Source organism: Loxodonta africana, chromosome 9 (genome assembly GCF_030014295.1).
Source record: "Loxodonta africana isolate mLoxAfr1 chromosome 9, mLoxAfr1.hap2, whole genome shotgun sequence".
Lineage (NCBI taxonomy): Eukaryota > Metazoa > Chordata > Mammalia > Proboscidea > Elephantidae > Loxodonta > Loxodonta africana.
The window spans coordinates 82716207-82787631 of record NC_087350.1 but is presented as its reverse complement, the minus strand read 5'-3'; the positions used below and the strand labels follow the sequence as shown (position 1 = coordinate 82787631).

Here is a 71425-nt window from a genome sequence, read left to right as displayed (position 1 = left end):
CCAACTTTAATGAACCAACAAAGATAAATTCTCTCTTACATTCATCACTTCAAACAATTTTCATCACATGTGGCCAGAAAACTGTCCTGGAATATCTTGATCATCACTTCTGCAGCAGAAGCCTTTTCACCTAAGGGCATAAAGTTACATGAATCAATTAATTTTCAACATTAGAGAAAAAATAGCAAGTACATGGTGGGTGGATGACCTGTAGCAATATGCCACAGAGTCCCAGCTATCTCAAAACAATCAGCCTAAACCTTATAAAAATCATATTTCCATATTAGTGTCTTTTTATTGTAGGACATATGACCACGTGAAGCACTACAACTGGATGGCTGCCATTAACTGGCCTTTACTGCCTCCAGAGAGCGCACTCTCTCCTTCATGGCTAAAACCTCTAGCAGTAGCACTATCTCTCACCCTTGCCCTGTAAGAAGCAACATCAATTCACACCAGTTCTCTTAAGTCTCATATCGACAATTTTACACAGGCAGCAAGAATTGGCTGGATGTAACCAGTAAATCTTGTGCAGAGGTACCAGCAGCACAAAGGTCTGTAGTTACCTTCCAGGGCATTTGTTGCCTCTTTTTCATTAAAAGCCCCACCCAAACCTGGAAAATAGACAGTCCGTGGCAATCATTTTGTCCGCAGTATCTGAAGGAACTTTGTACAAAATAAAGGAAAAATCAGAAAACACTATAAGGTCCTCAATAGGCAGATTATAATAAAGATCTTCATTTTCCTTAGTCTTTCCAAGATACTTGGTAGACGTCTTCATTGTCATTTATAATCCCTGTGAGAAGCATTTTCCATATGAGAATCCACTAGACATGTGGAAAACCCTGACTGAGAGTGATATGCTCACCAATCTTCTCTAATGTGGCCATCTTTCACACCGCTAGATAATGGCAGGATGTTGTTGTTGTTCTTAAATACTATCAAGTTGGTTCTGACTCACAGGAACCTCATGCACAACAGAACAAAACAGTGCCCAGGCCCAGTCCTGCACCATTCTCACAATCGTCGCTATGTTTGAGCCCATTGTTGCAGCCACTGTGTCTATCCCTCTCATTGAGGGTCTTCTTCCTCTTTTTCGCTGACCCTCTACTTTACCAAGCATGATATCCTTCTCCAGGGACTGGTCACTCCTGATAACATGTTCAAAGTACATGAGATGAAGTCTCGCCATCTTCATTTCTAAGGAGAATTCTAGCTGTACTTCTTCTAAGACGGACCTGTTCTTTCTTCTGGCAGTGCATGGTACATTCCACACTCTTCAGCAACAACATAATTCAAAGGCATCAACTCTTCTTTGGTCTTCCTTATTCACAGTCCAGCTTTCATATGCATATGAGGTAACTGAAAATACCATTGCTTGGGTCAGGCGCACCTTAGTCCTCAATGTGATATCTTTGCTTTATAACACTTTAAAGAGATCTTTTACAGCAGATTTGCCCAATGTAACACGTTGTTTGATTTCTTGACTGCTGCCTCCGTGGGCGTTGCCTACGGATGGAAGTAAAATGAAATCCTTAACAACTTCAGTATTTTCTCTGTTTTTCATGATGTTGCTTATTGGTCCAGTTGTGAGGATTTTTTGTTTTATGTTAAAATCTAATCCATACCAAAGGCTGTAGTATTTGATTGGCAGAATACATCTCAGAATTACCCCATTACCTCCTAAAACCAGTCCAGTCCATTTTCTACTTCCAACTCCTCCACTGAAATGCTCTTTCCAAGGCCCCTAGCAACACTACCATTACCTTATTCAATGAATATTTGTTAATGTTTATCATTCCAGAACTCAGCAGCAATTCCTGAATTGGTCACTTCTTAGTCTGTGCTCGTGCCTTTCTTTTGGCTCTTTGTTCTTTTCCTTTTCTGGTTTTATTCTCTCCCGGTTCTTTCTTCTTCCTGTCCAGTCACACCTTCAGTCTCCTTCCAAAGCCTTTCTTCTTTGCTTGCACCTTAAAATAATTTGTCCTTGGTCCCCTTCTTTCTACATACTCTCCCTAGACGATCTCAACTACATCTATGGCTTCAAGAACTACTGCCTGCTATATCTCCAGCCCTATCTCCCTCTTGTACTCCCAACCCATATATCCTTCATCTCCAACTGGATACCCCGCAGGCATCTCAAACTCGACATACCATAACTTAACTAATTTTCCCACCAATACCAGGACCTTCTCCTTCAAGCCATATTTCTATTAATGGCTCCATGGTCCATAGTCACCTCATCCTGGCCTCATGGAGTCATTCCAGAATCTTTCCTCTCCTCCTCCATCACACTCCTATTTCTTCACTTAGCTACTTGCTACTTATCCTTCTGTTTTCAGCTTGGACATTACTTTCTCCAGGAACTTTCCCCCAAGTCCCACAAGTTGGTATACGGTAATTCTCTGTGTTCCTATAATGCCTTAAAAACTTTTCCTCGCATAGCACTTTTACTATAGTCTAGTATCATAATTGCCAGGTTACTTGTCTATATTTTCCACCGAACTCCAATCAGGAACCTGATCTATATTGCTCAATGTGATATTCTCAATGTCTAACACAGTTCCTAACATAGTAGGCACTCCATAAATATTGGTTGAAGGAGTAAGCAAATGAATCATCAAGTCTTCAGCTGAGTTCAACAGTTCAGGTAATATGTACAGTTCCTATTATGTGCCATTTTACTTTGTAAATTATATATTGAGTCTGTCCCCTAATCTTATCTACAATGCTAAGGTCTTGTATCAGATTCCAATCATTTAACTGAGCTTCTACAGCAGTTTCCTAACCCAAATCTGCTCTATTAAGGCAGCTTCCAGAAATAAAAGCAAATTATATCATGTCACTTCTAAGCTTAACAACTTCAGTGGGTTCATGATAGCCTGTAGGATAGGACAGTTCAAAACCTGAGCATGGCATAACAGAACACTCCATGCTTTGGCTCCTGCCTACCTCTTCTTCAGCCACATTACCCACCACTCTCCCATAGACACCCTTCTGTCAAGACTTACTGAACTACTTGCAGGACCCCCAAATGCCTTGGTTTCTCATCACACTACTGGTCTCTTCACACACAAACTGTCCCTAACTGTTTACTCTATCTCACTCCTATTCTTTCAACAAAATGTTTAATGACCACTAAATATGTGCCAGACAATGTTCTAGGTGCTGAGGAATACATGATGAATAAAAAGACAAAAATCCCTGCCCCGGTAAACCATGAATACTCTACTCAAACGTCAGCTTGCAACTATGGGATAGAAAATGATACTGGTAAAGAGTAAGCTTCTTTGATCAAGTAGACATATAAGACTATGTGGGCAGCTCCTGTCTGGAGGGGAGATGAGAGGGCAGAGGGGGTCAGAAGCTGGCTGAATGGACACGAAAACAGACAGTAGAGGGAAGGAGTGGGCTGTCTCATCAGGGGGTGAGCAACTAGGAGTATATAGCAAGGTGTATATAAATTTTTGTATGAGAGACTGACTTGATTTGTAAACTTTCACTTAAAGCACAATAAAAAATTTTTTAAAAAGTCACCTTGCAAGATGCCTTTCTTTCTTTTTTTTTTTGGTGCTTCTACAGAAATATAAAAATATCTTAATGACACTTATCACAATATGCTGTAATTGTTGATGTACTTAAACACAGGGGTGGATCTAAGTTTTATGAGCCTTGAAGCTTATACAATTTGGTTAGGGGGGTACTCTGTAAGAAAAAGTATACAAAACTACGAATACGATATTGCTAAGCTCCTCCCAGGGCCTTAGAAGGGGCCTGTACAAGTACTTCATGGTAAGTTCACTCGTATTTACCTGTATCTCCTACCAGACTATGAACATTTCATTTCTATATCCCCATATCTACAGCTGGGCTTGGCACACAAGAAGGTTGAATAACTGAAGAATCTTAATAATAGCTGTGAGTCACACTCCATACCAGCTCAAAGAGTCCCTTCTCCCAGGCCTGTTATCATGGTTTACTGCTTACCCACAAAGGCCACTACACAACAAGAGTCTTGCCCAGGATCTAGATCTACTTGTCTTACCTTAGTGGTGACATTGCCGTGAAGTTGACTCAGCTAATTCTAACACTTCATTCCAGCCCTTGTAGCCTTTATTGGAAGTAGGGAATCCTCTCAGAGGACAATTCACTGGCTTTCCAGGGGCTTCCAGAACATTTCCATTAGTTCTCAGTGTATTCCAAGAAGGCACAACACCTATTAAAGCAGATTAAGAACATGTAAAAAGCATTCCCAACAATCACCAAAGGATTTCAAAACTTTACGAAATGGGCCATCACATGCACAAAGAACAGTCCCAGAGTTCAGACTTAGAAAAAAAAAATTTCTGGCTTCCTCACTCAGTCTATATGAGCCTTTTTTAAAAAAAAAAATTCTTGTGTTATTGCTGAGAATATATACAGCAAAACATACACCAATTCAACCATTTCTATATGTACAATTTAGTGACACTGATTATTACATTCTTTAGTTGTGTAACCATTCTCAGCCTCCTTTTCTGAGCTGTTCTTCCCCCATTAACTCACTGTCCCCTAAGGTTCCTACTTAATCTTTCAAGCTGCTATTATCACTTCGATCCCACATATATAGTTCTTAAAAGAGAATAATGCTCAAGGCAGAAATTTTTTACTAATTAGGCTAGACTACTGTTTGGTTTTAAGAAGACTTCAGGGGATTTTTTTAATTTAAGGTTTAAAGATTATCTCAGGGCAATAATTTCAGGGGTTCATCTAGCCTTCATGGCTTTAGAAAGTCCATGAGAATTTGAAATTCTGTTCTGCATTTTCCCCCTTTTGATCAGGATTCTTCTACAGAATCTTTGATCAAAATGTTCAGTAACAGTAGCCAGGCACCATCAAGTGCTTCTGGTCTCATGGCAAAGGAGGCAGTTGTTCATGGATGCAATTAGTCATATATTCCACATCCTCCTCCTATTCCTGGCTCCTTCTTCTTCTGTTGCTCCAGGTGTACAGAGACCAACTGTCATGCCTTGGATGGCTGCTTGCAAGCTTTTCAGATCCCAGGCACCAATCAACAAGGGGTGGAACAGAAACACTAAACACTTTATTAGGCCAAGCAACTGGGATGTTATATAAGCCTTTAAGGCTACCTAAATCTATAGCCTTCTTGGCCCAAAATCATTCTGATTCCTCTGGAAGTATACATTCTATTTGTCCAAATATTTCTTGAGTTGCCCAATATCACAGAATCAAAAAAGTTTAAGGAGTCCCTGGGTGGTACAAATGGTTAACGCACTTAGCTGATAACCAAAACGTTGGCCATTCAAGTTCACCCAGAAGCACCTTGGAAGAAAGGTCCAGCTATCTACTCCTGAAATATCAGCCATTAAAAACCCCATGTAGCATAGTTCTACTCAATCACATGGGGTCCATGAGTCTGAATCAACTCAACGGCAACTGATTTTAAAATAGGAAAGGTTCCTTGGAGGAGGAGCATTTGAGATGGATGCTCAGGAAGGGTGAGAGGGTTGGCCATTACAGTAGGCAATGCAATGATGAACATCATTAGGAGAGAAAAAAGTTTAGAGTAAGCAGAGACTTAGAGTAAAAAATCAACAAGTTAGTATATCTATTATACATAAGCCATTGTGAGGAATACAAGGAAGAGTAACACATGATCCCAGTTCTCCAAGGGCATATTAAAAAGTCTTTCTGCCGTCAATTTTTTTTCATTTTTTTATGGTGCTGTAAGTGAAAGTTTACAAATCAAGTCAGTCTCTGATACAAAAATTTATATTCACCTTGCTATGTACTCCTAGTTGCTCTCCCCCTAATGAGACAGCACATTCCTCCTCTCTACCTTGTATTCCCCGTGTCCATTCACCCAGTTCCTGTCCCCCTCTGCAGTCAAATTTTTCTTATCTACATTAGATTTGGAAACTCTGGTGGCATAGTGGTTAAGTGCTACAGTTGCTAACCTGAAGGTTGGCAGCTCAAATCCACCAGGCGCTCCTTCGAAACTCTATGGGACAGTTCTACTCTGTCCTATAGGGTGGCTATGAGTCAGAATGAACTCGACAGCTACAGGCTTTTTTTTTTTTTTTATATATTAGAGTTTTCTGTCCTTTCCCCAGCTCTGGACACCTGATTTTTTGGGGGGTTTTATTGTACTTTAAATCAGTCCCATTTTTTAAGTCAAAAGCTTCTGGTTGTAACAAGTTAGAAATAACTACAGATAAATTCATACTTACCAACTACTCTCCTAAACAGACTGAAATTTGAAGACAAACATTCCTCTTTCAATAGTCAATAAAACCAATAGAATATGTAGATAGAAAATCAGTAAGGGTACTGAAGACCTGAACAATGCTATCAACCAAGTTGGCCTAATTAGCATTTATAGAGCACTCTACCCTACAACAGTACAATACACATTCTTTTCTAGTGCACAAGGAACATTCACCAAGATGGACCATATTTCTAGGTCATAATATAAACCTTAACAAATTTAAAAGAATTGAAATCATACAGCGTATGTTCTTGAATTACAGCAGAATAAAATAGCAATCAGTGACAAAAAAGATAATCTGTAAAAAAAAAAAAAATATATATATATATATAGTTGGAAATTAAACAAGACATTACTAAATAACCCGTGCATCAGAGAGGAAGTCTCAAGGGAAATGAGAAATATTTTCAGTTGAATGAAAATAAAAATTAATGTACCAAAATTCTGGGATGCTTATATTAGAAAAGAAGAATGTTCTGAAATTAGATAATGATAATGGTTTCACAACTTTGAATATACTAAAAACCACTCAACTGCATGTCAGAAATGTGAATTTTATAGTATGTTGTTTCGCAAGTTTTTAAAAAAGAAAGGTTTCAGATCAAAATTCTAAGCTTACACCCTAAGAAACTAAAAACAGAAGTGCAAATTAAACTAAAGCAAGCAGAAGGAAGAAAATAATAAAGGCAAGAGCAGAATTCACAAAAATCATAAACGGGAAAACAATAGAGAAAAATCAGTGAAACCAATAACTGGTTCTTTGAAAGATCAATAAAATTCATAAACCTCTAGCCAGACAGACCAAGAAGGAAAAAAAAAAAAACAAATTACCAATGCCTGGAATGAAATAAGGATGACTACTAGAGATCCTGCAGATGTTAAAAGGAAGCATGAACACCTTTATGGCTGTTGTACTAGTTTTCTATTGCTGCAAGACAAATCACCACAAAAGCAGTGGCTTAAAACAGCACACATTAATTATCTCACACTTTTTGTGAGTCGGGAATTTGTGGATAGTTTAGCTGGGTGCTATCTTTAGGGTAAAGAGTCCTGGTGGTGCAGTTGTTAAGCACTCGGCTCCTAACCAAAAGGTTGGCAGCTCAAACTCAGCAGCCACTCCAAGGTAGAAAGACATGGCAGTCTGTTTCCGTAAAGAAGCCCTACAGGGCAGTTCTACTATGTCCTATACAGTCGCTATGAGTCAGAATTTGGTTTGACAGCAATGGGTTTGGGTTTTTTTGGTTTTATGTTGAAAGTCTCATAAGGCTGCAACTAAGATGTTGGCTGGGTTATTTTCTCATCTGGAGGTTTGACTAGTATGGCAGGCAGAATAATGGTCCCTCACAGATACCCACATCCTAGTTCCCAGAAACTATGTTACTTTACATGTCAACAGGATTTTGCAGATGTGATTAAATTAAGGATTTTAAAATGTGGAGATTGTCCTGGGTGGGCCCAATATAACCAACAAGAGTTCTTACATGGAAAGGAGAGAGGCAGGAGAGTCAGAGAAGGAGTGTGGCAACAGAATAAGAGACTGGAGTCATGCAGTGTGAGAAAGACTCAACCAGCCACTGCTGGCTATGAAGATGAAGGAAGGGGTCCACAAGCCAAAGGATGCAGGTAGCTTCTAGAAGATGGAAAAGGAATGGATTCCATACCAGAACCTCCAGAAGGAATGCAGCCCTACCAACAACTTGATTTTAGCCCCGTAAGACTCATTTTGGACATCTGACTTCTAGAAATAGTAAAATAATAAATCAATGTTTATTTAAGCCACTAAGTATGTGACACTTGTTACGGTAACAATAGAAAACTAATATAGCTGGGAAAGAATCTGCCTACAAACTCACTCAGGTTGTTGAAAGAATTCATTTCCTTGCAGCTGTAAGACTGAAAGAAACCCTGGTGGCATAGTGGTTAAGTGCTACGGCTGCCAACCAAAGGGTCAGCAGTTTGAATCCACCAGGCGCTCCTTGGAAACTCTATGGGGCAGTTCTACTCTGTCCTATAGGGTCGCTATGAGTCAGAATCGACCCAATGGCACTGGGTTTGGTTTTTGATTTGGTAAGACTGAAGGCCTTAGATTCTTGTCAGTTTCCAGCTGGAGGCTGCCTTTAGCTACCAAAGGCTCCCTTGACCTGATAAAAAGCATCTACAAAAAGCCTACAGCTAACATCATACTTAACATTGAAGAGCTAAATGCTTCCCCTTTGACTGGATGTCTGCTCTCACTACTCCTATTAAATATCATGCTGGGAATCCGAGCCAGGGCAATAAGCAACTATAAAGCATACAGATTATAAATAAATAAAACTGTCTCTATTCTCAGACAGCATGATTGTCTGCATAGAAAATGCAAAGTAATCTACAAGAAAGCTCCTAGAACAAATAAGTGAGTTTAGCAAGGTCACAGGATGAGAGAGTAATATAAAAAATAATTCTATTTCTGTATACTAGCAATAAATATCAGATATTGAAATTATAAACATTGTACCTTTTACAATAGCGCCAGAAAAAAACATGAAATAAAAAAAATGAAATAATTAGGCATAAATATAAAACGTGCATGATCTACACTAAAAACTATGTAACAATAAAAAAAATCAGAGGAGACCTATATAAATGGAGGGATACACCATGAATTTTCCTCAAGCTAAAGATTTAATGCAAAATGGTACAGCTGCTGTGGAAAACAGTTTAGCAGTTCCTCAAAAAGTTGAATATAGAACTACCATAAAACAAACAAAAAAAAAACCTGCTGCTGTTGAGCCAATGTCAACTCATAGTGACCACAGGGTTTCCAAGAAGTGGCTGGTGGATTCGAACTGCTGACCTTTTTGGCTTAGCAGCCGTAGCTCTTGACCACTGTGCCACCACGGGTCCAGAGCTATGATTCAGCAATTCCACTGCTAGGTATACACCCAAGAGACTTCAAAGCAATGACACAAACAGACACGTATATACAAATGTTCATTGCAGCATTATTGAGTATTCACAATACCCAAAAGGTGCAAACAACCTAAATATCCATCAACAGGTGAATGGGTAAACAGAATGTGGTACATACATACGATGGAATATTACTCAGCTATAAAGAGAGATGCAAGTAAACATAAAGTAAAGGGAAAAGCAAGTAAAATTTTGCTGAAGATCATTCAAAAGCAACTGCAGCAGTATATCAACAGGGAACTGCCAAAAATTCAAGATGGATTCAGAAAAGGACATGGAACCAGGGATATCATTGCTGTTATCAGATCCATCTTGGCCAAAAGCAGAGGATACCAGAAAGATGTTCACCTGTGTTTTATTAACTATGCAAAGACATTTGACTGTATGGACCGTAACAAATTATGGACAAGATTTCTAAGAATGGGAATTCCAGAACACTTACACTTAATTGTGCTCATGTGGAACCTGTACATAGATCAAGAGGCAGTCATTTGAACAGAACAAGAGGATATTTCGTGGTTTAAAGTCAGGAAAAGTGTGTGTCAGGGTTGTATCCTTTCACCATACTTATTCAATCTGTATGCTGAGCAAATAATCCAAGAAGCTGGACTATACGAAGAAGAACATAGCATCAGGATTGGAGGAAGACTTATTAACAACCTGTGTTATGCAGATGGCACAGCCTTGCTTGCTTAAAGTGATGAGGACTTGAAGCACTTACTGATGAAGATCAAAGACCACAGCCTTCAGTATGGATCACACCTCAACATAAAGAAAACAAAAATCCCCACAACTGGACCAGTAAACAACATCATGATAAATGGAGAAAAGACTGAAGTTGCCAAAGATTTCATTTTACTTGGATCCACAATCAACAACCATGGAAGCAGCAGTCAAAAAGGCAAAAGACACACTGCATTGGGCAAATCTGCCTCAAATGGCCTCTTTAAAGAGTTGAAAAGCAAACATGTCACCTTGAAGACTAAGGTGCACCTGACCCAAGCCATGGTGTTTTCAACTGCATCATATGCATATGAAAGCTGGACAATGAATAAGAAAGACCAAAGAAGAACTGACACCTTTGAATTGTAGTGTTGGTAAAGAATATTGAATATACCACGGACTGCCAAAAAAAATGAACAAATCTGTCTTGGAAGAAGTACAACCAGAATGCTCCTTAGAAGTAAGGACAGCGAGACTGTGTCTTACATACATACTTTGGATATGTTGTCAGGAGGGATCACTCCCTAGAGATGGACATCATGCTTAGTATAGTACAGGGTCAGCAGAAAAGAGGAAGACCCTCAACAAGATGGACTGACACAGTGGCTGCAACAATGGGCTCAAGCAAAACAACGACTGTTAGGATGGCACAGGACTGGGCAGTGTTTCGTTCTGTTGTGCACAGGGTCACTATCAGTGAGAATCAACTCGACAGCACCTAACAACAAGTTCAAAGGAGTACACTACCATGGTTAGGAGACAGGGGTTGGAAGTCAGAATACCTGTATTCCAATCTCACCCCCAGCATATCTTAGTTATGTGCCCTTAGGCAAATTATTTAACCTCTCTGTACCTCTTCATCTGCAAAATATAGAAACTAACATACAGTACCTCAAAGGGATGGTGTGAAAATCAATGACTTAATATATGTAAAGCGTTTAGAATATCTAGCACTTTATGTTTAAAAGTGATAGCAGTATATAGTACCACACAAAAAATACCAAACCCGTTGCTGTCGAGCCAATTCTGATTCATAGTGACCCTATAGGATACACTGGAACTGCCCCATAGGGTTTCCAAGGAGCAGCTGGTGGATTCCAACTCCTGACTTTTTGATTAGCAGTCATAGCACTTAACCACTGCACCATCAGAGCTTTAGTATACGATATTATAGTTTCCTTATATTCCCTTTTGGTAAGTCCCATGATTAATCAGTCTGTTTCCCCCACAGCACTCAGCACTTAGCACAGTAAGTAACAAATACCAGAGGCTCAAAACATGACATAAATTGCACCTGAGATATAGAAACTGAACGTACAAGGAAATTAAGGTATGTTAAAAATGTAAACACAATTACTTTAAATAAAAGGGTTCTCAGCATATCGTTTGTATATCTTCAGTTATTGCTTTATAATTCATTGTAAGGCGCTTTATGACTTCTTGATATTCTTTTTCTCGCCCTCTTCAAAGCATCTAGTTTGGTGTAATGCACGTTATAGCCCTGAGAACCGCTGGCCTCCTAACAAGCTCACTGTTCAAATAGTCTGAGGGACGAGGTTGCTGCAACAAAAAGTGGGTTACATTGGGATACAGTTTGGCTGCTGGGGATGGAAGACCAATAGTTTAACAGAGCACAGGGAGGATGGGGACATACAAATGCTGTTTGAAGGTCAGTGGGATACTGCAAAGGTGGGCGCCCCAGGGACCTTGGGCAGCAGGGCCTGGTGGGGGAACGGAAGTAGGGCCCCGGCCTGGGCGGCTGAGAGATAATTCTCGCGCCCCCCCCCCGCCCCCACCAGCAGATGCCGGCGGCAGGACCCACCGGACCCCCACCCTTGCCTTGCCGCGGGCAGAAGCTGTGAGCGGCCGCGGCCCCCTGCGGCGCCCCCCTCCCGGGCCACCTCCCCGGGACCGACACTGACCTTGCCGCGGGCAGCCCGGCTGGCGCAGTCCCCCCGCCGCAGTGCCGGGCGCTGGCGGAGGACGCCCATTGGCACCTGAGCGGAAGGCTCGCGTGAGTCGGCCGCCGAGTCCCGGCCGGGCCGCCGCCAACCCGCGGTCCCTCGGCACCTCGCTCTCCCGCGCCGGCGGCCCCCCAAGCGGGGAGAGGGAGGCGCGCGCCAAGCCGCCCGCGGAGGCGTCTGGCGCGGGCGCACGCGCCGCAGTAGCTGGCGGCGGGGGGCGGGGAAGGTGGGTGTGCTGCGGGAGCGCGCCCCGCCGCCGCCGCCGCCGCCGCCGCCGCTGCCGCCTCAGCCCGTCGCCTCAACCTGCCGCTCCGCCCGCGCCGCCTGCCCCCGGCGTTGGGCCCCAGGACGCCGGCCCGCCGAGCGGCCAAGGGCGGCGCGGGGCCCGCGGTGTAGAGCCCGCCAGCCCCGGAACTGTGTCCCGCACCCGGACGGTCCCGGTAAGCGGGGGCTGGGGCGGGGGCGGGGGTGGCGGGCACCCTAAGGGGCGGGGCTGCGGGCGGCCCTCCGGGGACTCTGAGGTGTTTGTGTGGGAGCCGCCCCCAAGGTGCCCCTGTGTTGGAGAATGATTCTAAGTGTCTGCTGCCTCTGGCCCCTCGAGAGAGTTCCTGAGGAGGCGTGGAGTGTCGCCCCCATAGAGCACCCCTGTGTGAATGGAGCCTCCCCAGGGCTCTCTCTCCGTTTGCTCCCATGGGTCCCCCAGTATAACTACGGAGCCGAAAGGGTGGTTTATGGACTTGACTCTACGGAAGACCTTTGGGGAACATAGGGAAGCATCAGGGAGCCTGCGCGGTGGAGACGGACCCCCCCCCACCACCACCGAAAAGACCTCTTACATAAAAGAGGACCCTACACTGTGCCCTAGAACTGCCTGAAAGGAACGTCTGACTGGGGAGAGGGATCCTGCATGGGTTCCTGTGCTAGGAGTGACTTCCCATACACCAGAAGGACTTTGGTCATTACCCCCTGTAGGGCTCAGTGTGCTCTCACATGTGTCCCCCCAACATAGGCAAGAGGAAAGGGCCCTTTGGGGCTACCGCCTTTGTCCATTGCCTCCCATTAGGGTTTCTTTTCATCATGGTGGCCCAGTTGGCTCCAAGTTGGATTAGTGCACGCAGAAAATGCTGTGAGAGCACAGGGTCCAAGGGAGGGTGAGGACCAGTGAGGCCTCTGAAGCAAAGAGAGATTTGAGGCCCTGAGCTTGACCATCCAGAAGGAAGCAGTAAGATAAAGTGGAATAACTGAGTCTGGCAGGTCATGGAAGAGAAAGTCCTTTGAAGGAAGGGAGAAGGGGATATGTAGGATTATTGAGCACCAGAGTGCCAGCCACTAAATACTAGGTATGTTTAAACATCTCATATAACCTTTACAGCAGCCTTGTGCAATTACCCCTTTTAAGCATTAGGAACCTGAGATTCAGAGAGGTTAAGTAATCTGCCCAAGATCACAAAGCTTAGAATGATGAAAACTGTTTTGGGGATTTTATTTGGGAAAATATTAAGGAGAGACAGAGGCAAGGGTGTATGTTTTTTAGTAAGTTGCGATACGGTGCCAAGCACAGGGCTTTGCAAGTAGAATATGCTCAGTAGATGTGATGATTAAACACGTGGCTTAGGACAAGGGATTGAGAGTGCTGCAGGAGCTGATTTCCACTGAATCTCCAGATTTCGGGGTGTGGCTTCCTTGCTTAGCAGCCCAACTGTAATGATGCTTTGGTGTGGAACTCGACATAACTGGGCCTGGGGAAGGGCTCTGGATGTGGTTTCTGACCAGGACTTGCTCCGGGGAACTAGAGGGAGGCTTCAGGGGATGCAGTGTCCTGAGACCACACTCCTTGCTGCAGAGTCCTTGAAGGAAGAAAGGCAGGATCACACTGTCTTGAGGGAAGAAAGGCAGGATCACAGCAGACATTGGTCCTCAGATACCACTCAGGAGGCTTTTGCCCACCAGTGTCTCTGCATAAGAAGGAATAGGTTGGTAAAGGTGTCGAGCCAAGGAAGGCTTATTGGGAGTCATTTGCCTGGGGAGTACAAAGGGTTAGCGCCTGATATGAAGATGTATCTTCTGATAAGCTTCGGCTTGCCCCCTTATCTCTGCCAGCACTTTCATTCTAGCTGAATCCCAAGGATGTGACTTTGGGTTCAAGGATAGACCCTTGTTTCTTGTTGTCCAAAACGGAGTGATGAGGGAGTTAAGCAATGGAATTCACCACAGAGCCATTCTGAGAGGGTTTTTCTGTTCCTCTTTGCTTCTACCACACAGCCAATCCAGTGATATCCTTCTCTAATAGAGTGGCTTCCTTGGGCTCCTAGGTTTACATACTGAGAAGAGAGACCAAGCTAGTGAAATAACAGAACAAGCTGTTTTACCAGTTCTTAGATTTTTTTTTTTTAACTCTATGATGGCTGTCTGAAGCATGGGTGTGGTACCTTATGCGCAGCTCAAAGAAGTAAACTCTGAAAGAGGTTTATATTAAGCACCTCTCCATTACAAAGTTGTTTATAATAACTGTCAGTTCAAACCCCTGTCATTAGTTTAACAGATCAAAATAAATGGGTATTTTTAAGAAAATCGGAAGAAGCAAACCTTCAAATATGGTCTTTCCTCCAACTCAGAGATTTTTCATTGGAGCTTTATTTGTAAATTGGTGCTTTCGCTGAGTACTCTTGGTTTCACACCCACTTATGACCCTGGAAAAATCACTTGATAGATCCAGATGCTCCCCAGACCTTGGACCTTGGATATAACCTCCTCAGTGTCCAGCATTGGGTGAACATTAAGATTACAAAAATCCTAAGACTAATATCTAACTCCCCTTCTTACAAAAACGAGTCTGCAAATTGAATCATTCTAGAATGACCCTAAAGGATATGACCAAGTGGCCCTTAATCTTCTCAAAAACGCTCTCCAAAGAGAAATAAAAGGGAAGAAGATGGCTCACCTCAATTTCATATAAGTGTATCCAAATGTGTCTGGATTTTACTGTCTGGACTTCTCAGCCTTTGATCGTCCATGTATTCTCTGACCACATTCAGAGGGTTTTCTTCTTCCTGCATTTGCCGTATTTTTTTGATAGTGCTTCTTTTTCCTGAAGCATGATTAGTAGGAACTTTCCAATCCCATTTCCTGCACTCCTCACATTTTTTTCCAGCACACCTGTTCCTAAGTGGATCTTATTCATGCAAATTGTTCCCTTTCTTTTTAGCTATAGAATCTATTATCCTCCAGTCCCAAATGGTTCTTTCCAGCAGTGCTGCTTGGTTTCTGCCATCTTCATTTCCCAAATTGATTTATTTATTTCTAATGGGAATATCATTACCCATTCCACTTAATCTTAATGGCCAAGTTCTGACAGGAATTGCTTATCAACTTTGGACTGAGAAACCAAGACCATCAGTGTCCAGCTGGAGATATGATTATTTTTCCCGTTATAACTTCCCACTCCAACTCCATCCTCCCTTTCCAGCAATCCCCTCAGAGACCTGCATGCATTTACTAAGTGCTAACTACTTGCCAGGCACTATGCTAGATAAATGTGAGAGTTCCTTGCCCTTGAGGAGTTCATGTAGAATCAGTCTGCATTTCTCTAATCATTTACTATAAAGAGTAAGAAACATAAGGGGAAAATTACAGCTTTACAATAGTTCTATAGGAATCAATATAGAGTACTCCTTTTCCCAGGTGTTACTGAAAGTCAGCTGCTGTTTTCTGCCGCCTCTGGCAGCCACCCCTGCCATTACCCTACCAAACTTATTTCTACCCACATGCTTTGAGTGAACTGACCATACTCTTGGCTTCCTATAATAACCCAGTCCCTTATACAGTTTACAAAGTCCTTTTACATACATGAACTCTGTTTGGTTTTAAGAAATATTTTATCTTACTGGGGTCTTCTCTCTCTCTATCTCTCTGTCTCTCTCTCTCTTGACCCTCCTAACCAGGCTTATGGGTGTCCCTAGTGATTCACTACAGTCACCATCTACCAGCTCTTTGGCTGTGGAACAGTTTCCTGTCCTGAGGCCAAGCAGTGAACCCATTGTTCGGCCCTGGGACTTATCAGGGGTATCCCTCTTCCTGGCCTCAGAGAATCCAAATCTCTGGGTTGCTGGTTTTGTTTTGTTTTGTTTTTCCTCCCTGAAATCCATATTTGCTTCTAATGAAATATTTTAAGCATACTATCTCAAATCAATTCTTCGGGCTGATGCTGATTCTTCTGTGAGAGCAGGCTCCCTTGCCTCTTTCTGCCGAGCGCCCAGGCAGACTAGTTCCGTACCATCAGAGCCGTGGTGGGGTCCCCATAGAGCTTCATGCCTTGACAAGTGCTTTTACCTCTTCCTGGAATGCCTTTTCTTTCCGTATCCACTGGGGTAACTCCCACTCATCTTTCAAAATTTAGCTCAAGCAACACCTTTTTTTTTAATCCTCCACTTATGCCCCCTACACATGCACATACTCACACTGCATTCTCACAGGCTAAGTGAGGTTCCATTTTTTTCATTCTGCCAACAGTTTTTAAGCACCTGATCTGTGCCTGATACATAGTAGGCTGCACTCAGCAAATGTCTTCAAATCAACAGACAAGTAAAGGGTAATAATTAAGGTATAATAACTGCCTTAAATGGTGCCGAATCGGTGCTTCAGGGCCCCAGGGCAGAGAACAGAGCGTGTCTCTTCATCTTGCTGAAAAGCTCTGCTTGCTAAATGCAGTCACACCAGCCAATCGCTAACGGTGTGATGTTCCTTAACTGTTGCTCTGCTTCTGTGGGAAGTCAGCACTGTAGCTTTTAATGAAGACTCAGCGCAGTCCCCCAGAGGCCAAAGATCATGCCATAATTTTGTTCTCATGTATATTAGAGCTTCATGGGCTTTCAGTAAGTATTAAGCAACAGCAGGACCTCCCTCACACCTCATCCTCTTGAGCTGAGGCCAGGAAGACAGTTTTACTCAACCCCAAAAGGGCCCTGTGCAGCAGAGATGACTGTGTCTTTCTGGGCTGACTGAAGCCAGTGCTGGTGTGCAAGATAAACAGGTAAATGGAGGAAGACAGAGAAGCACCCAGGTTGAGCTCTCCCAGGGTCTACAGAGGTGGAAACTAAGAATAGTGCGTAGGCTACTGCCAGGCAAACAGAATGGCTGGCTAGGACCAGGGGCCAAGAGCACTGTACTGAGACGCTAGATTCCTAAAGCAACAACCAGCCACCAGGGCATAGCCAGACCACTTGGAGCTTGAATTTCCTCAAAGAGCAGGAGTCCCATGGAGAGCTGCTTGTTAGGTAACTAGCAGAGGGTAAGGGCACTTTTTTTGGGGGGGGGGGATGGTTTTTGTTAGGGTCTCCGGGTTGATGTTGATCTGCACAGTGAGCTCAGCATCTGTGTTGTGCATTCTACATTTTTATACAGCCCCTGGTTCTGCTGGTTTTCCATACCCTTGTAGTTGATCACCTTATATGTTAGGAGTGTGGCTTTCCCTGAGGATCTCACACACGCCATTAGGCAAATGCTTCCAGGCACCAATGGTCAAACACCCTGAAAATTTTCACCCTCATGTACAAATGCTGCTCGGTGCTGAATTTTTCCAGCTCAAACCCAGGACAGAGGACATGCATTTTCAAGCTTCTACTCTTGCCTCTAGAGCATCTGTTCTCCTGTGAGCCAGGCCACAGTGCCACAGGACATAATATAGGGGATTGCTGACTTTCCTGGGGATCTTGTTAAAATGAAGATTCTGATTCAATATATCCCGGGTGGAAATGCAAATTCTCAGCAGTGGGGGTCAAACCAAAAAGGTTTGAAGCCCTGTTTTTTTTTTTTTTTTTTTTTATGGCTGTGGTGCAATCTCCTCCCTCCTCCCACCACTTTGCCCTTATAAATAATCCCACTGCATTACAAGCAGGTGCTCTGCGGAGAATAGGTGTGTCTTGCACACACATTCCAGGCTGCCTATGTATGTCTTACTGCCTGACATATACATCTAGACAGCCTTTTTTACCCAAAGAAAAATTCTGTTTTCATTTCCTCCAGTTCATATAATCAGAGTGCCTATTATACCTTATACCCTACTGTTACCACCACCTGCTCCTGCCCTGCCCCTTGAGTTTTGTTCCAAACCTGCCCTTGTGGTTAGGTGCCATGGAGTCAGTTCCAACTCATAGCGACCCTATGTGCAACAGAATGAAACACTGCCTGGTCGTGTGCCATCCTCACAGTCATTGCTGTGTTTGAGCCCATTGTTGTGACTGTGTCAGTGCCTCTCATTGAGGGTCTTCCTCTTTTTTTGCTGACCCTCTACTCTACCAAGCATGATGCCCTTCTCAAGGGACTGGTCCCTCTTGATAACATGTCCAGGTACCTGAGACAAGTCTCACTATCCTCGTTTCTAAGGTCCTGTACTTCTTCCAAGAGTGATTTGTTTGTTCTTTTGACAGTCCATGGTGTATTCAGTATTCATTGCCAACACCATAATTCAAAGACATCAATTCTTCTGTCCTTATTATTCATTGTCCACCTTTCACATGCATATAAGGTGATTGAAAATACCATGGCTTCAGTCAGGTGCACCTTAGTCCCTAAAGTGACATCTTTGTTTTTTAACACTTTAAAGAGGTCTTTTGCAGCAGATTTGCCCAGTGCAATACATCATTTGATTTCTTGACTCCTGCTTCCATAGGCATTGATTGTGGATCCAGGTAAAATGAAATTCTTGACAACTTCAATATTGTCTCTTTATCATGATGATGTTGCATATTGGTGCAGTCATGAAGATTTTTGTTTTCTTTATGTTGAGGTGTAATCCAGACTAGAGGCTGTATGTAGTCTTTGATCTTCATCAGTAAGTGCTTCAAGTCCTCTTCATTTTCAGCAAGCAAGGTTGTGTCATCTACATATTGCAGGTTATTAATGAATCTCCCTCCAATCCTGAAGCCGAATTCTTCTTCACATAGTTCAGCTTCTCAGATTATTTGCTCAGCATACATATTCAATAAGTAAGGTGAAAGGATAGAACCCTGACGTATAACTTTCCTGATTTTAAACACCTTTTCTGATTCTCTTGACAGTCACATCATTCTTGGTACGACATCTTTTAATCCCTTTTTTTCATCCTTGTTAGGGAGGCAGAAAACTCAAATTCCACTCATGGCAAAAGAAGTAATCATTAATTTAATGTGTGGCACCTTTGTGACTTGATTTTCTTTTAACTCACTCTTTTTCCTAGGTCTGCTCCCGGCATGTTGGAGAGGCCAGGTTTTTCTTACCAGGCATTTGTTTTTGTTGCTCTGTATTTGTTCAAGTTACAGGGATAATTCCTTGATTTTGACCCTTTCTTCTATTTGTATGTGTGCATTTATTGATATGGATTGACCTCTGAGCACTGCTTTAGCTGTGTCCCAAAGGTTCTGATAGGAAGTGTTTTCATTCTCATTGAATTCTATAAATTTCTTTATTCCATCCTTAATTTCTTCTGTAACCCAGTTGTTTTCAAGCAGGGTATCGTTCACTTTCCAAGTGTTTCATTTCTTTTCCCTGCTTTTTCTGTTATTGATTTCCACTTTTATGGCCTTACGGTCAGAGAAGATGCTTTGTAATATTTCAGTGTTTTGGATTCTGTTAATACTTGCTTTATGACCTAATTTGTGGTCTATTCTAGGGAATGTTCTGTAGTCTATTCTAGGGAAAAGAAACTACTTGGCTGCTGTTGGGTGGAGTGTTCTGTGTATGTCTATGAGGTCAAGTTGGTTGATTGTGGCATTTAGATCTTCTGTGTTTTTACTGAGCTGCTTTCAGGATGTTCCAGGCATTTGTTTTTACCCATCGCTAATTACTACCACTTGTTTCTCTAGAAATTACAGCTGATCTTAATTACTCAAACGCCCTCAGTGCACCTCGTGGCTATTTGAGCACAACTGCCTTTAATCAAGGTGTCTTTGTGTACAAGTTTGATCCTCTCCTCCATTAAGTATTAAGGGTTTTTGCCTTATTTGCAAAGCCGAATTCTGTTGTATCCTCACAATTTATTTTCAAAATCAAAGTCTTGTCAATTCAAAATGACATGGGAGTCTTGTTGGATTGTGATGTTTTCCTATTAATGGTTCTACTGTATGTCTTCTGCCCTGAGAGGCATGAAGTGACCTAGAAAATTGAGCCAGGTCAGGTAAAAGGAACAGTAGTGCTCCCAGAGCCTGTGGTTGGGGCTGGGGAGTGGCTTTTGTTTTTTGTTTGATGGTTTTTTGGTTTATTTGTTTGTTTGTTTTGCTGGTGGACATCAGCTTCAGTCTTCATCGAAATTTTAAAGACAAACTCCCCAAATCATTGCAGTGACATCATTAACAATTCAGATAACTTAATACCAACACCACCCAAACCCACTGCCATCGAGTCGATTCCAACTTACAGCGACCCTATCTTAATAGCGATTCTTATTATCATTACAAAGAACAATGGTTGTAGCAGGACTACAGTGTATTGGGAGGTGCTTTTTTTATGGTATGGTTACTTTGCTGATACACTTTTAATGAGTTCACTTATAGAGTAACTCTCCTAATTGGCTGATCTTTGTTCAGTAACTTTTATTATGTGATCTGCAAACGCTGGTAAGAGCCACATGCATACCATTGATTTTTCCCAATGAATCATTCCTGAAAAAATGAATTTAGTATGTTTATTCCAGGTGTCTAAATAAGTTTTTCAACTTTTTTTTTTCAACTTGTGCCCTCTTTCTGAGAAACACACAAGTGATGACTATCCCCTAAAATTCTGAAAAATTTGTTGTTGGTTGGCCTTGAATCAGTTCTGACTCAAGGTGACCCCATGTGAGCAGAATAGAAATGCTCCATAGGGTTTTCAACGCTGTGACCTTTCCGAAGCAGATCTCCCGGCCTGTCTCCAAGGCTCCTCTGGGTGTGTTCGAACCACCAAGCTTTCTGCTAGTAGTGGAGAGTTTTCCTGTTTGCTTCACCCAGGGACCTCAAGAGCTAGTTGTTATTAGGCGCCATAGAGTTGGTTCCAACTCATAGCGACCCTATGCTGCTGCATCCTCACAGTCATTGTTACGCTTGAGCCCATTATTGCAGCCACTGTTTCAGTTCATCTGGCTGAAGGTCGTCCTCTTTTTTGCTGACCCTCTGCTTTACCAATTATGGTGTCCTTCTCCAGGGACTGACCCCTTCTGATAACTTGTCCCTACTGTATATCCCCCAAAACCAAGAAGATAAGGTCAAGCTATGCTGTTTTGTAGTCTTCTTACCAAAAGAAGGTGATGACTTTTAATACTGTATATATAATTGATATGCTTTTTCAATCTATTCATTTCTTCTCCTTCTCCTGGAGTTCCTGATGTGTACGCCCCACCTGTCCTGCGATACAGTGGATTTACCATTTGAGAATCATTGCTCTAGTTTTGCGTTCTGTTGGATTCAGTCACTTTTTGTTTTCTTTTCACCCCAACCACTTTTACATGTACAATTCCGTGACACTAATTGCATTCACCATGTTGTGCAACCATCACCACTATCCATTTCCAGACTTTTTCATCACCTTTAACAGAAACTCATTCATTGTCCAATAAGCAATAACTCCCTTAACCACTAACGAACTTTTGTCTCTATGCATTTGCTGATTCTAGATATTTCGGATCATATGATATTTGTCCTTTTGTGTCTCACTTATTTTATTCAGCATAATTTCAAGGTTCATCCATGTTATAGCATGTATTAGGACTTCATTTCTCTTTATGGCTGAATAATATTCCGTTTTGCTTATCCATTTCCCTGTTGATGAACATTTAGATTGGTTCCACACTGGCTATTGTGAATAGTGCTGCAGTGAAGATTGGTGTACAAGTATCTGTGTCCCTGCTTTCAAGTCTTTTGGGTATATACCTAGGAGTGGAATTGTTGATTCATATGGTAAATCTATGTGGAACTTTTTGAGGAACTGCAATGGCACAGAACTTCATCTGTGCCATTTTATAATCCCACCAACAATGGATGAGTGTTCCAATTTTCTCCACGTCCTCAACAACACTTTTTTTTTTTCCTTTTTCTAATAATAGCCATCCTAATGGGGGTGAAGTGGTGTCTCACTGTGGTTTTGATTTGCATTTCCCTAATGACTAATAAGATTGAGCATCTCTTCTTATGGTTATTGGCCATTTGTATATCTTCTTCGGTGTCATGTCTATTCAAGTCCTTTGTCCATTTTTTGATTGAGTTGTTTATCTTTTTGTTGTCTCTCTGTTTTTATAGCACGAATATATCACAAATTATTCAGTAATTCCCCTACTGGTGTTTTTCCACCCTTTTATCATTCTAAACAATGCTTCAATAAATATTCTTTTACATATGCCCACAGGTCAAATCGATTTGTATTTACCCTTACAGTATACAGAGCCACAACATAAAATATACTTCTTTCTCTGGATCACAGTCAAAAAAAAATTGAAAAACACACCACCTGAGGTTTCTGAGGGAAATCTTATGGTCCTGAAGAATTTGTAATTGCTCATAAGAAAGATATGCAGTCACGAGTTGTGTGTCAGTTTTGCATTCTCCCTCTTGGCGTGCCTGTTCCCTCTCACTATAAGGTGAGGATTTGCTTTTTCACCTAACCATAGAGTTACAGCTGGTGCTCATGAGGCATCTGGGGACCATAGGTCCAGCCTCTTACTTCAAGAACCATCTGGGTCCATGCACACACGCACACACACACACACACACACACACTCACTCCCTCCCCCATGCCTAGCCTAGATACCTTGATTAGGTCACATGGACTTTTAAAAGAATTTAAAGGAGAACATGAACATCCCAGTTGTTTAAGACTATATGCTCCAAACACACTCATTAACAGATAGGGAAACTGAAGTCCAAAGCAGTAACGCAACATGTTCTGGGTCACAGAATGGCAGATCCAGAATTAAACAAGTCACCAAGTTGTCAACCCTAAATTTTTTAAAATTATATACTATAAAAAAATATGATGTAGGAAAATTAGAAAATATAGATTAACAAAAATATGAAAAGTATACACATGCATTTTCTCTTACGAAAATGAGATCATAACATGGACATTTTTTAACTTGCCTTTTTCATTAATATGTTCATATATTTTGAACATCTGTACATATCAATAAATGTACATCTGCCCCAATATTTTCATGTTGTTTAGTCTTCATCATATCATAATTTAACCATTCCCCTATTGTCTGATTTTTGTTTTCAACTGGGGGGAAAAGGATTTTTTTTTTAACACAATCATATTAATTACTAAGGGATGAACACTTTAAATAATGATTTCCTGAATTTGCTCAATAAATCTTTCCTAAGTAAGCTTCCTTTGCCACTTCCGTGTTAGAGATTTATTTAAAGTAAATATCTCTTTGTCAATAATTTTACAAACAAAGGGATGGTGAAGGGTGACCCCAGGGAAGAGGTCTTTCCTTTCATATCAGTTTACAAATTCAAGAATACAAGTTTCCTTGGTAACAATTAATGACAGGGCTAATACCCAGGCAGGGTAGGAATTTGCACCACTGTGGTGCATACAAGAGATGTTTCTGGCCGAATAGATGTTTTTCGTTGGTGTTTTCACTGAGTAAATAGGAAAGATCTGTCACCAGATAGTATGTGTGTTAAGATTTTGTACTTCACGTTTAATTAATAGGAAAAGCAATTTCTTAAAAAAAATTTAAAAAATTTATTTTTATTTTAAGCACCTATTTATTATCACGCATCTATTCTGTGCCAGACACATTGCTAGGCACTGGAGATGGATGCCATGCAGGGCAAAAACAATCTAGTAGGTAATCACGCGATCAAATATGTAATGTCAACCAGTTGCTCTAAACCAGAACAGCATGGTGCTGTAGCAGTGACTTCCCTGAGGAAGTTATATTTGAGCTGAGCTCTGACAAATGAGTGGCACAAATTGAGTGGGGAGGAATGTTTAGTGGTCCTAAAAAGAGAGTAAACATGGCAAATAGAGACTGAAAGGCCAGTGTGATTGGAACACAGAGTGAAAAGGGAAGCCAGATCATGCAGGGCCTCATTGACCATGGTAATGAGATTGATTTGGGGAACCTTATCCTGAAAGCTGTAGGAAGCCATTGAAAAGTTTTAATAAAGGGAAAACATGACACCTGAATGTCCTTGTCCTGGGGACATCTTTAATTCAGTATGTTCAAAGTCCAGTTTAATTGTCCCTCTTCCTTATTTCCCAATTTCTGTAAATGGCACTACCATTCTTCTAGTCAGTTTAAAACCACCTTCTTTCTTATTACCCTTGATCCAATCAGCTATCAATTTATTCCTCAATTTCTCTAATTCTGTTTCCATGGTATCAGATACACTCAGTATCATTCCTGCTGCCACTTTTTCAGTTTAAAGCATCTATCTCTTGCCTAGGGTATTATAATAGCCTTCTAATTGGTCCTACTTCTACCTGTGTCACCATTCCCCCAGACAGAGGATAACTTACCTATCCTTCAAGGCTCAGTTGACTTCCAGTAGTATGGTCTCACCTTTCCTTAGATACTCCCAGCACTTTAACTGTTTTTTGAATTCTGATATTAAGTAGCTTAAGTGTTAAGACTCTGTCCTTCCTGTCTTCTATTCCCTGTAATGAGTTATTAGTGCCTTGCACATAGTGCTGTTCAATAAGCCTTGATTAGAATGGATTGAGAAAGCGAGGCCAAAATGGACTCTGCTCCACTTTACTTACAACAAGCATTCCCAGCTGACTGCCACTAAGGCCCTTCAGGCTAGGAAGTATCAGATCTGCTTTGCATTGTGCCATGTCATGCTCTCACTGTAGTGCTATACCCTGGTGCAACAGAGGAAGGGCAGGGACTAAGTTACTTTTTAAGCTGTAGAGGACATGGACCTTTCTTTAACAATTGAGAAAATTAAAGCAGAAAATATGAGAATGACAAAATTGAAGCCTTAGAAGTGTGAGAAGTACCTTGCCCAAGCCCCAGTGCTGTCGAGTTGATTCTGACTCATAGTGACTCTATAGGTCAGAGTAGAACTGCCCCATAGAGTTTCCAAGGAGCACCTGGCGGATTTGAACTGCCAACCCTTTGGTTAGCAGCCGTAGCACTTAACCGCTATGCCACCAGGGTTTCTGAGAAGTACCTTAATGCTCATAATAGGCCAGGTGATCTGTGACAAACAGACCCATAAAGAGGCATTGCTACTAATTAGAGGGGGCAAAGGTGTGTTCATGACATTGACCACGTGGTTGGGGTGGCAGAGTGTCCTGACTGTGTACTTCAGGAATCCTCTGAGTGCAGAAATTCATTTGAAGAAGATAATCCCTGGATGGATTGTGCACAGCACTTACTGGAGGAGCTTTCCTTTACTCACAGGGTCTGAAATGTGCTGCCCCAGGCTTGCGTTGCACCTTGGATCTTCTTATGCCACAGAGGAGACACTTGGGCTGTGAATTCTCCAACTGTCTCATAATAGCAGAGGCCTAGGACCTCGACCAAATTGGCTTTAAGATAGGAAAGAATACAGAGAAACCATTTCACATTTGTAGAGTGCCTATTATCTGAAGTTGTCCTCATGACAGTCTCGTGAGTGGGCTGGGCACATAGCTTTCGTTTCATAGCTAAAAAAACCAGTCTCAGGGCCATCAGAACTAGAACCAAGGTCTTCTGACTCCTTACCAAGTGCTTTTTCTACTCCACTATGCTACTGAGTTCCAGAGGCGCGAGAAACTACATGTAATAACACTTCTCACTTGGATGAACGGTTGAATTGATTGGCCTAACATGCTCAACCATTGGCTGAGAGTCTGTGGCCCTCTGCTTTTTGCCCACAGAGCCATGGGGGTGTTGATGTCCAAGCGGCAAACAGTGGAGCAGGTGCAGAAGGTGAGCCTGGCTGTGTCTGCCTTCAAGGATGGGCTACGGGACAGGCCTTCCCTCCGACGCACGGGTGAGCCACCAGGGTCCCGCCGTGGCACTGTAGAGGGCACTGTCCAGGAGGTGCAAGAGGAGAAGGAAGCAGAGGCAGGCACCCCAGTGCCCCAGGAAGAGAGCAGAGTCAACCGTGCAGCTTGGGAGCGGCTCCGAGATGGGCGTGGAATGGAGCCTGAGGAGTTTGACAGGACCAGTCGTTTCACACCCCCTGCCTTCATACGCCCCACCCGGAATCTGGATGATGACAAGCCTCCGAATATCTGCCTGGATCCCAGAGAGCCTGTGAGTGCCCAGTGAGGGCAGAATCTTTAAGTCTTAGACCTTTTGAGGATCAGGGAGCAGGACAGGGAGGGCTAGGTATGATTGAGGTGAGACCAGAATGACCAAGCTGAGTCCAGAACAGCCTTTGAATTTCTTCCACAAGAATAAAAACACTAGTTATACCCTAGGTTACTCTTAGTGAAAGACTTAGGTGGAGGGTGATAGGGAATGACCCTGCAGCAGGTCTTCTGCCAACCCTCCCACCCAGGGGTTCTCAACCATGGATAATTCTACCCCCTGTAGAAGCATTTGGGAATTTGGGAGGGGGCAGTTTGGGAAGTCACAATGACTAAGGCTAGCTGTTGGTGTTTAGTGCCAGGAAAACCAGAGATACTGAATGTCCTGCAATGTCTAAGATAATCTCTCACAACAAATTGTTCTTTCCAAAGTGCCAGTAGCATCTCTGTTCAAAAACATGGTCCAGAATCCTGAGCAGCGGGAAGAGCCTTCTGGTTTTTGTCCTGTATTACTTTAACACTGTCTGCAGCTGGGGCTGTTCCTGTCAGCAGCTCCAGGAAGACTTAGCCCCATGTGGGAAGCTCTGTGCTTGGTGGCCGTAGGATCTTGCTGCCTGCTCTTGCAAATCCTCACCTACCCTGCTGTCTTTCCACAGGTTGTCAACGATGAGATGTGTGATGTCTGTGAGGTCTGGACAGCTGAGAGCCTCTTCCCATGCAGGGTCTGTACCAGAGTTTTCCATGATGGTTGCCTGCGCCGCATGGGCTACATCCAGGGAGACAGCCCAGCAGAAGTGACTGAGATGGCCCACACGGAAACGGGCTGGAGCTGCCACTACTGTGTGAGCAGGGACTTAAGGGGCAGTGGGCTGCTACACAGCAGGGGACCTGGCACTTTCCTTGAAGACCCAGTCTTGGAACATTTGTTTTTAGATAGTGACCTAGAGAGTTTTCTTAATAGTAGATACAAAGATATAGGACAGGATTTTTCAACCTCAGCACTATCCACATTTGGGGCTGGACACTTCTTTGTTATGAATCTATGTATGCTGTAGGATGTATAGCAGCATCCCTGACTTCTACTTTCTAGATGCCGGTATCACCCCCATCCCATTGTGACCATCATAAATGTCTCCAGACATTACCAAATGTGTCCTGGGAGACAGAATCACCCCCAGTTAAAAACCACTGAGCTAGAGGATTGAATGGATAGGACGAGACCTAATTACTAAAAAGTAATTCTGCTTGGAACGGTGCTTTTTCTAATAGTTGGTAGTTGTCATTCATTGTATTCATCTGAAAAACTAACTTGAAATCCTAACCAGCTTGCTTCCAATAAAGATAGATTTTATGACAGGAAAACTTCTTAGTCCTGAGATCCTTACTTGGCCTACCACTTGACTCTTAAGAGCACTTGTTTTTCATATCTGAAATGATCTTTTTGTGAATTAAATAGCAAAGACTGTTGATTCAGAACTCTAAATTATGTATGAAATGCCTTCCAATTTTTAATGGACAGTCTAAGGTTTCCACTGAAAGTCAGATTCCTATCCATTTCTCACCACATCTGAATAGAGTTCATAGTTTTGCCTTATTGATCTGTTGTCCTAAAGATACCTTCGTTATTCACTTATTTCAGAGTAAGGAGAATCTGCTGATCTGCCTCTTTGTACTGCCTAGAAAAGGACAAGGTTGTGCCACTTTCTAACAACGAATTCTTTATTCATGGCTTTGCCATAAAATGAAGTTTAGACAAAAAAAAAAAAAAAAACCAAACCCATTGCCATCAGGTTGATTCTGACTCTTGAAGTATAAAACCAGTATATTTTCAGGCACTCAAACACCTTCCCCCATGGCAGGCCTGCTCTATAGACCATCTTCTCCAGTACAACTCACCACCCCTCCAAATGCCAGCCTTTTGCTCACAGCAAATCTGCTTTGAGGTATTCTGATGTGGAACCGAGTTGAAGGTGTCTCCTTCCTAAACCCAAGAAATACACTGTACCCTTCCCAGCTTTCTGTCGTTACTACCTACCATCATTACTACCACTCTGATGTTGTTGTTAGGTGCCATTGGGTCGATTTTTGACTCATAGTGACCCCATATGACAAAGTAAAACTGTCCCCATGGGGTTTTATAGGCTGTAAACTTTACAGAAGCAGGTAGCCAGGTATGTCTTCCTGTTGTTGTTAGGTGCTATCAAGTCAGTACCAACTCTTAGTTACCCTGTGTACAACAAAACAAAACACTGCCTGGTCCTGTGCCATCCTGACAATTGTGACTATGGTTGAGCCCTTTATTACATCCAGTGTGTCAGTCCACTTCGTTGAGGGTCTTCCTCTTTTTATCTGACCCTCTACCAAGAATGCTGTCCTTCTCTGGGGACTGGTCCCTCCTGTAACACGTACAAAGTACGGGAGATAAAGTCTCGCCATCCTCGCTTCTTTTTTTTTTTTCTTCTTTTTAATAATATTGTGTTTTAGGTGAAACTTTACACAGAAAATTAGATCCCCATTTAACAATTTTTATACAAATGTTCTGTGACATTGGTTACATTTTCAGAAATGTGTCAGGATTCTCATAATTTCCATTGTGTTTGTTCTGTTTCCATTGATCTAGCTTCCCTTGCCCTCCTTGCCTTCTCATCTTTGCTTTTGGCTAAATGTTGACAGTTTGGTCTCATATAGTTGATTGTTTAAGGAAGCACCTTACTCATGGTTGATATTATTTATTTTATAAGCCAATTTATTATTTGGCTGAAAGGTGACCTCCAGGAGTAGCTTTAGTGCCAAGTTCAAAGGGTATCTTAGGGCAATAGTCTCAGGGTTCCAGTTGGTCTGGACTTTTTAGAAATATGAATTTTGTTCTACATTTTTTCTCCCATTCTATCCAAGATCTTCTATTGAGCCCCTGGTCGATACTGGTAGCAGGGAACCATCTAGTCCTTCTGGTCTCAGGTTAGAAGAGGCCCTGTTTCATGTGGGCTATTAGTCCTGTGAACTAGTTTTTTCTTTGAGTCTTTGGTTTCCTTCATTCTCTTTTGCTCCAGACTGAGTAGAGACCATTAGTTGTATCTTAGATGGCTGCTCGCAAGCTTTTAAAGCCCCCCACACTACTTACCAAACTAGGGTGTAGAACATTATCTTTATGAACTATATTACGCCAATTGACTAAGCTGTTCCATAAGACTATGGTCCTAAGCCTTTTTTTTTTTTTTAATAATTTTTTTTGGACTTTAAGTGAAAGTTTACAAATCAAGTCAGTCTCTCCCATATAAATTCTCCCATATAAAGTATACCTTACTGCATACTTCCAGTTACTCTCCCCCTAATGAGACAGCCCACTCACTCCTTCCAGTGTCTCTTTTCATGACCATTTGCCAGCTTCTAACCCCCTCTACCCTCCCATCTCCCCTCCAGACAGGAGATGCCAACATAATCTCAAGTGTCCACCTGATGCAGGTAGCTCACTCCTTATCAGCATCTCTCTCCAACCCATGGTCCAGTCCAATCCATGTCTGACGAGTTGGCTTCGGGAGTGGTTCCTGTGCTGGGCCTACAGAAGGTTTGGAGACCATGATCGCCAGGGTCCTTCTAGTCTCAGTCAGACCATTAAGTCTGGTCTTATGAGAATTTGGGGTCTGCATCTCACTGTTCTCCCGCTCCCTCAGGGGTTCTCTGTTATGTTCCCTGTCAGAGCAGTCATCGGTTGTGGCCGGGTACCATCTAGTTCTTCTGATCTCAGAATGATGTAGTCTCTAGTTCATGTAGCCCTTTCTGTCTCTTGGGCTCGTAATTACCTTGTGTCTGTGGTGTTCTTCATTCTCCTTTGATCCAGGTGGGTTGAGACTCATTGATGCATCTTAGATGGCCACTTGCTAGCATTTAAGACCCCAGATGCCACACTTCAAAGTGGGATGCAGAATGTTTTCTTGATAGATTTTATTTTGCCAATTGACTTAGATGTCCCCTGAAACCATGGTCCCCAAACCCCTGCCCCTGCTTCGCTGACCTTCAAAGCATTCAGTTTATTCATGAAACATCATTGCTTTTGGTTTAGTCCGGTTGTGCTGACCTCCCCTGTATTGTGTGTTGTCCTTCCCTTCACCTAAAGTAGTTCTTATCTACTATCTAATTATTAAATATCCCTTTCCCGCCCTCCCTCCCTCCCCCGTCTTGTAATCACAAAAGAACGTGTTCTTCTCAGTTTAAACTGTTTCTCAAGGTCTTCTAATAGTAGTATTATACAATATTTGTCCTTCTGCAGCTGACTAATTTCACTCAGCATAATGCCTTCCAGATTCCTCCATGTTATGAAATGTTTCACAGATTCATCACTGTTCTTTATCGATGCGTAGTATTCCATCGTGTGACTATACCATAATTTATTTATCCATTGATCCATTGATGGGCACGTTGGTTGCTTCCATCTTTTTGCTATTATAAACAGTGTTGCAGTGAACATGGGTCACCATGCTCGCTTCTAAGGAGCATTCTGGCTGTACTTCTTCAAAGACAGATTTGTGTGTTCTTCTGGCAATCCATGGCATATTCAATATTCATTGCCATACCATAATTCAAAGTCATCAGTTCTTCTTCAGTCTTCCTCATTTATCGCCCAGATTTTACACGCATAGGAGGCGATTGAAACTACCATGGCTTGGGTCAGGCGCAACTTAGTCCTCAAAGTAGCATCTTTGCTTTTATAACACTTTAAAGAGGTCTTTCGCAGCAGATTTGCCCAATGCAATACATTGTTTGATTTCTTGACTGCTGCTTCCATGTGCATTGATTGTGGATCCAAGTAAAATGAAATCCTTGACAACTTCAGTATTTTCTCTGTTTATAATGATGTTGCTTATTGGTCCGGTTGTGAGGATTTTTGTTATCTTTATGTAGACGTGTAACCCATACTGAAGGGCGTAGTCTTTGATCTTCATCAGTAACTGCTTCAAGTCCTCTTTGCTTTCAGCAAGCAAAGTTGTGTCATCTGCATATTGCAGATTGTTAACGAGTCTTCCTCTAATCCTGATGTCACATTCTTCTTCATATAGGCTGGCTTCTCGGATTATTTGCCTAGGATACAGATTGCATATGTACGGTGAAAGGATACAACCCTGACGCACACCTTTCCTGACTTTAAACCACGCAGTATCCCCTTGTTCTGTTCCAACAACTGCCTCTTCATCCATGTATAGGTTCCTCATGAGCACAATTAAGTGTTCTGGAATTCCCATTCTTTGCAATGTTATCCATAATTTTTTATGATCCACACAGTCAAATGTCTTTGCATAGTCAGTAAAACACAGGTAAACATCTTTCTGGGATTCTCTGCTTGCAGCCAAGATCCGTCTGACATCAGCAGTGATATCCCTCCTACCAAGTCCTCTTCTGAATCCAGCTTGAATTTCTGGTAGTTGCCTGTTGATATACTGCTGCAAATGTTTTTGAATGATCTTCAGCAAAATTTTACTTCTGTGTGATATTAATGATATTGTTCAGAATTTCCACATTCTATTGGATAACCTTTCTTTGGGATGGACACAAATATGGATCTCTTCTCGTCAGTTGGCCAGGTAGCTGTCTTCCAGATTTCTTGTCATAGAAGAATGAGCACTTTACCAGTGTTTGTATCCATTTGTTGAAACATCTCAATTGGTAGTCCATCAATTCCTGGAGGCTTTTTTTTTTTTTTTTTGCCAATGCCTTCAGTGCAGCTTAGCCTTTTTCCTTCAATACCATCACTTCTTGATCAGATGCTACCTCCTGAAATGGCTGAACATCAACCAATTCTTTTTGGTACAGTGACTGTATATTCCTTCCATCTTCTTTTAATGCTTCCTGTCGTTATTAGGTGCTGTTGAGTAAGTTCCAACTCGTAGTGACCCTATGTACAACAGAATGAAAAACTGCATACTCTCGCACCATCCTTGTGATGGTTGTTATGCTTGAGCCCATTGTTGCAGTCACTGTGTCAGTCCATCTCATTGAAGGTCTTCCTCTTTATTGCTGACCCTCCACTTTACCAAGCATGATGTCCTTCTCCAGGGACTGGTCCCTCCTGATAACATGTCCAAAGTATGTGAGATGAATGCTTCCTGCATTGTTGAACATTTTGCCCATAGAATCCTTCAATATTGCAACTCGAGGCTTGGATTTTTTCTTCATTCTTTCAGCTTGAGAAATGCCAAGCATGTTCTTCCCCTTTTGGCTTTCTAACTCTAGGTCTTTGCACATTTCATTATAATACTTTGAAATCTTCTGTTTAGTTCTTTTACATCATCATTTCTTCCATTGACTTTAGCTACTCTGCATTCAAGAGCAAGTTTCAGAATCTCTTCCAACATCCATTTTGGTCTTTTCTTTCTTTCTTGTCTTTGTAATGATCTCCTGCTTTCTTCATGTATGATGTCTTTGATGTCATCCCATAACTTGCCTGGTCTTCCGTCATTAGTGCACAAAGCATCAAATCTTTTCTTGAGATGGTCTCTAAATCCAGGTGGAATATACTCAAGGATATACTTTGGCTCTTGTGGGCTTCCTCTAATTTTCTTCGGCTTCAACTTGAACTTGAATATAAGCAACTGATGGTCTGTTCCGCAATGAACCCCTGGCCTTGATCTGACTGATAATATTGAGCTTTTCCGTCGTCTCTTTCCATACATGTAGTCCATTTGTTTCCTCTGTATTCCATCCAGCAAGGTCCACGTGCGTAGTCGCCATTTATGTTGTTGAAAAAAGGTATTTGCAATGAATAAATCATTGGTCTTGCAGAATTCTATCATGCAATCTCTGGTGTCATTTCTGTCACCAAGGCCATATTTTACAACTCTCGATCCTTCTTTTTTTCCAACTTCTGCATTGCAATCACCAGTAATTATCAATGCATCTTGATTGTATGTTTCATCAATTTCAGACGGCAGAAGTTGGTAAAAATCTTCAATTTTTCATCTTTAGCATTAGCGGTTAGTGTGTAAATTTGAATAATAGTCATATTAATTGTTCTTCCTTGTAGGCGTATGAATATTATCCTATCACTGACAGCGTTGTATTTCAGGATAGATCTTGAAATATTCTTTTTGAGGATGAATGTGATGCCATCCTTCCTGAAATTGCCATTCCAGGTATAGTGGACATTTCTGCCTGCACCAGGCTTTTTGTAAAGGCTTTTTCCAAGTTCCTCCCCCTTCCTTCCTTCTCTTCATAGCCAAGCTTCTTGAAAAGACCTTCTCACCTCTCTGTGGCTTCTCAATCAAATATAATCCACTTCTACATCTATTATTTTGCTGAATTGGTTCTTCCTAAGGTCACCAATAACCTTCTAATTGTCAAGCCCATTGACTTCTTTCAGGCAGCTTCTTATTGGACCTCTCTGAAGTATTTGGCACTTCCTCATTCCCCTCTTTTTTTTTTTTTTTAAGGGTGTATTTTTCTTACGAGAATTATTTCACAAAATATGGAAACTAGAGAAAAGAAAAAAATCAATAAAATTCCATCACACTTGAATAACCACTGTTAATATTACCCCTTACATTGTGAAACTCTCTTTCCTTGGTTTCCAATACCCTCTTCTCTACTAATTGTCCTCCTGCTTCTCTGACCATTCTTTCTCAATGTCCTTTGTTAGTTTCTTGTTCTAAATTCTGGTGTTTCCTCGGGCTCTGCTATTAACACTTTTCTTGTCTCCCTGCATACTGTCTCTGGGTGACTTTATCCACCCCAGTGGCTACAGCCACCATCTAAATACTAATGATTTCCTGTGTGTCCGGATCTTCTGTCTCTTGGACGTGTCCATCTTGATGTCTTACAGGTAGTTCATACTAAGTGTGCTCCGAAATGAACTCATATTTCTCCCTAACCTGCTCTTCTTCCATTCCTTATCTCTGTGCATAATAATATCCTTCCAGTTACCAAAACCAACTCATTTCTCTCCCTCATCCCTCACATCCAGTACATCAACAGTATCCTATTGATTCTGCCTTCTAATCTCTCTCAAATCTCTCTCCTCTTCACCATTCTCAAATCTTGGTTTAGACATCTTACTTGTGTTAATTGCAGCAACCACCTAACTACTCTCCATGCCTTCAGACTTTGTGGCTGTAATCCATTCTAATCCACACAGTAGCCAAAGAGATAACCATGGCATTCTCCACTTAAAAACCCTCTGTGACTCCCCTTTGCCCTCGGAATAAATACCTAATGTGGAGGGCTCAGTAAAGGGCACTTAAGACCCTTCTCAGTCAGGCTTATGCCTACCTCTCTTTCCTTATCTTTTATCATCCCCCCTACCTCTTACACACACCAACACATACTGCACTCCAGCCACACTAAACACAATGTTGTTACAATGTTGTCTCACAATGTTGTTACACCATTTTGGTGTCCAGCATATACTCTGTGTGCAGTAAGTGTATATGGAAAGAATGGTTTGAACTCTGTATGAAATCCACAAGTGAATTCTTATGAAATATCTGCTCCTACTCTTTGCTGGTGTTTTTAGGAAAAAAATTAACCTTCTACCAGAAAGCATCTTTGATTGTTTAAATACTGCATAGTAATGTTCACAAAACAACATGTCAGGAATCTTTTGGAATTAAAATTTCTACAGTATCACTCACACAAAAAAAGTCATTTGGCTTTAGGAACTTTGTCATGATGGCCTGTCTCTCAAAACCCATTCAGGAGTTACTTAAAGTAATACAACACACTAGAAGAAGAGCTGGAATTAAATTTTTTTTTTAATTTTTATTGTGCTTTAAGTGAAAGTTTACAAATCGTCAGTCTCTCATACAAAAATTTACCTACATCTTGCTATATAATCCTAATTGCTGTCCCCCTAATGAGACAGCCCGCCCCTTCCCTCCACTCTCTCTTTTCACGTCCAATCCACCAGCTTCTAACTCCCTCTGCCCTCTCATCTCCCCTCCAGATAGGAGATGCCAACATAGTCTCAAGTGTCTACTTGAACCAAGAAGCTCATTCTTCACCACCGTCTTTTTCTATCCCATTGTCCAGTCCAATCCCTGTCTGAAGAGTTGGCTTTGGGAATGGTTCCTGTTCAGAGCTAACAGAAGGTCTAGGGGCCCTGACCACCTGGGTCCTTCTAGTCTCAGTCAGACCATTAAGCCTGATCCTTTTACGAGAATTTGGGGTCTGCATGCCACTGCTCTCCTGCTCCCTCAGGGGTTCTCTGTTGTGTTCCCTGTCAGGGCAGTCATCTGTTGTAGCCAGTTACCATCTAGTTCTGGTCTCAGGCTGATGTAGTCTCTGGTTTATGTGGCCCTTTCTGTCTCTTGGCTCATAAGTACCTTGTGTCCTTGGTGTTCTTCATTCTCCTTTGCTCCAGGTGGGTTGAGACCAATTATTGCATCTTAGATGGCCACTTGCTAGCATTTTAAGACCCCAGATGCCGCTCTGCAAAGTGGGATGCAGAATGTTTCCTTAATAGGTTTTATTATGCCAATTGACTTAGATGTCCCCTGAAACCATGGTCCGCAAACCCCCGCCCCTGCTATGCTGGCCTTCCAAGCATTCAGTTTATTCAGGAAACTTCTTCATTTTGGGTTTAGTCCAGTTGTGCTGACCTCCCCTGTATTGTGTGTTGTCTTTCCCTTCACCTAAAGTAGTTTCTTATCTACTATCTAATTAGTGAATACCCCTTCTCCACCTTCCCTCCCTCCCCACCTCTTAACTATCAAAGAATATTTTCTTCTCTTTTTAAACTGTTTCTTGAGTTCCTATAATAGTGGTCTTACGTGATATTTGTCCTTTTGCAATTGACTACTTTCACTCAGCATAATGCCTTCCAGATTCATCCATGTTATGAAATGTTTCATGGATTCATCATTGTTCTTCATCGATGCATAGTATTCCATTGTGTGAATATACCATAATTTATTTATCCATTGATCTGTTGATGGGCACCTTGGTTGCCTCCATCTTTTTGCTATTGTAAACAGTGCTGCAGTGAACATGGGTATGCATATATCTGTTTGTGTAAAGGTTCTTATTTCTCTAGGATGTATTCCAAGGAGGGGGATTGCTGGATCGTATGGTAGTTCTATTTCTAGCTTTTTAAGGAAGTGCCAAATCAGTTTCCAAAGTGGTTGTACCATTTGACATTCCCACCAGCAGTGTGTAAGTGTTCCAGTCTTTCCACAGCCTCTCCAACATTTATTATTTTATGTTTTTTTGGATTAATGCCAGTCTTGTTGGAGTGAGATGGAATCTCATTGTACTTTTGATTTGCAGTTCTCTAATGGCTAATGATCGTGAGCATTTACTCCTGTATCTGTGATCTACCTGAATGCCTTTTTTAGTAAAATGTCTGTTCATATCTTTTGCCCATTTTTTCATTGGGTTATTTGTCTTTCTGTAGTTGAGTTTTTGTAGTATCATGTAGATTTTAGAGATCAGGCACTGATCAGAAATGTCATAGCTAAAAACTTTTTCCCAGTCTACAGGTAATGTTTTTACTCTTTTGGTGAAGTCTTTGGATGAGCATAGGTGTTTGATTTTTAGGAGCTCCCAGTTATCTAGTTTTTCTTCTGCATTGTTAGTAATGTTTTGTATACTGTTTATGCCATGTATTAGGGCTCCTAGCGTTGTCCCTATTTTTTCTTCCATGATCTTTATTGTTTTAGATTTTATTTTTACGTCTTTGATCCATTTTGAGTTCGTTTTTGTGCATGGTGTGAGGTATAGGTCTTGTTTCATTTTTTTGCAGATGAATATCCAGTTATGCCAGCACCATTTGTTAAAAAGACTGTCTTTTCCCCATTTCACTGATTTGGGGCCTTAGTCAAATATCAACAGCTCATATGTGGATGGATTTATGTCTGGATTCTCATTCTGTTCCATTGGTCTATGTATCTATTGTTGTACCAGTACTAGGCTGTTTTGACTACTCTGGCAGTATAATAGGTTCCAAAATCAGGTAAAGTGAGGCCTCCCACTTTATTCTTCTTTTTCAGTAGGCTCTTTCCCTTCCATATGAAGTTGGCGATTTGTTTCTCCATCTCATTAAAAAATGACTTTGGAATTTGGATCAGAATTGCATTAAATCTGTAGATCACTTTTGGTAGAATAGACATTTTTACAATGTTAAGTCTTCCTATCCATGAGCAAGGTATGTTGTTCCACTAGGTCTCTTAGTTTCTTGCAGAAGTGTTTTGTAGTTTTCTTTGTATAAGTCTTTTACATCTGGTAAGATTTATTCCAAAGTATTTTATCTTCTTGGTGTCTACTGTAAATGGTATTGATTTGGTGATTTCCTCTTCGATGTTCTTTTTGTTGGTGTAGAGGAATCCAACTGACATTTGTGTGTTTATCTTATATCCTGATGCTCTGCTGAACTCTGCTATTAGTTTCAGTAGTTTTCTTGAGGATTCCTTAGGATTTTCTGTGTATCAGATCCTGTCATCTGCAAAGAGAGATACTTTTATTTCTTCCGTGCCAGTCGGGATGCCCTTTATTTCTTTATCTAGCCTAATTGCTCTGGCTGGAACCTCCAGCACAATGTTGAATAAGAGTGGTGAGATAAAGGGCATCCTTGTCTGGCTCCCGATCTCAAGGGCAATGCTTTCAGGCTCTCTCCATTTAGGATGATGTTGGCTATTGGCTTTGTATAAATGCCCTTTATTATGTTGAGAAATTTTCCTTCTAGTCCTATTTTGCTGAGAGTTTTTATCATGAATGGGTGCTGAAATTTGTCAAATGCCTTTTCTGCAACAATTGATAAAATCATGTGATTCTTGTCTTTTGTTTATATGATATTACATTAATTGTTTTTCTAATGTTGAACCATCCCTGCATATGTGGTATGAGTCCCACTTGGTCATGGCGAATTATTTTTTTGATATGTTGTTGAATTCTATTGGCTAGAATTGTGTTAAGGATTTTTGCATCTAAGTTTGTGAGGGATATAGGTCTGTAATTTTCTTTTTTTACGGTGTCTTTACCTGGTTTTCGAAACCCTGGTGGCGTAGTGGTTAAGTGCTACAGCTGCTAACCAAAAGGCCAGCAGTTCGAATCCACCAGGCGCTCCTTGGAAACTCTATGTGGCAGTTCTACTCTGTCCTATAGGGTCACTATGAGTCAGAATCAACGTGACGGCAGTGGGTTTGGTTTTTTTGGTTTTTTACCTGGTTTTGGTATCAGGGCTATGCTGGCTTCATAGAAGGAATTTGGGAGTATTCCGTCCTTTTCTATGCTCTGAAATACCTTTAGTAGTAGTGGTGTTAACTCTTCCCTGAAAGTTCGGTAGAACTCTGCAGTGAAGCCATCTGGACCAGGGATTTTTTTTGTTGGGAGTTTTTTGATTGCCTTTTCAACGTCTTCTTTTGTTATGGGTCTATTTAGTTCTACCTCTGTGTTAGTTTAGGTAGGTAGACTGTTTCTAGGAATTCATCCATTTCTTCTAGGTTTTCAAATTTGTTAGAGTACACTTTTTCAGAGTAATCTGATATGATTCTTTTAATTTCAGTTGGGTCTGTTGTAATATCGCCCCTCTTATTTCTTATTTAGGTTATTTGCTCCCTTCCTGTTTTTATTTTGTCAGTTTGGCCAACGGTTTATCAATTTTGTTGATTTTTTTCCAAAGAAGCAGCTTTTGGTCTTGTTAATTCTTTCAATTGTTTTTCTGGTTTCTATTTCATTTAGTTCTGCTTTAATTTTTATTATTTGTTTTCTTCTTGTGCCTCAGGGTTCCTTTTGTTGCTCTTTTTCTATTTGTTCAAGTTGTAGGGATAATTCTTTGATTTGGGCCCTTTCTTCTTTTTGTATGTATGTATTTATTGACATTAATTGACTTTTGAGCACTGCTTTCACTGTGTCCCAAAGGTTCTGATAGGAAGTGTTTTCATTCTCATTAGATTCTATGAATTTATTTATTCCATCCTTAATGTCTTCTTTTTTGAGCAGGGTATTGTTCAGTTTCTAAGTGTTTGATTTCTTTTCCCTGCTTTTTCTGTTATTGATTTCTACTCTTACGGCCTTCTGGTCAGAGAATATGCTTTGTAATATTTCAGTGTCTTGGATTTTGCTAAGGCTTTCTATATGACCTAATACGTGGTCATGTGCACCAGAAAAGAAAGTATAATTGGTTGCTCTTGGGTGGAGTGTTCTGTATATGTCTATGAGGTCAGGTTGGTTGATTGTGGCATTTATATCTTTCGTGTCTTTATTGAGCCTCTTTCTGGATGTCCTGTCTTTCACCGAAAGTGGTGTGTTGAAGTCTCCTACTATTATTGTGGAGCTGTCTATCTCACTTTTCAATGCTGATAGGGTTTGTTTTATGTATTTTGCAGCCCTGTCATTGGGTGCATAAATATTTAATATGGCTATATCCTCCTGGTATATTGTCCCTTTAATCATTCTATAGTGTCCTTCCTTATCCTTTCTGATGGATTTAACTTTAAAGTCTATTTTGTCAGAAATTAATATTGCCACCCCTGCTCTTTTTTGATTGTTGTTTGCTTGATATATTTTTTTCCATCCTTTGAGTTTTAGTTTGTTTGTGTCTGTAAGTCTGAGGTGTGTCTCTTGTAGGCAGCATATAGACGGATCAAGTTTTTTAATCCATTCCCCACTCTCTGTCTCTTTATTGGTGCATTTAGTCCATTTACATTCAGTGTAATTATGGATAGGTGTGAATTTAGTGCTGTCATTTTGATGTCTTTTTTTGTGTGTCGTTGACAGTTTCTTTTTCCCACTTGATTTTTTGTGCTGAATAGATTATATATATTGTACTTTCCTCATATTCATTGTTGATTTTGTTTCTGCCGAGTCTGTATTTTTTCTTGTATTTTATTTTGATGTGTAGGATAGTTTGTCTCCTTTGTGGTTACCTTATTATTTACCCCTATTTTTCTAAATTTAAACCTAACTTTTATTTCTTTGTATCGCCTTGTCTTCCTCTCCGTAACAAAAGGTCTATGACTAAGTCTCGTAGTCCCTCTTTATTGCTTTAATGTTGTCTTCTTTTACATAATAACATCGCTGTTTCCCTGTTTTGAGTGTTTTTTTCTCGATTTATTTTTGTGATTTCCCTGTCTGGGTTGACATCAGATTGCTCTGCCCAGTGTTCTAGTCTTGGGTTGATACCTGATATTATTGATTTTCTAACTAAAAAACTCCCTTTAGTGTATCTTGTAGTTTTTGGTTTGGTTTTTACAAATTCCCTAAACTTCTGTCTATCTGGAAATGTCCTAATTTCACCTTCATATTGGAGAGATAGTTTTGCTGAATATATGACTCTTGGCTGGCAATTTTTTTCCTTCAGTTTTTTTATATAAGTCATCCCATTGCCTTCTTGCCTGCATGGTTTCTGCTGAGTAGTCTGAACTTACTGACTCTCCTTGGTAGGTGACTTTTCATTTATCCCTAGCTGCTCTTAAAATTCTCTCTTTATCTTTGGTTTTAGCAAGTTTGATTATAATATGTCTTGGTGACTTTCTTTTAACATCTACCTTATGTGGAGTTTGATGACCATCTTGGATAGATATCTTCTTTCACTATATCAGGGAAGTTTTCTGCCAACAAATCTTCAACAATTCTCTCTGTATTTTCTGTTATCCCTCCCTGTTCTGGTACTCTAATCACTCGTAGGTTATTTCTCTTGAAAGAGTCTGACATGATTCTTAAGATTTCCTCATTTTTTTAATTCTTTTATCTGATTTTTCTTCAAATATATTGGTGCCAAGTGATTTATCTTCAAGTTCAGAAATTCTGCTTTCCACTTGCTCAATTCTGCTCCTCTGACTTTCTCTTGTCTAATTCTGTAATTTTCTTGTTAATCTTCTGAATTTCTGATTGCTGTCTATGAACTTTTCCAGCTTATTAAATTTTTCATTATGTTCCTGAATAATCTTTTTAATTTCAACTGCTTTATCTCTGTGTTCCTTGGCTTGTTCTGCATATTGCCTCATTTCCTTCCTGATGTCTTGAAGGGTTCTGTATATCAACATTTTGTATCCTGCCTGTGGTAATTCTAGGAATGCACTTTCATCTAGAAGATCCCTTGATTCTTTGTTTTGAGGGCTCATTGAGGCGATCATGGTCTGTTTCTTTATGTGTCTTGATATCAGCTGTTGTCTCTGAGCCATCTATAAGTTATTGTATTAGTTTATTTTATGTTTGCTTACTGTGTTATAGCTTCTTGCTTTGTTTTGTTTTGCTATGACCAGATGGGTTGCTTGAGTGAGCTACCCTGATTATTTTCACCTTTGGAGCTCTGATGCCCTATCCCCAGATGGCTAGAGCTGTTATCAGGTATATCAGTCTAGGAGTCCATTCATTTTTCTTGTATGAATTCAGCTCAGGTGTCCAGGTAGCTGATCATCAAGTGTGTGGTACAGGCTCTGTCCTACAGTCTTAGAGGGGCCAGGGAAGTTGGTGTAGGTACCAGAATATGGTTGTAGCAGGGGGTCATGCTTTGAACAAGGCAGGAGGCTGAGAGTCATCCCCCTAATGTCTCTGAGGAAAGCATGTCCCTGTTCCCTAGAGCATACAGGTGGGTGGGTTCTGCAGGCGGACCATGGGCACCCAATGTTTTTGGTTGTAAGGACTGGGAGGTACCAATTATCCTTGGACCCCTGTCGTGGGTGGCTGGGTGACCTGAGTGGAGCCACCAGTCCTTAGGCCCCTGATGTGGGTAGGTGAAAAAAAAATTTTTTTTTTTTGGTGAGGACCCCGTTTAATAGGCAAAGCGGTGTCAAACATCAAACACCCACCTCTCCACCATACAGCTGAAACAGCTGTAGTCTGCCAACAAGGGCCTATTCTCCTGAAATACGCTGACACAGATCCATGCAGAGGGGAAGGGTACTCAAAGTCCACAGACTGTTTATGCCTGGACAGGAGCGGCTTCTGTCCTAAATTTCCCCTTAAATGGAGCTGGCAAATTATCTTTTCCCCTAGTGGTGGATTTATTCCTTCTCCAGGGCCTGGAGGATGGTTTTAGGTGCTCAACGGGGCCTATCTCAGGCCCAGGGAAGTCAGCAGCCACTGAAGCTGGCTTGGGGGTGGGGAGTGGGGGAGCGCAGTAAAATATACACAAGTATTTAGCTTTTGTTGAGAGCGCCGTTCTTCCCTGGTTCTGGAGGTGTGAGTAGGCTGTGTGGCTGGCTGCTTCTGCCAGAGGAAACTGAGGCCAAAAGCTAGTAGCAGCCAACCGCAGCCGCTCCTGGGAATGGTGCCTGAGGGGTCCCAGTGATTCAAGTCCAGTAACTCCTTTCCGGTTCTGAACTGTCTGTTCCTACCCCTGCCCCTCAGTTCGTTTTCTAACCTTGCCTTTGATGTTCAGGACTCCTAGCTTGTCATAAATGTGTTCGTTTCACTTGTTTTTTTGGGTCTTTGTTGTAAGAGGACTCGCCAGAAGCATCTGTCTATTCCACCATCTTGGCCCCACCTCAGTCTAAAGTTTTTGTTTTTTTTTTTACTAGAAAACTCTTTGAGTACAATCTAACACAAGAGCCAAATACATAAATGGTACTATTCGGGTTCACAACTCTGCTCACTCACTAGCTCCTTTTTCCCTTGTAGCAGCTTCCTAAGATACTTCCAAGGAATCCCTAGGGTAGCCCAGAGAACAATTTGAGAACCACTATTTTAGTAAAAGGGACTCAAGGCTAGAGTCAAGATATATGGGTTCTACAGAAGATTTTGCCACAGAGTTGGGCAACTCTTAGCAAGTCCCTTCCCCTTTTGAGGCCTCAGTCTCCTTTATTGTGAATGAAAGGATGAGATCAGATGATCTCAGAATTGCCTTCCAGTTGAAATGCTGTTTCTGTCACTCTTGATCCTTAGCCTTTCTCTCTCACTGGCCTACATGACCACTGACTCAGCTCTTCCTTTTTTCTGCAGGACAACCTCAACTTGCTGCTTACTGAGGAGGAAATGTACAGCCTCATGGAGACCTTTCAGCAGTGTAAAGTCATCCCTGGTGAGGCTGGAGGGTGCTGTCAGGATGGGAGAGGGGCTAGGCAGATTTTTCCTTCACACTTTCTAGGATGAGCCATGAAAGGAGTTTTCTGGAATTTGGGGGGTAGGAGATAATTGGTCCCTGTTCCCAGGTTGTTGGCCACAGCTTGAGTTACCCTGGCTATGGAAGACAAAGACTCAACAAGAGCTATGGACATGGGAACACTGGAGGGTGCCCTGGAGGTGAATGGAGGCACCCAGAGGCTGAGAAAAGGGTGGATATGGTCAGCATAGGGTGCCTCCCCACAGATTGCTCCCTGACGTTGGAGGACTTCCTGCGCTACCGCCACCAAGCAGCGAAGCGGGGGGACAGCGACAGGGCCCTGAGTGAGGAACAAGAGGAGCAGGCAGCCCGCCAATTTGCAGCCCTGGACCCTGAACACCGAGGACACATAGAGTGGCCTGACTTCTTGTCCCATGAGTCCCTCCTACTTCTGCAGCAGTTGCGTTCCCAGGTAAAGGTCTCTTAAAACCCGTTTGGGAGTTATTTAAAGTGATACAACCCACTAGAAGCAGAGCTAGAATTAAACTTTTTTTTAACCAAAAGAACTCTTTGAATACAGCCTAATGTGGGAGCCAGTACATAAAATGGATAAAAATGGAGCTGGATGGTCCATGGGATGCAATGGCTATGGGATGTTGGGAAACAGAGTCCTGGGAAGCATGCCGGGTAGGTTGGGGAAGCACTGGGTACTGTCAAAGCAGGGATCATTACCAAGAATGGGCTCAGGTTCCATCCAGTGACAGGTGATCCAGTGCCTAGGCTGAGGAAACTGGCCAAGGAAGGTTGATTTGCACTAGACCCCACTGAGAATGTTGGTGCTACCAGAAAGGCTCTGGGCATCTTCAAAGGGAGGCCACATTTACCATAGGAAGGGTGGTCATGGAGGTAGCATTCTCTATGGCTTGGCATTTACCTCCAAGATCGTCACTTGCCTCTTCTTCCCCAGAATTCTCTGTTGAGGCTTCTGACAGTCAAGGAGAGAGAACGAGCCCGAGCCACCTTCTTGGCACGAGGCAGCGGGAACACCGTCAGTGAGGCAGAGTGCCGCCGTGCCCGGAACTCTTGGTTCTGCAAACGCCTGTCAGAGGCACCTTCCTGCAGCGTCAGGTCTGCTCCATACCAATCCCTGCCCCCCACTCCTCCAGGCCTCCTCCTTTTTCATGCCAAATGATCCTTGGAGTGAAAGGTACTTTACCTCTTCTGCCAACAGCCAGGAGAAGGTCCTCTTGCACGCGAAACAGAGGACAGTAATTTCTATTTGCCAGAACACAGGACAGCCTCTACTCCAGGCTCTGTGTCATCCCATGTCAGAAGAGCATGGACATGCACAGTCAAAGCCATGGGTTCACCAAAGTCCAGGAGGAGCTAGGCCTTTTATTGTCCTACTCCTAACCGCATGTCCTTGTGCCCAACAGCATTAGCCATGTGGGTCCCATAGCAGATAGCAGCCCGGCCAGCAGCAGCAGCAGCAAGAGCCAGGACAAGACCCTGCTGCCCACAGAGCGGGAGTCCAGGTGAGTAGGACCTCTTCACCTGGCTGTCTGCACCCACACACATGCCAAACACACACACAAATAGAGCATGGCCCACTGCCAGCCCATAACAGCAAGTGCCCACCCCAGAAACCAGGTTCCAAAAGGGCATATTTGACCCCAGATCTTCAGGGCCAGCCAGACTGTCTGTAGGCTTGGTAACAACAAGCCATAACCACCTTAGACATGAGCCAAGGCTTCCCTGAATTTTGCCCAGCCCAAGCCATGCAGCAGGTGGGATAAGGTCTCATGAGCCTTCAGCTCTGCAGCCAGCCTCCCAAAACTCTTTTCTTTGCCTCCACTCCAGATTCGTGGACTGGCCTACCTTCCTGCAGGAGAATGTCATCTACATCTTGGCCGCTCGCCCCAACAGTGCAGCCGTTCATCTGAAACCCCCAGGATAGCATGGAGCAGAGAAGTTCAACTTGGGGACAGTGGCATTCTCTCCCGCCTTTCCTTTCTTCCTTTCCCCTACCAACCCCTGGCACTGAGGCTTATGGGGATGGGGCACTGCCAGCATCTTAATTTGTCACTAAGCTTTATGTCACTAAAATCACCGTTCCTTCACAACAGAGGCAGTAAAACAATCCCACAGGGAGCAGCTCTGGAAGCTGTGGCAGCATCCGCTCCTGCACCACAGGCCTGGAGGGATCCACACCCCTGCCCTCACATCATTGCTGGCATCACAGACTGGACCTGCCACCACACCCGTATATGTGTGCACACGCGCACACACGCCTAGCTGTCCATTCCTTCAGAGGCCTGGTTCTTTTTGGTTGGAAAAGGACCAAAGTCCCTTTGTGAAGCCCCTGATATAGATGAGGGGGTCTCTACTCACCCCTTTTCTTGGCCTGTTCTGATTTCTAATAGATAAGTCTCTGGTCAAGTGATTCTTAATGAGGGGGCATATCAGACTCACATGTGCCCCTGGAGATGCTACATACCCCTTTTACCCCAGGAAAATCCTCTCTGCAGTAAACCACTGTTACTGATGGGTATGTGATATATCCCTCAGATGTGTTGGGGTGGGGAAATAGTTGAAAACCACCACTGCAGTTCATTCCACTCTTTACTTAAATTCTAATTCCTGGTGACGGAGGTGACAACTAGCCTGATGAGGAAAGAGGGAGGCAGCCTCTCCCAGGGGCCCAGAGTCAGCCAAGTGTAAAATTCTTTATTAGAATAGGCAAAAGCCAGGGTAAGCACTCCTGGCCCCTGTTTTTCAGATGGTAGTTCATGATCCAGAGCCCAAGGGGGCCTGAGTGGAGCAGGAGTCATAGTCCTCTGTGTTAGATGCCTCATTCAAGTCAGCCACCACAGAGATTGAGCTCCAGTTCAACAAGATCTGGATAGAAGAGGAGCGGAGAGGACTCAGCCCTTCCATCTGCTCCAGTTCAACTCAACCTTAGACCTAGAAAAGTATGCCATTATGTGGAGAACAGAGCCAGCCTCTTCTGCAGCCCAAGAAAGAGCAGCTCCACAGAATCCCTGAGTAGAGACTCCTTTCAGCCATCCTGACTGTGAGGATAGGAGATTGACGCTAAGAAGAGAATTTGCATCTGAGCTCTCCCAAGCAGAGAAAGGACTGGCACATCCTCACAGAAGGAGGAGGTTTTCCCTTCTCCCTGTCACTGAGACATGGCCTGAGTTGCTGCTTCTCCCCACTGCATGTCCTTCCCCGAGCAGGCTAGACGTGGAAGGCATTTAGTGCAAGCAGAGGCTGCCGCAAAGGCACCAAGCCTGGCCTCCAAGCCCCAGCTCCAGTTGCTAGGTTCTCATCAAGTTCTCAAATCAGTGTATATTGTGGGTGAGATTGGCCCTGGAATCCAGGTTCTAGGTTTCTGTTTCCAACTTAGTGGCTTAATTATACCCAGATCTGACTACCGAGCATTATTAGAGAGGAGGTTGAGCTCAGTCATGCAGAAACTAGAATATCCCCATTGCTGGAAGCACTTTCTTGTACTAAATTGGGTACTTACAGAAGGAGCACATAGCTCAGTGTTGAGATGCTCAGAGGAAAGAGAAGCTACAACTAGGGGCATGGTAAGGGAGCTCTGTAGTCTACTCCTGTAGACACTGCCTGACCTAGAAGTATGGTGATAAGCTGGGGTTGTATTGTTTGGGACTGAAATGAAGCAGGCACTCAGAAGACAGATCTGGGTTCATGTGTATGGTCCTGAACATCTTACAACCCACAGTGTTTTGTAAATATTCCTCAGCTCTCCTCCCAGAACAGATCAGTAGAAAGGGCCATTATTCAATCCAGTACCCTCCCCTCAAAAAAAAGAAAGCGCATAACTCTTGGGCCCAAGGACTGCATCTGAGCAGCCAGGCCTGGGGTTTTGCACTGAGAAAATTAAAGCACATTAAGTGCAGGGGCTCTTGCTTATTACTCTCTCGGCAAATCACCCTGAATTCAATGGCCTTGGATCACTTGATCTCATGGACAAGGCATTTTGTGTAGAGACAAGCTCTGGGCTTTGAGAGCTGAATAGCTGTTTTCCTTCTGCCTCCTCATCACTCACAGTGACTGGAAGTCCATCTCGTTCCCTGCTGCTGCACAGATCAAGGCAATGCCTACCTTCCTGGAGCTTCTGCTTCTAGCTCTCTGTGGGTGAGTGGTGAGAGAGTGTGGATTGAATCAGGGTGGCTGTGTCTAGGCCTGGCAAAGAAGACCCCAGAGTTCTTCCACAATAGGATCAGACCCGTTTGGGATCACCCCTCTCCCTGTTCCAGGACAATATGCTTCAGAGGACCCAGAGGACACTGAATTGGGCGACTGCTGCAGAGGATACTGTCCCAGCAAAGAATAGAGTTCCAAGCCCTCAAGAGTCCTAGGACGCAGGAAAGCACAGAGGACTGCTTTCTCCAGCCTCTTCTCCATAGGCATCTCTAGCTCTTTACTAAAAGGGAGATTCCTTCGCTCCCCCCATTCCAGGGCTGAAGAAACCCCACTCCAGTCCCACTCCCCAGAGTCATCCCTCTACAATATCCTATGCATGGGGCCCCTCTGCAGTCTGTATGAAAATGTTCAGACTTTTCTAAACCTAGTGTAGGCACTTCCATTACTGGCTGTCTGAAGTTCTGCCAAGTATAAAAATTAGTGTCTGACTGTAATAAGGGTATGAGAAAATGTTTCAGTCTTTTCTTCCTGGCTGCTCTAAAATGAGATCAGTGTTTTTCCCGAGCATCGCCCACTCCACCTGCCAACATATATGCTCCTCTAAAGACCGCTTGCCCTAAGCACATTTTTCACTCAGCAGTCCTCTTCCTCATGCTCAGATTTAAGTAAAGGAGGAGCTAGATGATGGAGTGGAGCTGCAGGGACAGAGGGTCAGCTGAGGAAGAAGCTGTTGCTCTGTAACTTCTCCAGGTCTGCTCCTTAGCTTCCTTTCCTGGGGCTGGCCCTCCCCAGCAGCTTCCGGCAGTGAGATTTTGAGCAGTGTCCCCTTTTGGTATCCCAGGGATGGAGTTCCCTCACTCTATAATGATCCAACTCTCAAGTGCTCTTTTACCTTTGAGGACAGCTGCAGCAGAAGCCATGAACACACTGCCTCTTCCTGCCCTCAGCCCAAGTGACTGGGGCTGGTAGGGCAGACACTGACCTTTCTGGCCCTGGTGTTTCCTATGGGATGTCACCTCTGGCCTTTGTATAAGTGGCCAAATCTAGGGGTTCTTCCACTACTGTCACCGGTATGGGAAGCACAGAACCAAACTGCCCAGGAAGGGGGCATCTCACTGGGAGTGACCCCCAGGGTTGTGCCTAGGCCTCTTTAGACAACTGGAAGCACAACTTCTACCATTGCAGGTGTCAGCTTTGGTAAGCTCAGCAGAAGTTGGCAGCGCCCCAGGCCAGCCATGACCAGCCCAGAGTAAATGAGTAACCTCCAGCCAGGATAGAGAACTGGTAGCAGGCTCTTGTGATCCTACAAGCATGTTCCCTTCAAACCGGCAAAATAAAGTGAAATGTCTTTTTGGCACTAAAAGGCAGAGCAACCTTGATGGCAGAATTTCAGGATATCCTGGCAGCACCTGTAACCACAGCCCCTTTCTACCCATCCATTTACCACAGAATAAAGTAGCTGCTGCTTTCTCCATGCCACTTAGTTTGGATTTTCCCAGGATCTTTGGGCTCTTGGCTGCAGCCCAGACAACTGAGATCTCTCTATGAATTGGTGATATTGATGTATCATGCCTGTTTGCAACAGCTCAGCCCTGGAGTAAGGGAGGGACTGGGAGTTTCCCGTACTGTTGCTTTCCTGCTGCCACTGCTATTGGCAACCTTGAAAGGAAAATAAGTGAACAATTCACAGAATCTCTACTACTGCTAAGGAAAAGCTGAAGCCCAGGGAACTCCCCACTCTTCCCTCTGGACCACAGAACATGGAAAGGGTATTAGGTCTTATCTGGGCCAATAGTTAAGAATCCCAATGATGTCTCAGTGTAGGTAGCACTGGGTTGGCATGACCACAGATGAGAACATCAAAGCATAAGTAGCAGGGCCTTCCCATATCTGTGGTGAAAAGGCCTTCAAGCTTAGCCTCCCGTCATTAAGATGGCTGATGGCCTGTCTCCCAGGCAAAAACAAGATTGTGATGGGGACTCTGAGAACACGTGAACAACAATGGAGGATCCAATACCCTCTGGTCCCTCATGGCCTACTCAAGTGCTTTTCTGTGGACAGTAACTTGACAGTGAGCTGAGAGAAGTGTCCTCAAGCCCTGTCTTCCCATCATTGCAGCTGCATGTTCCTCCCCATGGCTCAGCCTTCATGGGCACTGCAGAAGGAGCTTTGTTCCCAGAGGCTGGTCACGGTGGAAGTCATAATAAAGAGATTGTGATGCTATTTCAACTCCCTGTTCCCTATTTGGTAAACTTGCTGAGCTTCTGTGTGGTTTCCTATCCTTGGTCAATTCTTGGGTCTCAGTATAAGACAGGGGCAGATGTGGCTTACAGGAAGAACAAAATACACGCTGTCCCTGGTTACGAACGTCCAAATTATGGACAACTGTATTTTCCCTTCAATGTTATATAAATTTGCCCTCACTTTGAAAGGATTGAAACCTCCCCTACTCGCAACAAATTCTTCATCACAATCACCTTTGCTTGCCGCACGTGTAGCTTTTAAATCATTGAAAAAGCTCTAAGCCTTTTCTTGCACTAAACCAAAACCCACTGCAGTCAAGTCGATTCTGACTCATAGCAACACTAAAGACAAAGTAGAACTGCCCCATAGGGTTTCCAAAGCCATAATCTTCACGGAAGCAGACTGCCACATCTTCATCCTGTGGAGCAGCTAGTGTGTTTGAACTGCCAATCTTTTGGTTAGCAGCCAAGTGCTTTAACCACTGCTCCACCAGGGCTACTTTTCTTGCACTAAAGTATGGCTAAATAAGAACTGTATGCACCTGTTCCAACTTAACAGTTTTTACTTGAAGACACAGGATCGGGCCTTATCCCTAACCTGGGAACTGCCTTTATACTATGACTTCCTTTCTAGAACTTTGCTGGTTCTGACCTTCCCAAGAATCAAGTGATGGGGAGGGGGCTCCAGTACAGATGCACTGAGGAAATGGAGGCACTGAACAGAGAAGCCAGGTTTCTCACAAAATTGAGGAAGATGTAAGGCCTCAGAAGCTGTCTGCTGTGTATTGCCTCCTAAACGAATATAAGGATCAGCACAAAGCTGGTTCTTGTGAAGTGGAGGTTAAAGATGTCCCAAATGTCCCAACTTTTCCAAACTGCTGTACCATTCCATCATCTCTAACATCAGCTACTCCCTCTCCCCTCAGTACTCTCCCTCCTGTCTTTGGGTTCCATAATTTGCCACAACATCTTACAGAATTCACAAACCATAAAAAGGAAATGGTCCCCACAGTTGTGGAGGCAGGCAAGTCCCAAATCCCATGGGTCAGGCGAAGGCTTCTCACGACCTCTGTTACTGCAGGGGCTGTTGAACACAAACCAGCAGTTCAGACCACAAACTACTGGCTCACAAGGCTGTGGAGGCCAGTGAATTCCAGAATTGGCAGGTCAGACAGCAGGTCACTAGCTCAAGTCCCAAGAACTGGAGGTCAGTTGATCACAAACTGGATGTGGGATCCAGATGCAGAGAGCGAGCTCCTCCAGGTCATCCACACATATACCTTAGATGTAAGCCACACTGTAGGAAGGGTGTAACTTGAATAAAGGTGGGACTTGAGTCACACCTTCCTACAAGACTGTGACCCGAGGCACACCCTACACCAATCCTGCCTCATCAACTTGTAGAGGTCAGGATTTATAACACAAAATGGAGGACCACCACACAATATTGGGAATCATGGCCTAGCCAAGTTGACACATAACCCCAACCATTACAGGTTCCGTCTTGTTTATCTAGTGCTGCTGTAACAGAAATACCACAAGTGGATGGCTTTAACAAACAGGAATTTATTCTCTCACAGGCCAGAAGTCCAAATTCAGGGTGTCAGCTCCAGCGGAAGGCTTTCTCTGCTGACTCTGGAGGAAGGTCCTTGTCATTAATCTTCCCCTGGACCAGGAGCTTCTCCATGCCAAAACCCTGGGTCCAAAGAACACACTCTGCTCCCAGCCTCACTTTCTTGATGTTATGAGGTCCCCCCTCTCTGCTCACTTTTCTTTTTTATATCTCAAAAGAGACTGGTTTAAGACACTATCTAGTAGATAACATCAATATAACTGCCACTAATCCATCTCATTAACATCACAGGGATAGGATTTACAACACACAGGGAAATCACATCAGATGACAAAATGGTAGACAATCATACAATGCTGGGAATCATGATCTAGACAAGTTGACAGATATTTTTGGGAGGCACAATTCAATCCATGACAGGTTCCATGTATCTTATTTGCATAGTCCCACTGAATCATTGGAGCCCTGGCGGCACAGTGGTTAAGCATTCAGCTGCTAACCAAAAAGGTTGGCAGTTCGAATCCACCAGCTGCTCCTTGGAAACCCTATGGGGCCCTTCTACTCTGTCCTATAGGGTCCCTATGAGTTGGAATCAACTCGATGGCAACGGGTTTGGTTTATTGGTACTCAATCATTGTGTGCGAGTCACAAAGACCATATCTAAGGGCCATATTAAATAATTCATTACAATGTACCCCCCTCCCAGGGCCAATTTTGTGATTCCTGCGAAGCCACAAGGTAGGGAAGCTTGTTGGCTGTGTTTTTTCCTAATCTGGGCCCTTCAGCATTTCTTCCCCATTTTTCCAAACTGTTTTAATGTGATATTGTAGGGTTGGGATAAGTAGGGTGTGGGGAAGTATTTGGAGGACTATGAAGTCCCCGTTCATCCCTTTCACCTGGTGAGCACAGAGCCGTATCTGTAGGTAGGAAAGCATGTCTAGGCTGTGGGTAAGTGGCAGATACTCTACCTCCAAAACCATAGGGGCTCCTATATATAAATAATTGCTAACATTTTTTGAGCACTGACTATGCACTGGGCAGTTCTAAGTGCTTTGCATAAATTAATTCATCTAGTTAATCTTCAAAACAATCCTATGAGATTTGTATTTACAGATTAGCAAAGTGAGAAACAGGCTGAGTAAGTTTCTCAGCCACATAGCCACGCAGCTAGGAAGTAGGAGAAGCAGGTGGTCTGGTTCCAGAGCCCATGTTCTTAACCAGTTTGCTATGCTGCCTGTCAAAATATGGAAACCCTGGTGGCATTAGTGGTTAAGAGCTATGGCTGCTAACCAAAAGACTGGCAGTTCAAATCCACCAGGCGCTTCTTGAAACTCTATGGGGTGGTTTTACTCTGTCAAAATGTACTTCAAAGGGACCCGCTGCTGTGTGGTCTAGCACCTCCCGTCTCCACCTGCGGATACACATACACAGGTAACCAGGCCTGTAACCATGTCATAGGACTTCTTACAGCCTGCACAGCTCTCCTCTTCACTCACAGGGCTCCCATACTTCTCTTCCCTGGAATTTTCCACACTGAGACCCATCAGGTTCAAGGACAGCTTAATGAGTGCCCACAGGCCCCTTCTCTTTGTCTCCAGATTCAGCGAAGCTGAGTATTGGGGCAGAAAAAGAGGTATAAAGACTGGGCCTCTGAGGACTCTAATGATGTACAAGATTTTCCCATCCTCAGTCCAGTAATTCTGGCTGGAATTTTAGGCCCTCGTAGGACTGCTTCCTTCTGTTGGCTGCCTCTTGCTCCCAGGGGTGGCTGGAGCCTGGTTCCATACAAATGTCCATCCATCCTGTCCTCTTCCTTTTGCTCAAGTGCACTACTCCCTTTCTATCTCAGAGGGAAACCAAACCCATTGAAATCAAATTTCAACTCATAGTAACCCTATAGGACAGGATAGAACTGCCCCATAGGGTTTCCAAGACTGTAAATCTTTACAGAAGCAGACTGCCACATCTTTCTCCCATGGAGTGGCTGGTGGGTTTGAACCACTGATCTTTGGTGAGCAGCCAAGCACTTTACCACTGCACCATCAGGGCTCCTCTCAAAGGAAAACAGTGGCTGCTAAATTTGCTAAAGGTGAAGTAATTAATATTCTCCTCACCACCCCACAGCCTGTTCCAGGGATTGCTTGGAGTTTGGCTTTTCTGAACCTCAGTTTTCTCATCTGTAAAATATGGAAAACCATTCCTGCCCTGTCTGCCTCTGGGCTGGTAGTTGAATGAAGTCAGAGTTTGGTAAGAGGAAAGAGCTTTATACCCTATAAGGCACTAGGTAAGCAGTAAGGATTTCTGGCCCCCACCTGAAGGCTGTGAGTATATCATCTTCCACCCTCCCACAAGTCCCAGCCATAGCTGTAGGTACTGCCTGTGGCCTCTGTCCACAGTGCTGAAGTCACAGTCAAGCCAGCTGGGGACATTCAGTCCCTTTGTCTTACTTTTAAGTAAGCATCAAATGGAGAGATTTCCAAGCGCAAGGATTGCTGTGAAACTTAGAAGGTGTTGCCTCCAATTAAAAAAAAAATTCCAAGTATCCTTTTTTGTTTTTGTTTCAAAAACATGCCAGTACCACTTGTGATCGAGTCAATTCCAACTCATGGCAACCCCATATGTGTCAAAGTAGAAGTATGGTCCATCAAGTTTTCAATGACTGATTTTTTTGGAAATAGATCACCAGCCCTTTCTTCTGAGGCACCTCTGAAGAGACTCAAACCTCCAACCGTTCAGTTAGCAGCTGAGTGTGTTAACTGTACCACCCAATGACTAGATCACAGCAGGTAAAAAAGGCCAAAATGTGTACAAACTCATAGTAGATACAAATAGGCAAAATGTGATTTACAGCTCAGAGAGAAAAGAGCTTATAGTATTAACTCAGTACGGGTGAACAGTATGATGTGGCTACCAAAAACTAATTGATGTAATATGAGGCTACATGAAAAGAAGCTCAGAGTCAGAGAAGGGAGGCAGGCCAGCTGGTATGTACACTCCATGGGCACTGGAAAAAGCTTATCAGAGCCAGGTACCACAAATGGAAACCCACCCAATGGAACATGGTCTTAGTGGCTGGAATCAAACAAAGCAAAGGAGGAGCCAATGAAGGCATGAGGGGTGTTCATCCCAGAGGGGATCAGACTTGAAAGATGCTGATGGCTGATATCTGACCGATGAGGAAAATGAAGTCGATATTATCTCAAGGTCAGAGCTAAAACCAAAGGTGGGCACTATGAGGAGGCAGATTTCTGCTCAATAGGACAAAAAGATTAGTGGATACCAGGGAAGGTAGTGAAGCTGTATAACCGTATGACAAAAATGTTGGTGGGTGTTGGGTACCTTACTAGGTATGCAGTCCTCTCGAGACCTGTGATACCAGTAAACAGTTAAGCCCTAAGCCTGGCTGAGCTGGAAGGAGGTGATCATGACTTGATCCCTGACTTTAAGGACTCATATGACCCCAAAGTTTTCACTGGGTTGGGAACTTTAATTTTTTTAGTCCAACCTCTTGGGTCAGCTATAGTGCCTCTAGCCCTGGGTCCTGACCTGAGAAAAAAGATCCAAGGTCTCAATATGCCTAATATCCCCTTCCCAGGTCTGCTCTCTGAAGCTTCGGCCATAGAACCTGATGTTGCACGCCCTCTGCTGGTCATCGCTAGCACTGTCCTTTCACCCTAAAGCAAGAAATAACCCTTTTGAAGCTTTAAGTACTAGTTAGTACAGGTTCAGAACATGAAGAAAGAGCTGGAGTTAGATCCCTGGTCAGTGCTCACTGTATAGTATTAGAACTGAATCTGTAGGTGAGTTCAAGTTTCTGGTATGGAGATTAGAGTTCTTCCATGTCTCAGAGGAGGGCTGAGGCTGAGGCTGGGTTTAGGGAAATGTCTGGTCCAGGACTATGACAAGGTCAGTATTTCAGTATGAGGCTAAAATTGGGACTCAGTGTGGGACCAAAGTTTGGGCTCAGGTGTCAGCATAAAGTATGTACCCAGGTGAGATCCTAACAATCTGACAACAGGAAGGAATCAATCTGTATCCAGGGTAATGGATCAAGGTAGCATTTCCACACCCAGGTACAACCATAAGCCACTGGACAACACAAGCAGGGATACTGCCCAGGGCAGTGTTATGAAGGATGGGAGACAGAATGAAGGAGTCACTAATTTCTAAGGCTCTCCTAACTTTAAAGATGGTAATGGACAGGTTAGGGCCCCCTTTCTCCTCAGAAGGTGGATCCCAGCATTCTGGTTCCAGGTTCTTGCTAAACCCCCATACCTTCAGCCCTAGTACTACCACATTCAAATCACAGGTAAAATCTGGGGATAGGAGAGGCCCAAGGGCCAGTCCTACGGATACAGACATCTAGCAGCTGTGGGGGTGGGCTTCTTCCTCCCCCTTCCTGAGGAGTCTCTGTTTCTACTGGCAACAGGGCATGGCAGCCTCCCACACCCAGATATTAGCAACTGTGGGAGCCCCTGGCAACTGCTGCCATGGTGACAAGACAGGGAACTGAGAACAGGCTGGGGGGTGCACTTCCTCTGGAGCTCTCAGGGTGTGCAAGATAGGGTGCTTCCCCCTCCCAGACACAGTCTGGAAGAGAACATGTGCTCCTGTCTGAACACCTCCTCACTGGCACCCACCCCCGCCCCTGCCCATGGGTTCCGGTTCCCTCAGGGTGAGGAAATGCAGGACACCTAGGGTTATGACGTCTCCATGGGAGGGAGGGTGAGCGTGGGTGTTTAGAACCGACATGATCACAGATGCATGCATACACCAGCAGGCACGGTATCAGCGTGTCAACAGCAACACACTTCATCCCCTCTTTGTCATGTAGATACAGGGCTATACAGTCATTTAATCATATATGTATAGTGACACACAAGATCACATATACACAGCAAATAACAAGAAGTAGGCACACACAAAACAATTGCAAAAATACAGTCACTCACAAATTGCATACAGATATAGTAATACAAATAACTCACAAGCAGACTCACACACATACAGATGCACTCACACACCCAGACATCTGTGAACATACACAGGAATGGCTAACATTTGTTGAGCATTAACTGCATGCCAGGCTCAGAACTACGTACATTTGTTACCTTAATTAACCCTCACAACAACTCTATGATATAGATACTGCTGTTGTCTTTCCCCACTTTACTAAGAAGGAAATGAGGCATAGATGTGGCAAGTAACCTTGCAAGGTCAACAATCTAACCCCAGAGCCCCACAGTCTTACCCTCCCTGCTGCACTGTGGACCCTGGTTCCTCACACACACCCATGATGCCCCAGACAATGGGATAGGGGGCAGCAACAATGAACCAGCCAGACAACAGAGCCCACGCCACCACCTGAGGTCACAGCTCTGCCTGCCCCCTTGAAGGCCCAAGCCTACACTTCAGCATTAGCAGGGGCCAGGTAAGGGCTGGTGACTAAACTCTCTGCCTCGGTGTTGGCACAGGCAGGACTGGAGGAGGCAAAAGAGAAGAACTGGAATAGGAAGAAGTAGAGCCACCCACAGCCCAGGGCCCCACAAGTCTGGAGGTGAGGGAGAGAGATCTGAGGGGCCAGCACCAGTCAGGGCCCCCAGGTGTGTCCCCTTTACCCAACCTTGCCCATCTCCATTTGACACTGCTCCATTCCTTCATCACCCCACCTCCTCTCCCTTCCTCATTCCTCCTCACCCCATTTCCCCTCCCTTCTTAGTCTCCCACCCTATCTCCCCTCCCCTCCTCACCTTCCATTCCATCTCCCCTCATCTTCTATTCCATCTCCTCTCCTTTCCCCTTCTCATCCTCCTCACCCCAATTCCCTTCCTTTCATCACACCTCACACACCTTTACACTTGGGATCCCCACATTGAGTGCTGAAAAGAAGTCAGGTAGTAGAGAATATGTAGACCTGACCCCAGGGTCCCTAGACCGCTCTTCTGCTCTGCTCTGTGGCCTAGGTGTTAACGCTCTCCAAGCCTCAGTTTCCAGCTCTATCCAGTTTGCCTGACCTCATGGGTGTCCTAACTCTGTCTCTGGTATGCAGCAAAAAAGCCAGGTAAGAGCTTCTCCCCTGGCCCTTCCTTTGTCCTCAGATCCCCAAAAGCTCCCTCCCCCTCTTCACCCCGTGATTACCCTCTTCCCACCCCCACTCCCTCTAGCACAGATGGGCCTGGGAGACAGTGACGTGGGCGCCAGGCACTGTGTCTGCTCAAGCTCAAGCGGCGGCTTCCGCTGGCGGCCGCCTCCGCAGCCCCGCCTGCTCTAAACAGCGGGGACACTGAGACTGAGATTTAATGGGGGGGGGGGACGCTGAGATGAGGGATTCTCAGGATGTCAAGAAAGGACATCATCGGGAGCTAAGATAAAGGGTTAAGGGAGGTGGGCGCTGGGATAGGGGAAAGGAGTCCTGCGGCACAGCGGTTAAACCCTCCATCGGTAACAGGCTGGTGGATTTCAAACCCACTAGCTGCTCTGTGGAAACCCTGGTGGCATAGTTGTTAAGAGCTATGTCTGCTAACAAAAAGTCGGCAGTTCCAATCCACCAGGCACTCCTTGGAAACTCTATGGGGCAGTTCTACTCTTGTCCTATATAGAGTCGCTATGAGTCAGAATCTACTCAATGGCAAAGGTTTTATTTAGCTGCTCTGTGGGAGAAAGATGTGGCAGTCTGATTCCATAAAGATTACAGCCTTGGAAACCCTACCGGGCACTTCTATTCAATTATGTCCTACAGGGTTGCTGAGTTGAAATCCACTGACATCAATGGCTTATCAATGGGGTTAGGATAAGGGAGATCATGGAGTAAAGATTAGTAGGACAAGACATAAGATCATGGGGGGGGGCAGAAAGGCGATCACAAGGGTCATAGGAGGCAAATCATAGGGGTCAATTAAAGGGAACTAAAATGCTGTGTCCTATAGCGTCGCTATGAGTCGGAATCCACCGGGAGGCAAAGGGTTTGGTTTATAGGATCGCTGTGAATCAGAATCGACTGGACCGTACACAACAACAAAATGTGGGAACTCAAAGAGGAAGTAGGATGAAGGCTGAAAGGGAGATTGAAATAGAGGATTCTGGGGGCTGAGGAAACCCTGGTGGCATAGTGGTTAAGTGCTACCGCTGCTAACCAAAAGGTCGGCGGTTGGAATCCACCAGGCGCTCCTTGGAAACCCCATGGAGCAGTTCTACTCTATCCTGTAGTCCTATGAGTCGGACTCGATCTAACCCCAATGGGTTTGGTTTTAGTTTGGGGGGGGGCTACTGAGAAGGGGCTGCTCATGGGGGACGGAGAAGGAAGTTAGGATACGGGGGTTAGAATGGATGAGAAGGGAACTCAGAAATGGAATCACAGAGGTGCTGAGCCTGGGGAGAACTGCCCAGGTGCTGACAAGTGGAGATGAAAAGGGTATTTAAACTCTATCAAGATCATTTTTGAGATTCAGTTGAGTCATGTAAGGTCAATGAGGACCAACGTAAAGCTAAATCAGTTCAGGCTAATCTCTGTGGAAGACAGGTAGGAAGGAGTGGCCTTTTGACCCCGGTCCAGGGACTACACCTCCCAGAGTCAACCTCCTAAATGAAAAAAGGAAAGAGTGCCCAGAGTCACGGCCAACTGGTGGGCGCGGTTTTCCTTTAAGGCTGCTTTTGACGTTGCACAGGTTCCAGAAGGTTCTCCAGGGATCCAAGCGATGGCCAGTACGTCCCCCCTTCTCAAACCGGAGATTGGACTAATATAGTTGCCCCAGGCTTGGGTCTGAGCCCCGCAGACGAACCAATAAAATCAAAGGGCGCGTGAAGTTGCCGCCCTCTGTCCCTTTCACCAATGACAAGACAAGATGATGAAGAGGTGTGATTGATTGATCTCAGCGTGCACCAATCAGACCCACACCAATCACTGCCCGGAATGTGTGCGCGTGTAGCCGGGTGACAGAGGCGGAATATGGGCGGCTATCGCTGAGCTACTCGTTGAAAGCTGTCCAATCACAGCAGAGTCTGAGCTGAGTGGCGGGCAGACGGCGCAATGGGCGGCGCAGAGGCGGAGCCGTGGGGGCGGGTTCCCCGTCCCGCTGTCGGCGGCCGGCGGGCAAGAGACTCCTGTCCTGAGTGGAGGCGGCGGAGCCGGAGCCGGAGCCGGGGGAGGGGGCAGCGGCTGTCTGACGGACCGCGGCGGTGCCCGCAGCTCCTCACCGGTGAGGGTGCAGAGCCAGGACTCGGGGGTCCCGGGAGCAGGGGCATCGCGAAGGCAGGGGTCCTGGTGTCAGGGGGGTTGGGACACTGAGGGCCCAAAGGCTCTTCTGCCGTGGGAGTCCGGGGACTCGGGGTCTGCTAAGGTGTTCGATGTCCGAGACCTGGGCTTGGCTCCCACAGGGGGCAGCCAGCGTCCGAGCGGGGGGAGGGAAGGGTCGGATTGGGTTCCGCGGGGCGGAGGCGTTTCTGAGCCGGCCCAGCCAGGCAGCGCCGGTGACATCACCGACCACCCTCCCCCGCCTAAGCCCCCTCTTCTCTCTTCCTCCCCTTCTCTCCTCACTGTGTCTTTTGTCCTGGCCAAGCTCTGCCCTCCCCCGCCCCGCCCCACCCCGCCCCTCTACGAGGGAGGAGACTCCCCGTAAGCGACTTCATTGAGTAGGTTCTTGGGATTGGGGTCGGATCCTCCCCTCAGAGAGGAGCTCACTGCCTCTCAGGCCCTCACAATCACACCTGTCACAGGTACACACGCTGCCACTCACAAGCACAATCTCGCACTGCCGTCCTCATTGTCACACTACCATACACTCACCATCAGACAGACATTGCTGCACCTGAGAGCAGGTGCTGCTGGACCCTATCCCTTCACTCCACACCTGGGGATCACGTCCCACTCCTGCTCTATCAGACAGGCCTTGCCGGACAAATGCCTCTGAGAATCTGAGGAGGTGGCTTCCAGAGCTGCAGCATTCCAAGCAGGCTCCAGTGGAGCCACCAGAGGTGAGGGGCTTGGCTGGGCATGTTTAAGCGCACAGTGCTCTCCCGCCCACCCCCACTCCAGGAGGCCCGAGGAGCTTTCCGGAGCTTCCCACACTTCTGGGGAGAAGACTTCTTAGCCAGCTTGATGTTTAAAATTCAGCTGGAGCCCTTAAAACTTCGAGCGTGGACGCTGAATGGGTTTGTAAAGTTTCGGTAAGTCCTTCGGGAGAAGGGCACTCATACCTATACCAAGTCAATTTTCCCATCAGCCATCCCCCATTGCCTACCTGCTCCCTCCATCTCATCTCCATTTCATTCCCATTACATGCAAGAACCCCCTTCTATGTCACCCTTCATCTCTTCATATCTCAAACACTTCAGGCATCCATTTTCCACAAACATCTCCCATGTTTTGAACTTTCTCTGTCTCTCCCTCTTAACCCTGTCAGAACCCATTTTTCACTTCAGCCATTGCCATATCATTCCTCATCCCCCTCCATCAGTACCTCATTTTCTATATCAATCATCTCCCCTCCCTATACCCTTGCCATTTCTCCCTGTTTTTCATCCCTGCCTCTACATTAACATTCTCTTCATTTTTCTCCATCAAAGGCAGTCCATGCCATGGGGCTTTTTGGTCATTGCAACACATGGCTGTGGGTAAGGGGAGGGAAGGAGGGAGGAAAGGAGAAAGAAGACAAAGAGGCAGTTCCTGAGACCTTGCTCTGTGTGTGTGGAGGCAAGAGAATTACAGGCTTTAGAGCAGCTAGCAGGTGGGTGCCAGAGAGGAAGTTGTCTGAGTGAAGAGGTAATACGGGGACAGTGAGAGAAGGATTGGTGGAGTGGAGTGCCCATTGCCTAGAAGCTGCTTTTAGTTCTCTGGGCCACTGCCTTGGTGTGCTAGGGTTCCTTCCCAGTCCCAGGGGAAAGAGTGTAGGCTGAGGCAGAGATGGCAGACCACCACCACTACCACCCCCACTCCTTTTCAGGCAGCTTTTACTGCTGCTTCCGAAAATGGCTCCCCTCCCCCTGATGCTCTTTCTTCTCTGCCTCCCCCAGCCCCAGCCTCCCCCACTAGGCGTGACATACTGGTGGGGGGCATGGGGGAGTACCCGCCTTTATGGAGCCTTTTCTTTGTCAGAGTGAGGTGACTCTCAGTACCGTGAGTCAACCCAGCCACCTGCAGCAGGCCCTGTGGGGGCAGGAGCTAGGGCCATTGTCTCTGCCTACCTGGAGCCTTGGAGGCCTCTCCCTTACCCAGTTATAGCCCTGGCTCCTGCCAAGGCACCCTAATACACCTCACTGATGTGAAGCAGTCAGAGGCAGAAAGACAGGACTCAGCTGTGGCTGCCAGCCCAGGACCTTGCTAGAAAGACTCTGATTCTCCCAGCTTTGGCAGGAGTTGGCCAAATCTCAAAAGGGCTGAAGAATGGCTTCTGGGTATTCCCTCAAATAGCTCCAGCTAGAGTAAAGTTCCCTTCCCTTCATATCCACCACCACCAACACATGGGTGGGGGGAGTAATAATGGAAGAATTAGAGCCCTATATTTCTTCCTCACATACCAAATGCCCTTGCACCTAGCCTGGAAGGGACCATCGAAGAAGTGTGGGTCTGGCACTACGCCAGATCCTGAACCACTGGGGGCAGGTGAGAGGGAGGAACTGGTAGAGAAGGTATTAAAGAAATGGTGGTTAATGCCCAGTTATCTCTTAACAACTAGGGTTAAAAAAGGCCTTACCCCTGAGATGCTTTTGTTCACCAACACAGGTGCTTAGGCAGCACAGACATGTCTTCACACAGTTTTGTGTGTAGACATTGGGTGATGAATAAAGGGAACTGTTGCCCTGGTTAGGGGAAGGACAGTGTCACCCCCTTATTAATGATGGAGTTAGAAGCAGCAGTTTCCAAAGGTTGTGAGTCATTCTCTGATCTGAGTCACACGTGAGGGGTGGGTTGGGGGGCAGGGAGACCTGGGATCTCCAGTGACAGAAAGGACTCCAGGCACCCACATCCTGACTCAGCCTGGCTGAGTCCTGGCTGAGCCAGGACAGCTGACTGAATCCCCAGGTCCGTCTCCAGTCCTGAGCCACTGCCCCAGCTGCCCTCAGCTTGGGCACCACGCCTGAGGCATGGCGTAGGAGACCATGATGCTCGAGTGACCTCACCCAGCACACTGATCTTCACCAGGTTCTGTGCATAGGTCTGTCAGTCCATGGTTTCTGCCTCGCTCAGCAGGGCCTCTCAGGGTCTTCAGTCTGGTCCAAGGACCTGGGCCTCAGCCTAGACCCAAGAAGTGGGTCACAACCTCCAGCTTCCTGCTGGGAAAACCCAGGAGCTAAGGAAGGAATCACAGAATCCTAGAATGTCAGAGCTGGAAGAGATCTAGTCCAAACTTTTCATTTTACAGATGGGGGACAAAGGCCCAAGGAACAGGTGTGACCTGCTGAAGGTCACACAGTGAGTCATTTAGGGATTGTAGGATCATCAGGAGCAGGACTGAGGCAGAAGGGAACAGGGGCATCAGGGATTGGCCCTGGGTTTCTTTCAGAAACAAGGAGACCAGTGCCGGTCCAGTGGCTGTGATGGGAAAGGATTATTATAAGATTCTTGGAATCCCTTCGGGGGCCAACGAGGATGAGATCAAGAAAGCCTATCGGAAGATGGCCTTGAAGTACCACCCAGACAAGAACAAAGAGCCCAACGCTGAGGAGAAGTTCAAGGAGATTGCAGAGGCCTATGATGTGCTGAGTGACCCTAAGAAACGGGGCCTGTATGACCAGTATGGGGAGGAAGGTAAGAGGGCAGTGCTCTAGCCTGATGCTGGATGCCTGTCCTTGTCTGGGGCCCTGGGCGAACCAGTTCTCATAGTAAGGACCTGAAGGCTGAGGAGGGTGTGAGGCAGGCAGGTGTTCCAGCATTGACACCCAGAAGAGAGAAGAGACCACCCACTACCGAGTCTTAACACATTTCTCCCTGCCTGTCTGCCCTTCTCCCTACTCAAGTTCAGGCCTTGGAGAGATCTGAAGATTAGGAGCTAGAGCTAGAGGCCTCCCTCCTTCTTTCCCTCCCAGCCTTATTAGTCCTGCCCGAAATCCCTGCTGCTCCATTGGCTGAGGAGGAAGGCTGAGGAGAGGGAATGTGTGGCTCCCAAAGGACAGAGCATTCACATCCATCAGCATAAAAGTTTGGCCCTTAAACAGCCTGGGAATTAACCACTGGAGCTCTGAGCTAGAGGGATAGTTGCCTCCCTCCCCTCCCTGCCCCTTTTAGGTCAGCAGAACTGAGGTGGAGATTTGCCTCCCAGAGGAAGCGGCAAGGATCCAAGGGTGGAAAGGGAACTGCCGCTAGCATCTTACCCCTCCCTGGGGTAGCTGGTGGCCACGCACAGGGCAGCAGGAAAGGTCCAAATAAAGCCTCTGAGAGGGTGGCCCCTCCCAGCACATCCCACGGGCATGATGTAGCTGCTAATTCTGGGTCTGCCCCTCAGGGCCGCCTGCCACCCGCCAGCCACAAGCACCTGTCAGGCTATATTAAGAGACACTGTCACAGCTGAGGGCTCTCCTTCCTGAGAGGAACTGTCCTTCCTCCCTAACGGCATCCACCTTTCTTTAACATTCTTCACCTCCTCCTCACCTCCCTCAAAATTAAATGGGTTAATGATATGTACTGTTCCTAATACAAAGTAGGTGTTCAAAAGAATGTTCCCCTTCCCTGTTTTTGTTTCTCTGCTCCTATCCTCTGTGCACCCCAGTCTTCCCAACCCCTACTTCTTATTCTCCATGCTGCTAGTTCCTTTCATTTTTCCCTGCTCACCTCTTAGACTTGCCAACTCCCAGATTCACTGGCATCTGCTAGAATCTCCAGTATTCTCCTAGCTAAGAAATTTTTCTCTTTGGAAAGGAGGGATAGAAGAGGGGGGGCAGTGCAGACACCATGCCACCACCATGTGACCTGTCTAGGAATTGCACTCATTCCTCCCTGGGGCCTTACCTTTGTTTAGGAAGAAGGTGGGAGGTAGGAGAGCTGCCCAGAAACTCCAGCCCTCCTGCATGACCAGGCCCAAGTGAAGGGCAAAGTGCAGATTCTGATGCAGACCTCTATACCAAGAGGCCCCTGAAGATGCAGCACAGCCTTAAAGGGACCTTCAGGGCCTGGGGAGGAAGAAGCAGCCTTGGAAATGCTGCTTATATTTCTATCCACCCTGCCCCCTCCCCAACAGCCAGTCAGAGCAGTTGTGTACACAGACTCTGTGAGCAGCCCTGGCTGAGGACAAATTGTTCCCAGCTTGAAAAGCGGGTGGTAGTGGTAGAATAGGTATCCCTACAGAGAGAAATTACCCACTTCTGTCATTGTCAGTCCAACCTCCCTCTCTCACTGAGTTCTGCCACACTTCTTGAACTTGCATGATAATCAGCCCCTTCCCAGGGCCCCTCATAGAAAGAATAGACCCTGGGTCCTGGAGGAGGGCTGAGGAGGCAGTTGCCACAAGTTCCTGAACTGCCTGCCACTTGGCCTCTAAGGAAACTCAAATCTGCCCTTATGTCCTTGGAAACCAAAAAACCAAACCTGTTGCCGTGGAGTCAATTCCAACTCATAGCTCACAGTGACCCTACAGGACAGAGTAGAGCTGCTCCACAGGGTTTCCAAGGAGTGGCTGGTGGATTCAAACTGCTGATCTTTTGGTTAGCAGCCAAGCGCTTAACTACTGTGCCACCAGGGCTCCGTGGTCCTCGGAAATAAGAGGCTAATTAATTAGGCTCAGGCTTCCAAACCCAACCGAAGTTCTAGATGAAACACCTTAAAGAGAAGAGCCCCTTCCCCTAGCCTGTGTCCCACCCCTAAGCCTACATATTCTGGATTAGTTCTCAGTATTAATGCCATCCCATATTTCCGCCGATACTCCCCATCACCCCTGCCACACTCCCTCCTGCACTCCCATGAAGGCTGCCTCCAGGAATCTGAACCCTTCAGATAGGGCCTGAGAGAGCAGCTGGGTTCTGGGGTCGCCACCCTCCATATGTTACCTGATTTGTGCATTTTGGTTGCTCTGACATTAGATACAGAGTGTAGGCCTTGGCATTATATAACTCCAGGGAGCTCCATTCCCATCGTATTCTATGTCTGTACAATATGTGAATGGTGCCCCTGGAGTTGTGCATCTTTGCGAGCCCTGAGTGTGGGAACAAAGCATTTGAAAACTCTTTCTAGAGAAATAGCTCCTCATCTCCATTATTCAGCTAATAAGCTTTCCTGCTGTTTTGAACCCTTCTAATTTCTCATTTGGGCAGAAGTCAAGGAAAAAGGAAACACTGCTAGAAGCAGAATAAGAATGGGCTTCCCTTCTGGTCTGTGTCCCTACCTCATTTGGGACAGGTTACTTACTAGCCCCCTGTGTGCTCAGATCCTATGTATTTGTCTCTCGCCCTCTGTGTCTCTAGAGATAAGCAAAGGTTTGGGAGCCAGGTATGACTTGTAATGTGATTCCAGGCCAGCCACTCAACACTTTGTGAGAAGTCTTTGAGCCATGGGTACATGGGAAAGATTACAGAACTGGAGCTCACATCCTCTGAGTACTCTAGTCCTGGCTTTTCTGCCTATTGGGTAACTCAGTCTCTTTAAACCTCAAGATATGCATTACTATTTAATATATAATTAAGAATGGAAATTAATCTTGCCTGAGGCTTTGCTTCATCTATTAGCCTGACCTTTCTGGGGAATTAAAGGTTGCTTCTTTTTTTTTTTTTTTTTTTTCTCTTTAGGAGCCTGGATGGCTCAGTGGTTAAGAGCTCTGCTGCTAATCAAAAGGTCGGCAGTTTGAATCCACCAGCCACTCTTGGAAACCCTATGGAGCAGTTCTACTCTGTCCTATAGGGTTGCTGTGAGTTGGAATTGACTCGACAGCAATGGGTGTTTGGGTTTCTCTAGGCTTATGGTTTGGGAGCTAGAGGATAGAGTGGAGAGACTAGGGTGGAGTCAGGATGAGCACTACTGCCCCTAACTTCTCCTCCCCTCTAGGCCTGAAGACCGGCGGTGGTACATCAGGTGGCTCCAGTGGCTCCTTTCACTACACCTTTCATGGGGACCCTCACGCCACCTTTGCCTCCTTCTTTGGTGGCTCCAACCCCTTCGATATCTTCTTTGCCAGCAGCCGTTCCACTCGGCCCTTCAGTGGCTTTGACCCTGATGACATGGATGTGGATGAAGATGAGGACCCATTTGGTGCCTTCAGCCGCTTTGGCTTCAATGGGCTGAGTAGGGGTCCAAGGCGAGCCCCAGAACCACTGTACCCTCGGCGCAAGGTACAGGACCCACCTGTGGTACATGAGCTGCGGGTGTCCCTGGAGGAGATCTACCATGGCTCCACCAAGCGCATGAAGATCACAAGGCGGCGCCTCAACCCTGATGGGCGAACTGTGCGCACCGAGGACAAGATCCTCCACATTGTCATCAAGCGTGGCTGGAAGGAAGGCACCAAGATCACCTTCCCCAAAGAGGGTGATGCCACGCCTGACAATATCCCTGCCGACATCGTCTTCGTGCTCAAAGACAAACCCCATGCACACTTCCGTCGAGATGGTACCAATGTGCTCTACAGTGCCCTGATCAGCCTCAAAGAGGTGGGGCCTGTGGCAGGGTGTGTGTGTATGTGTGTTTGTTTGTGTGTGTGTGTCTGTTGGGGGAGATGTTCCCGTTCCTTCCCACCAGCTGGGCCATTCTTTCCTACTTCAGTCTTTTTCCTTCTTTCCCACTCTACTCCCACATTTTCCTCACTCTGCCTCATTTTTCCGCAGGCACTATGTGGCTGCACCGTGAACATTCCCACCATTGATGGCCGAGTGATCCCTTTGCCCTGCAATGACGTCATCAAACCAGGCACCGTGAAGAGACTCCGTGGGGAGGGGCTTCCCTTCCCTAAGGTGCCCACCCAGCGGGGAGACCTCATTGTTGAGTTCAAAGTTCGCTTCCCAGACAGATTAACACCACAGACAAGACAAATCCTCAAGCAGCATCTACCCTGTTCCTAGGCTCTGCCCAGCCAGCCCAGAGTCTACCACAGCAATACCCCCTATTATCCCCACTCCATGTGCACCCAGCTCAATGTCCACTGGATACTGGCAACTTTTTCTAAATGCAAAAAAAGGCTATTGGTTTTCAGGAAAATGTTCCTGTCCCTGACTCCCTTAAAGCTGGGCTGCCTTAGGGGAGTAGGGGAGTGGGAAGAGCTGGCCCAGTCCAAGGGTAAATTTTCATGTCACTAGCTTTGAATCCAGTTCCTACTCCAGTGGCTGGAGAGTGACCTGAGTGCTACTTGAAGTTAGAGATTCCTTGTCCATGCCTGTAAATAGCATGTCCTCCTTCCTCTCTCAGCTTTGCTGATACCTTTCCTCTCTCTTCTCTTTGGCCTCCTCCTGCTGGGGGAGGAAGAGAATAGAAAGGATACTGCTTCACCACCCCCACCCCAGGACCACAGTGTCCAACACTCAGAGAACCAAGGTTACCACACCCATATTCACGCACATGAACCACTCACCAAGAGCTGTTTGCACCTCTCTGGGGTTGAGATTGGAAGGGAAGATCACAAGACAGTACCCCGGGAACAGGGCCATTGAGCACGAGACACTTTTTGTTTGGGGCAGGGAGGTGAACAAGGCCCTCAGAAGCCTCCCAAAAGCTCCCCTGCCTACACGCCACAGAGTAGGAAGCTCTGTCCTCACTCCTGCTCTTGGTGTGTGCAAGGGTAGAGGGAGGGGAGGGGGGTGCCTGCTGTTTTAAAGCTAAGAGGTGGGGAGCAGTGTCCATCTCCCAGCCTTCATCAGGAAGGGAAAGGGCTTTGGGAGTAGGTGGCAGCTATTCTCCACCAAGAGATTCAGGGTCACAGGTTTCTCCCCACACCTCTGAACTCAGGGCCTAGCCACCCTCAAACTTCCAAATCCCACTTTTGTGATATGTGAAGCTACTTATTTCTTACCCATCTCAGAGGCTGTGTGGGGAATTTCCAGCCCTGTTATGCCTGTGTAACCCCACCCCATCCCCACAGTTGTATAAAGGTCAAATAGTGAAGGAGCTGGGAGAAAGACTGGTTCAGCCAGGTCCTGGAATGGGGTCTTCAGATTTTCTCACTTTGACAAGCCCTTGAATGTTTTTATAGTAGTTTTTTTTGTATTTTTTTGTAATGACAGTATTATGGAAAAAAAATAAAGTATTTTAAAAATAGGACATCTGAGCAGGAGCAATGAAACTGGGATGGGGGTGGGTGTGCAGTGCCACTATCAACTTCCCTCTAGGCCCCTGGTCACCTTTGAAAAGCCCAAGCAGGCCCTCAGTAAGAGCTAAAGCCAACTCCTTCCTGCCTTTAAGCCCAGACTCCTGGGATTCCCTAAATGTATACCCTAGACACAGCACAGACAGAAAACGGCATTTGGCTATTAGAACAAATATATTTGGAAATAATAAATATCCTTAGTTATGAGTAACAGAGACCCTCTTCTTCAAAGGATGTGCCAGCATGAGAACTGATGGATTTTCACTACATGGACTGAAATTTCCCCTTGAGAAAATTTTCCTTCTAAGATTGGATAGAGGAGGGCTCTCTGGATGACTAGAAGAGACACATCCCAAAGGATATGGCCTGGTGCAGTAGAGAGGGTGGCCTGAGGTACCTGGCATCCTTGGCCCATGCTAGCAGGGCTGGCTGGGTACACAGGCTCCCAATGAGGCATTGAACACAGTTACTGATTCTTGAAATTCACAGTTTCCTAGGAACGTCTGGTCTGATCTCTGACCTGCCTGTCCTTGCCGAGACAACTCTGGCCCTCAGAGTCTGCTTGATTGGGCATTTGTCACTTTCCTTGGATCTGGATAGAAAAGAGCCCTGTAGTCACAAGAAGGCCCATCTGAGGGCTCTGCCTGGGCCTGACGGTCCTCCTGGTGCTGACTTTCCTCTGTGCATGAGGTCCACGCCTAATGCCCATATTCTTCTCCAGGATCAGGCCCATGACTGACACCCTGCTAGCTCAGTGTCCCCACTGCCTGTTCATACACAGCTCTGCCTTAACCTGGGCTTGGGTTCCACAGAGAGGATGACATTGACTTGGTTATTTTCAGGGGACCATCCTGCTCCTTGCCCTTTTTCCTGGGAAGAAGTCACTGAGAAAAAGCTCCTCATTCTTTTAACCAAAGCCCATCCCTTCTATTGCAGAAACCAGAAGGTCTTGCTGACAAAGTGTCTAAGAATCCCCTTACTTGGGAAAGGACAGCCTCAATCGTGCATCTCCTATTCGATCATCTTCTGTATTCAGTCTCCTAGGGTTATCCCTCTCTTCAGCTGGGGCTAAATTTTTGTCCTGGCTCTTCACTGAGGCCTGAAGCTTTGGGATCCTGGCTTTCTGCTAGGCCAGACTGTTCCCTCTGGCCTCCATATGGACACACAGGACCTGAGAAATTGTCATGACTCTGATAACACACTCTAGGGATGGGACTATGAGACCTTAGAAGACAGGATATCTGAGGAAAAGAGCACTTCAATGGGAAAACTCTGAGGCTGACTCTGAAGCTTTACCTCCAATTCTGATTTTACCCTTCTGGAAGGCTGCGTGGGGAAAATTTGGGGCCCTTTTATACCTGTGTAATTCCCACCCCTCCACCCCCATCCCCCAATACACACACCAAACCAAAAAACAACCCCATTACTGTCAAGTCGATTCCGACTCACAGCAACCCTACAGGATGGAACAGAACTGCCCCATAGGGTTTCTAAGGAGTGGATGGTGGATCCGAGCTGCTGAGCTTTTGGTTAGCAGCCAAGTTTTTAACTACTGCACCACCAAGACTCCAATATACAGTCATATAATAGTTCAGTTGGTTCAGTCAGGTCCTAGGGCAGGGTTTCTACTAAATTTCCTGACTTTGACCTTACTTGGAGCTCACCTAGGAGCTTTCCCTGGGAAGATGGTCAACTGATTAACTTCACATTTGCCTGATGTGATGGATAACAATTGGGGCAATAATAGGCTAACCCAAAGGCTTGAAAACTTGGGGAATGAGCTCTGACATATTCCTGGGAATACAGAAGGCCATGCTCATGCATAGGGCTGCGTGCATGCCCAGGGCTGTTGCATGCTCACAAAAGACCTCAGAAGGCTCTACACTCTCACCTCAAGCTGACTTTGAGACTCTGTGCAAATAGGAAGTGAAGGCTAAAGCAGAGTTGTTAATCTCCTGGCTGAGTATTGAAGGCATACCCCAATATGCATGCAGGGTCCCTTGGCAAAGACTGAAAGACCAGTTGGCACTAGTCACTTAAGGAAATCTCTGTCCAATCATTAGCTGACCACTAAGCTAACAAGCAAAGACATTAGTGGTCACACACAACAAAGGATATAGACTTTACAGAATTAGTGCAGAAAAGTCACTAAGCAAATGAACAACAACAAAAAACCCTGGAGAGTGAGGAGAACTTATTTACAGAGTTGCCACATTATATTATTTTAAATTTCCAGTTTTCAGTGAAAAATTACAGACATGCAAATAAATAAGAAAGTATGGCCTATACACGGGGGGAGAAAGCAATCAATAAAAATGTCCTTGAGAACTAACAGAAGATTTCAGCAAAGTATCAGATATAAAATAAACATTCAAAAATCAGATGCCTCTGCAACAACAAAGAGAATGGCAAAGAGGAAATCACCAAATCAGTACCATTTACAATAGCCCCCAAGAAGATAAAACACTTAGGAATAAACATAACCAGAGACATAAAAGACCTATACAAAGAAAACTACATGACACTACTGCAAGAAACCAAAAGAGATCTACATACATGGAAAAACATACCTTGCTCATGGATAGGAAGACTCAACATTGTGAATATGTCGATTTTACCCAAAGCGATCTACAGATACAATGCAATCCTGATCCAAATTCTGACACTTTTTAGTAATATGGAGAATAAATCAGCAAATTCATATGGAAAGAGAAGAGGCCCAGGATAAGTAAAGCATTACTGAAGAAGAACAAATTGGGAGGCCTCACACTACCTGATTGTACAACATATTATACTGCCACAGTAGTCAAAACAGCCTGGTCCTGGTACAAAACAGATACACAGACCAAAGGAACAGAATTGAGAATTCAGATGTAAATTCATCCACCTATGAGCAGCTTTTATTTGACAAATGCCCAAAGTCTGTTAAAGGGGGAAAAGACAGTCTCTTTAAGAAATAATGCTGGCATAACTGGAATAAAAAATATATATATATTTTACCCACCCGAAAAACATGAAACAACACCCTTACCTCACACCATGCACAAAAACGAACTGAAAATGGATCAAAGATCTGAATATAAAATCTAAAATGACAAAGATCATGGAAGAAAAGATAGGATCCCTGATACATGGCATAAACAAAATATAAAAC

General features: G+C 44.8%; 2 protein-coding genes across 4 annotated transcripts; both read left to right on the top strand.

The window, feature by feature from the left end:
• Positions 1-25729: 25729 nt before the first annotated feature.
• Positions 25730-45023, top strand: PHF24 (PHD finger protein 24). 2 transcript variants are annotated; one of them, XM_003407302.4, is made up of 7 exons: positions 25730-26107; positions 26760-26945; positions 42967-43045; positions 43333-43538; positions 44034-44194; positions 44503-44601; positions 44927-45023. In XM_003407302.4, the coding sequence occupies exons 1-7, from the start codon at positions 25730-25732 to the stop codon at positions 45021-45023; spliced, it is 1206 nt and encodes a 401-aa protein (XP_003407350.1). The 2 variants fall into 2 exon arrangements, with proteins under 2 accessions (XP_003407350.1, XP_064146966.1); XM_064290896.1 differs by having other exon boundaries at positions 25916-26107; positions 26825-26945.
• A 14117-nt stretch (positions 45024-59140) lies between these two features.
• On the top strand, positions 59141-68225 carry DNAJB5 (DnaJ heat shock protein family (Hsp40) member B5). 2 transcript variants are annotated; one of them, XM_010587856.3, is made up of 4 exons: positions 59141-59253; positions 62557-62801; positions 66024-66625; positions 66800-68225. In XM_010587856.3, the coding sequence occupies exons 2-4, from the start codon at positions 62591-62593 to the stop codon at positions 67031-67033; spliced, it is 1047 nt and encodes a 348-aa protein (XP_010586158.1). In that variant the 5' UTR covers positions 59141-59253; positions 62557-62590; the 3' UTR covers positions 67034-68225. The 2 variants fall into 2 exon arrangements, with proteins under 2 accessions (XP_010586158.1, XP_064147845.1); XM_064291775.1 differs by lacking the exon at positions 59141-59253 and adding an exon at positions 59342-60220.
• The last annotated feature ends 3200 nt before the right edge of the window (positions 68226-71425 follow it).

Excerpts from the sequence above, each read along its gene's own strand:
- DNAJB5 (XM_064291775.1), top strand. The coding sequence starts at position 60,048 with ATGTTTAAGCGCACAGTGCTCTCCCGCCCACCCCCACTCCAGGAGGCC. Across the intron at positions 62,802-66,023 it reads TGACCAGTATGGGGAGGAAG|GCCTGAAGACCGGCGGTGGT; the intron begins GTAAGAGGGCAG and ends CCTCCCCTCTAG. Across the intron at positions 66,626-66,799 it reads CCCTGATCAGCCTCAAAGAG|GCACTATGTGGCTGCACCGT; the intron begins GTGGGGCCTGTG and ends ATTTTTCCGCAG.
- PHF24 (XM_003407302.4), top strand. The coding sequence starts at position 25,730 with ATGGGGGTGTTGATGTCCAAGCGGCAAACAGTGGAGCAGGTGCAGAAG. Across the intron at positions 43,539-44,033 it reads TGCAGCAGTTGCGTTCCCAG|AATTCTCTGTTGAGGCTTCT; the intron begins GTAAAGGTCTCT and ends CTTCTTCCCCAG. Across the intron at positions 44,195-44,502 it reads GCACCTTCCTGCAGCGTCAG|CATTAGCCATGTGGGTCCCA; the intron begins GTCTGCTCCATA and ends TGTGCCCAACAG.